This window comes from Cryptomeria japonica, chromosome 1 (assembly GCF_030272615.1).
Source record: "Cryptomeria japonica chromosome 1, Sugi_1.0, whole genome shotgun sequence".
Classification (NCBI taxonomy): Eukaryota; Viridiplantae; Streptophyta; class Pinopsida; order Cupressales; family Cupressaceae; genus Cryptomeria; species Cryptomeria japonica.
The window spans coordinates 402,311,840-402,383,928 of NC_081405.1; positions in this window are offsets into that span (position 1 = coordinate 402,311,840).

Genomic DNA, 72,089 nt, shown 5'->3' on the forward strand with positions numbered 1-72,089 from the left:
ATGCAAATCAAAAGAAATCACAAAGATTATACCATCACATGTCCAATAGGGTTTGAATCTCCATTCTTCCTATTTCCATTGATCTTGCTTGATATATTTTCTCTCAAGTTTTATGTGCACAAGAGCTCAACAAAGAACGGAAATATGGTTGCCAGTAGGATCGCATATGAAAGTTCAAAGGCATAGTGTAGTCGAGTGCACAATTGAGTTAGTTATTTAGGGTTGATAATGAAGGAAGCATCTCCTTATATAGAAGACACTATATGAAATGGAGGTATGAGATTGAGAGGTGTAAAAGAGGCCGGCTATGATTAGAGGGTAGGTAGAGGAAATAAGAAAATAAGGCTAGAATGTAGGTAGTGTAGGAATTAAGAGATGAATGACATGTGTCATGGGTAGAAAAGGTTAATGAATTAATTAAATAAATAAAGATTTATTTAATTAATAGAAGAAGTGGGATCAATTAAATAAATAAAAGTATTTATTTAATTAAGGAAAAGGATAATTTAAATAAATAAATGTATTTATTTAAATGAGAAATAAGGCTAGAAGAGGATAAATGAATTAATTAAATAAATAAAGATTTTATTTAATCAATAGAATAATAAGGCTAAAGTAATTAAATAAATAAAATATTTATTTAATTAGACATGACAATTTTAGGTGTCTACATTTTGCCCCTCTTTGAGACAATGCAACTTGTTGCGTTGTTTCAAAGAAGATAATATGAACTAATACAAAGTTGCCCCAAGATGGGAATGATATGCCCCCTTGAGAGATTGGATGAAAATGTTTGGAAAGATCGCAAACAATCTCTTGATAAGAAAGAAAGGCTAGAATGGATTGACCGGATAGGATAGAGTGACAGAGTCACAAGATAACAAAGACTGGCTCGGGAAATGAGGGCTAGGGCTAGAGCAGTCTATAAAATAGACCACGAGGGGAATACATCCTTATTGTCATCCACACATCCAAGAGATCAGAGTGCAGAGATAGCAGAGAGAAGTCAATAGTCAACACCGATGGCATTGGTTCTTAGATTCGATCGTGTTCACCGATTTCAAAGGCCAGTAGATGCAAAAGAGCTGGTGAGTACCACAAAACCTCCTTGTACTTTGTTGCAATAAATGTTTTCATTAATGCATCTTAGGTAGGGCAATAAATGTGCTTTAGGATAATGTCAAAAAATGTCAAAAATGTGTAGGCACGTTTGTGTTGGTGCCAGGCGCGTCTAGGTTGGCTAGGTGCGTCTGCATTGGTACCAGAAGAATCTATGCTGAGAAAAGTGTCTGTGCTAGATGCGAGCACATCTATATTGAGCAGGCGCATTTGTGCTATGTGGGCATGTCTGTGTAGGACAAGCGTGTCTGTGTAGAACAAAGGCACGTTTGTGTATTTCACGTGTGTCTGTGCAGAGCAGGTGTGTTTGTTCAGTCTGTAAGCGCGTTTATGTCATGAAGGCATGTTTATATCTTCAAGGTCAAATTGGCAATTCTGTGATGAAAATACACTGTTGATTGGATAAGCTGCTGAGAGGATACACTCAAGAAGGTCCTCTAGGGAAGAATAGGATAGCAGATAGGGCTAGGATTGACAATTTTATGATAGAACATACGTTGCCAATTAGGAAACTACTCAAGAGGATACACTCAAGTAGAGGCCCTAAGATAGGATAGATCGAGGCACTTTGTGATGAACAGGGAGTACCAAGACATAGTACTTTGTGATGAACAAGGAGTACCAATAGGAGTAGCACTTTGTGATGAACAGGGAGTGCAAATATGAGCAACACTTTGTGATGAACATGGAGTGCAAGAACACGTAGTACTTTGTGATGAACAGTGAGTACCACTAGGATAAATAGCAACACTTTGTGATGAACAGTGAGTGTCACTAGGATAGATAGCAACACTTTGTGATGAACAGTGAGTGTCACTTTGACTGACATGATTGATTTGCTTGACTGTAGGAGTACTTACATATGCTGGAGTCACGGGAGAGATTCCCATAGACTCAGAGGTTACGACCAGAGTTGACATTCGAGGATAGGGCTGCCATTGAGGTTATGGGTCTGAGATATATTTTGTATGTTCCTAAGTTTCAGGCAAACATGGGTTTGCTGACTATGCTGGCTGGGAGGTGGCATTTAGAGACATGCATTTTTCATTTGCCTATGAGTGAGATGACAGTCACCTTAGAGGATGTGTATAGGATACTGAGGATACTAATCAATGGGGAGCTGATACCCTACGATTGAGATGGAGATAGGGAGGCATTAAGATGAGTGTTCCAGGATCGAGACTGGAGATGAGGGCTGGACACATGACATGGGACACGATGACAGTGACAGGACTGGCACTACTAGCAGTGCTAGGAGGAGTGATCAATGGGTTCCTGTGTCTAGACAGGGTGACATGAGGGTTGGCTATGGGCTAGGGGAGCACTTTGGAGACACTAGTTACACAACATACCAGATATGCCTGGGGACCATGTGTGTTGGCACACTTATACTATGAGCTTCATCAGTTTGTTTATCATGGATCCGTAGGATTGGGCTGTGGAGTTACATTATTACAGGTTTGGGCATATGAGCATCTGCCAGTCACACGGCCGATACATTTCAAAGGCCGGGGTCATGGACATAGTTTTGTTCATCTATATGATATGATTACCTCACAACCACAAATTGGTAGGTTGGAGTATTAGCGTTGAGCGATCGATGAGAATGACACTGTGATATGGAGGCCATATCACAAATGCGAGCAGTGGGAGGATGATGCAGTGGAGCTACCCTATACCTTCAAGAGCAAATATCTGATTGGGCAGATGCCCTATGTACTGGAGAGTCAGTTAGTGGACAGGGTATGAAAGCTATTTGGTAGGATCCAGTGGATGCCACGGGGTTCCGATATGTATGTGTGAATAGTGCGAGACCATGCACACTTTAGGCCACTATTATCATATGATCAGGCCGTGATGCAGTTGGTAGAGATGGTGCCCATGCCATGGGATATGTGGCCTGAGATTGAGGATGCAGGGATGGATGTAGAGTATACTACATATTGGGTAGAGCATCCATTTCCATGCTTGACAAATCAAAGTGGGCAGATAGATGGAGATGGTGGAGGGGATGAGGATGATGAAGGAGATGGTGGAGGTAGAGGCCAACGGAGGAGGCGGGGTGCAGTTGGAGGGGGGAGAGTGGCTCCATGGAGAGAGGGTGGGGAGGAGAGACAAGCTCGGGTGGTGAGGGGTCGCAGTGGATTGCCATTATAGGTGCCAGTAGCACAGCATCCTAGATAGGTGTAGGGATAGGGATAGAGGTAGGTCTAGGAAGAGGCACAGGCATAGGCACAACCACTAGTACAAGGGAAGCCACAGGCACAGAGGGCCAAGGAGGAGGAGGATGAGCTATTTGAGCTGAGGGAGATCTACCAGGAACAAGCAGATGAGATCCAAGATCTAGAGAGGGAGACAGCTAGGCTCAAGAGACAACTGAGGGATACTGAGTGGGAGAGAGATCAGGCTATTCAATGCTACACTAAGGTTGAGACAACACTGAGGGCTAGGAGGTAGGCGATAGAGGACACGGGGGCTAGATACACCTATGATCTGTGGACAGGGGAGGAGATAGGTTATTGGCAAGACCTATACTACGGGGCAGTGCCACCAGAGTAGTGGACGAGGAGCTTCCGCAGACCATCACAAACATCGATGGCTATTGGAGGGAGTCAGAGGAGACAAGCATCCAGCGGTGGGGTTATGGGTCCTCCACCACCACTAGATAGAGGGGACAATAGAGATGATCCTGGGGTGGGTCCTTCTAGGGCTCAGACTCCATCAAGGCCAGGCGGCTCCGAGGGAGGGAGTTCATCATAGCCATAGAGGGCTCCCTATGTATCAGTTTTGTACCATTTTGTATTATGATGTAGACACCTTCGGGTGATTGTAGCCATATGATTTTGACATCATTGTATCATGACACTTTTGATTATATATATGAGATGATTCATCTTTGCGGCAGCTATATGCATGTGTACCTATGTGATGAGATGTTTTATGATGTATGTTTCTATGTGATGATTATGATATGGATGCAAATATGTACATGATGAAATGCAATATTTTTGATCTTTTATGTTTTTAAATGTTATGTATGATGCAAATGTGAATGTATGAAATGCAAATGAATATGATAATGAAAATGACTATTTACATGATGAGAATGTAAAACGTGCTAACATGTGTTGTGTGCAGGATGTGATGCAATTGTGATACCTATATGTATGTATGAAATGCTTAATATGTGGTAATGCAGGTGCAACTACATGAAATGCAAATTTTTTTGGCGTGTCATTATACTCAGTCATGTGATAGCAGGCTACATGGGCTCAAGAAGGACAATGGAGGTCAATCAAGAAAGGGGGATGGAAGATAGAAGATATGAAAGTGAAAGAGCTTCTTGTGTGTTATCATCATTGAGCTTTATTATGACAAGTAGGTTATGACAATCAAGGCATATGTTTGACCCAGAAAGTCATTGTACCTGTTTGCATGGAGATAAGACAGTCATAAACAAGGAATGCCCCAGTTCATACTAGACTCTTAGTGTCCTCATATCCTTGGACAAGTCAAAGCATTACTAAGAGACAATCCACAAATAACAAATACAAATAGGTGATGATACCCCATCCTCGCCTTTCTAGTCAAAGACATCCTGGAGATAGAATCTCTAGTCAGAGACATCCTAGAAAAGCTAAAAGACATGTCACCAGAAAGATAAAATCAAAAGAAATTCAAGACTCGACACCAACATCCACTATAGTCCTCAAGTTTAGTGTCTCTTGTCACTTGTATAAGTCTATTTGATTGTGGTCACAATGTTTACTTTCACAAATGGATAGATAGCACTAAACCATAATGTTGTTTGAGTCTATTGAAATATTTGATTTGTTGAAGCCCATTGTTGCTATTGTGTCTCATCTGAAACTGACTGAATCCATGAAACTGATACTTTATTGCAGATAAAGTAGAACTTTATTGCGGACTGGTGATGCAAATGCTGCTTTATTGTGGATTGTGCATGGATATACTAGAGAAAAGTTGGAAGAAACTATGCTCCTTAGAATAGGCGATGCTCTCAGTTCCACACCCATCACTAGACATAGGATTTTCCTTAGCCACAGATAGGAGCTGATTTATTATGGATTGAAATGAGCGAAAAGGAATGTTTATTATGAATGGCTAACCAATCTTGGGTAGATCAATAACAAGCCATCATGGGAATGGGTAAGTTTATTATGAATGGATAGGTTGGGAATGTGTGCAAAGTGAAGGATGAAATGGAATCCTGAAGGAGGGAGGAGCAATATCTCTACACATGGCGCCAGTGACCCGGTTTTCACCATGGTACTTGCCCAGGGTGCCACCAAATTGGTTTTCACCATTGGATGAATTTATTTCTCTTTACTTTTTTGATTTTTTTTTTTTTTGTATCACAAAGCCCCTATTTGCCAGGTTTTCACCAAGTAACGATTTTTTATGTTTTATGATTTTTTTGTCTTTTTGAATTTTTTGAATTTTTTTTGTATTTTTGAATTGGGATACTTTGAAGAGCTATGTGTGAAACTTGTGAAGGTGCATGCTATTGATAGGATCCTCTAAAGGTTCACCCTCTATAGTTGAGAGTTGATATGCACCAGATCCATATGCTGCTGTGATGATGTAAGGACCACGCTAGTTTGGTTCGAACTTTCCCTTCTTCTCTCTGTCTTGCTGATTTTTAGGATTTTCTCTGAGAACCAAGTCACCTACCTCAAATGTGTGAGGCTTCACTTTATGATTGTAGCTATGACTCATTCATTTTTGATAAGCCTTGAGATGATTAAAAGAAGTTTGTCTTTGTTCATCCAATAGTTCAAGTTCTTGTAAGCGAGAGACCCTATAGTCTTCATCACTGATAATGTTTTGCAAAGAGACTCATAAAGAGGGTAACTCGACCTCAATAGGCAAGATAGATTCAGTGCTGTAGACAAGTGAATAGGGTGTAGCTCCTATAGGTGTTCGGATGCTTGTGCGGTAGGCCCAAAGTATGAGATTAAGTTGGATATGTCAATTACGGCCAGCGTCATCGACTGTCTTTTCAAGATTTTAAGTATTGTTTTATTAGATGCCTCAGCTTGACCGTTACCTTGGGGATAATAAGGTGTGGAGAAACAATGGGTAATATGGAAGTGGTCACAGAGTTCACGAACAACCTAATTTTTGAATGGATGCCCATTATCAGTGATGATGGAAATAGGAATACCGTATCGACAAATGATATAGTTGAGAATGAATGTGACAATTTGTTTTCCAGTGACTTGTGTAAGAGGTACTACTTCGATCCATTTTGTGAAATACTCTGTGGCAGTGATGATGAACTTATGACTGTTGGAAGAAGGAGGGTGAATCTTGCCTATGAGATCAAGTCCCCACTGACAAAAGGGACAAGGAGTCACAATTGGTTGAAGTTCTTGCGTTGGTGCATGGATGAGGTCCCCATGAAGTTGACACTGCTTACATTTCTTGACAAACTGATATGAATCTTTTTCCATATTGGCCCAGTAATATCCAATCCTGATGAGTTTCTTGGCTAAGGTAGGACCACTAGAATGTGGACCACATATCCCTTCATGTACTTCACGTAATGCAATTTGAGCTTCATCACTTTCTAAACATCTAAGAAGAGTTCCATCTAGACCTCAACGGTATAGGATATCGGCTAAAACGATGTATTGAGAAGATTGGCAAATGAAAGTGCAACGTTGGTTATTGGATAGGTCAGGAGGAAGGGTATTGTCATGAAGGTATGTGAAAATGGAACTATATAACTAGGACTCGGGATTGACGACACATATCATCTCAGTAGGAGTGATTTCATATGAGGGAACCAACAGGTTATCCACCAAGAACTCATAGCAGGTCTCTGATAAATAAATGATGAACCACTAGTACCAAACCAGTACTGAGAGGGGGGGGTGAATCAGTACAAACACCAATACAGTCCAAAACTGGTTTGACAGCAAATACTCCAAAAGACTAACAAACAGGGATACCAGTAAAATAGAGTGCAACCAACAACATCCAATATAGCTCAACCAGTCATGAACCGGTCACTCAATAAGCTTTCCTCTTGGCTCAATACCACAGTATCATTATATTCTCATGCATAAACAAGTAAACTTAACCATTAGATCTTCACAACAATGAGTTCAATATGTTTTATAGATAGGCATAAAACATAGAACCTTCATGTGCTTAATAGGTAAAACAAAGCATCACAAGACAAAAACATTTCACATGACACACATATTTTTCATGTGGAAACCCAACTGGGAAAAACCACAATGGGGATGAATACCCACAAGCTGCTTTTTGAACTCTTTACAACTCCGCTCTGTTAGGAGCCTTGTTCGGTTAAGGACATTACAATAGGTTCTGGTAGGAACTGATCCTGTTAGGGATCACCCAGTTAAGGGGTACCCAATTAAGGGTTAAACCCGATAGGGTCACCTTGTTAGAGGATTTCAAGAACTCAATAGCTGAAAGGATCTCCTAAGCTTCTCAAGCTTCTTAGAACTCATTAGCCTCGAGTTACTCGGTTAAGTGATTTTAAACAAGCCGGTTAAGACCACCCGATTTAAGGGATTTTGAATCAAGCCAGTTAAGGCTACCCTGTTAGGGCATTTTACAACTGTTGAAGTGGTTATAGATCAATAGGTATTACAATGATCTGTTAACAGCACTAAATGCTAATGCAGATCCATTTTGGCTCCTCTTCACCTTCTGCACATTCACTTTGCAGATATCTCTTCTCTCCTTTGGTCTAGCAAGAATCACGTATCACTTCCCTTGGATACACACTCACAACTTTTTCCAACAATCTCAGAAAGAAACACAACATCGACCTTATAGGAAACATACAGGTCGGTAGCAAAAACCCTAAACCCTAAACCTATTAGGTTAAGAAATTCAAACGGTTCGATCTTGACCGTTGAATCATACTACATTAAATGCAATAGTCTTGAATTGATCTGAAGACATTCTCCATGATCCATTATCCACTGTTTTCATGGCGGCTGATAACCCATCACGCATTATCACCATTTGATAGACTTCGCACTTTCCTGAGGTGGATAGGAATAGTATTCTTCATGCAAGATCCTTCATGCGCATAGAGCTTACGTGGCAACATGATCTATCCTCCATCATACTGCTAACTCATCACACGAGATTACCAATTGAGTCACTTGAGCTGCTCCAACCAGAAACCCTGAAGTGGAAGTTACCTACCAACTGGTAACCATACAATGCTTCCATGTGCCAGTTCACATAACTACATGCTGGTTCACCTTGAACAAATGTACCGCTTCACTTTGGCATATAAACCGGTTCATACATATGTCGGTTCCTCTCTCTTCACCTATCACATGTGTCGGTTCTCACCATGTCTCATACTGACATCAATGACAACATACAATATCATTATGTCTTCATGCCGGTTCACATAATGCCAACAATCTCCCCCTTTGGCATTGATGGCAATATACAAAAGATATCTTCTCTTCTTCACATCTTCTCCCCATTTGCTGCAGGTATCTTTTCACTTCACTCCTTCTCCCCCTTTGACAACAATGCCAAAGTGGAGGTACAAACATTTCTATTTCATCATGTTGCTCTCCTTGAGGAGTAGCATCCTTCAACACACCAATCAACCAAAACTTTGTCTTTCCAATACCTGACTGATGTGGAACAATCACTTTTAGTTCACCTCCTAAAGGGGCAATACCCCTAATTCACCTCTCAAATGCACAAATGTTGTTTTTGGGAGAGGCTTGGTGAATATATCTACTAACTGCTCCTTATTGGACACATGCTCTTTCGATCATCCACATTACTGACCCAATCAGCATTTGTGAATACTTTCAAATTGAAATTATTGTTGTATGGGTACCACAATCCATAGTCAACTATTCCCTTCAGATACCTAAGAATCTGCTTGACTGCACTTAAGTGAGACTCTCTTGGACTCTTCTAGAACCTTGCAGTGATGCCAACTGCATGGGCAATATCCGGTCTACTATGCACTACATAATGCAACTTACCAATCATTGATCAGTATTCCTTCTCATCAACCAGTGCGGAATCATCTTCCTTTGTCAATTTGCAACTGGTCACCATTGGTGTACCAACCGGTTTGCTATCTTCCATGCCAAAAGTCTTCAACACCTCTTTGACATATTTGGATTGAGTGATGAAGATTCCATCTTCCATCTGCTGGATCTACTGTCCAATGAAGAACTTAATCTCCCCTATGAGTGACATCTAAAACTCTTTCTTCATCTCATCAACAAACTCATGACTCATCTTATCATCTCCACCAAAGATGATGTCATCAACAAAAACTTCACAGATCAGGATCTAATCTCCTTCAGATTTCAAGTAGATGTTGTTGTCTTCACTTGTTCTCTCAAATCCAATCTTCACAAGATGGGAATGTAGGCACTCATATCATGCCCTAAGTGCTTGCTTTAGACCATATAATGCTTTATGTAGCCTACATACCATGTCACTATCTTCAGATAGGGAAAACCCATTTGGTTGCTCAATATACACCTCCTCTTCAAGTACACCATTTAGAAATGCAGATTTTACATCCATTTGATATACCTTGAATCTCTTAAAAGCTGCATATGCAAGAAGCATACGAACTCCTTCCAGTCTGGCTACAGGAGCAAAGGTTTCCCCATAGTCTTCACCTTCTTCTTGAGCATATCCTTTGCATACCAGTCTGGCTTTATTCCTAATCACTATGCCATCCTCATTCAACTTATTTCTGAACACCCATTTGGTGCCAATGACATTTTTATGCTCTAGTCTGGGTACCAAGGACCATGTACCATTTTTCTATCTGGTCAAGTTCTTCTTCCATTGCCTTGATCCAGTCTTCATCTTTATGAGCCTCTTTGAATGACTTAGGCTCAAGTTCAGAGATCATACATAATTTTTCTCTGATCTTTCTTCTAGTAAGGATTCCTACATCCTTATCACTTATGATCTTCTTGGGATCATGTTTCAACTTGACATACCAAGGAATGGTCTTAATTGGTTCTTCTTGCTTTTCTTCTTCATCCTCATCTTCATCAGTATCAGCATTCACTGGTTTAGGAACACTATTACTGGTACTAGGTTAACTGATAACCAGTTCCCAGAAGGTTGCAACCGGTTCATTTACAACTTGCTCATTGTGGGTTTCCTCAGTCTTCTCAGAGGATTCATCAACTTTTACATTGATACTTTCCATAATTCTCTGAGTCCTATTGTTATAGCACTTGTAAGCTTTACTCTTGGTGGAATATCCTAGAAATATTCCCTCATCACATTTAGCTTCAAATTTACCCTGATGATCACTCCTCTTGATGTAACATTTGCTACCAAATACCTTAAAGTAGTTAACCACAGGTGTCTTACCGGTCCAATACTCATAAGGAGTTTTGTCCTTACTCTTTTTGATGAGTACCCGGTTCATGTTGTAGACTACAGTGGTCACCGCTTCTCTCCAGAAGGTGTGAGCAACCTTTCCTTGGATCAACATGGTTCTAGCTGCTTCAACCACAGTCCAGTTATTCCTCTCTACTAGGCCATTCTGCTGTGGAGTCCGGGGGGCAGACAACTGTCTCTTGATGCCAAATTCTTCACAATACTTGTTGAATTCACTGGAAGTGAATTCCCCTCCTTGATCAGTTCTGAGACATTTGATCCTTTTACCGCTTTCCTTCTCCACTAATGCTCTGAATGCTTTGAATTTCCCAAAAGCTTAAGACTTGTCTTTCAAGAATGTGACCCACATCATTCTTGAGCAGTCATTAGTGAGAATCATGAAGTACCTATCACCCTGCACACTTCTAGTTTTCATAGGACCACATAGATCAATATGCACAAGATCAAACAAGTTGTCAGCAGTGAAAGATTTACCTTTAAAGGTTGAGGAAGACATTTTCCCCAATTGACATTCTTTGCACAAGATATTATCCAGTTTGCTCTACACTGACAACCCTCTAACTGCCTTGATCTTACTAGCCTTCACAATGTTGTCAAAGTTCACATGACAAAATCTCCTATGCCATATCCAGCTATCATCAAGCTTAGCCATAAGACATGTACTTATATTAGCATTTAGATGAAATAGGTTACCTTTAGTCTGCATGCCAATGGCTACCAATTTATCATCTTTACCTTTGATTCTGCAAACTCCATTCGTGAATTGCAGAGTGAGACCACTGTCATTTAGCTGGGCAACACTTAGAAGGTTGTGTCTGAGACCATCAACCCAGTACACATTGTCAACACTACTCTTTCCATTCAAAGAGATGGACCCTCTTCCTTTGACCATACATAGTGCATCATTGCCAAAGCAAACCACACCACCATCATACTCCTCTAAGGATAGAAACTTGCTCCGGTCACCAGTCATATGGTGAGAACAGCCGCTGTCAATGATCCACTCATTGGAATCATCAAATTGGGAGACAAGTGCCTTCTTGTCTGCCACATCTTCCTTTACAGCAATAAACACAATGTCTTCATTCTCTTTATCTTCTGATTCCTCATCTGTGACACCTTCATCAACTGCCACAAAACAATTTCCCCGGTTTCCTCCTTTGAATTTCTTGGACCTTTTCGGTTTATCCTTGTTGTCACTATTAGGATAGTTCATAGCAATATGTCCTATCTGGTTACAGGAGAAACATTTCAAAGGAAGCTTACCTTTGTATTTACTAGTCCCTTTTGGGAATCGCTTGGCTAGAAGAGCTTCAAATTCTATTAGAAACTCTTCATCCTTCATTTCTCTATTCTGACTGGGTTCCCCACTAGTGCTAGCCTCTTTTCCTTTTCTGGATGGTATGGCAGAAGCTTTAAAAGCTAATTCTGACTTTTGAACACTACCATCAAAACTATTTAGCTCATAGGCTGTCAACTTGGCTATGATGGAGTCCAAGGATGCCTTAGACTTGTCTATTGATCTCAGCTCCTGAATAGCAGCAACCCTTATTGCATAGACCGACAACAGGGATCTCAGGACTTTACTTACCATAGTGGAATCTTCTATTTTGCCACCTGCACTCTTTATTTCTCCAACAACTGTTTTGATTCTTATTCCATACTGCTGAATGGTCTCTCCTTCAACCATCCGCATGTCTTCAAATTTCCCTCTTAGGCTTTCTTCCTTAGCCTATTTTACATGCTCATCACCACCATAGATATTTTCAAGAGCATCCCATACCTCTTTGGGGTTTGCCTTGTCCTAAACATCAATAAACTCAATGTCAGATAAACTACTGATGAGGGCTTCCATGACTTGCCCATTTTCTTGTATCTCTCTCTTTTGGTCATCAGTGAGAGTACCAGTAGGAACAACATATACATTTTCAACATAACTCTAGTGTTGAACACCCATGCTTTTGATGAATATCTTCATCTTGTCTTTCCATATACCAAAATTTTCCCTATTAAACTTTGGACCTTCCCTCTTCATCATTTGTCTAGGATCTTTTCCTCAAGCGGTTAGGCATACAACATAGAGGACCTGGAGGAGCTCTGATACCAATTGATAAATAAATGATGAACCACTAGTACTAAACTGGTACTGAGAGGGGGGGGGTGAATCAGTACAAACACCAATATAGTCCAAAACCAGTTTGACAACAAATACTCCAAAAGACTAACAAACAGGGATACTGGTAAAACAGAGTGCAACCAGCAACATCCAGTATAGCTCAACCAGTCATGAACCGGTCACTCAATAAGCTTTCCTCTTGGCTCAATACCATAGTATCATTCTATTCTCATGCATAAACAAGTAAACTTAACCATCAGATCTTCACAACAGTGAGTTCAATATGTTTTATAGACAGGCATAAAACATAGAACCTCCATGTGCTTAATAGGTAAAACAAAGCATCACAAGACAAAAGCATTTCACATGACACACATATTTTTCACATGGAAACCCAACTGGGAAAAACCATGGTGGGGATGAATACCCACAAGCTACTTTTTGAACTCTTTAGAAGTCCGCTCTATTAGGAGCCTTGTCCAGTTAAGGACATTACAATAGGTTTTGGTAGGAACCGATCCTATTAGGGATCACCCGGTTAAGGGATACCTAGTTAAGGGTTAAACCTAGTAGGGTCACCTTGTTAGAGGATTTCAAGAACTCAATAGCTGAAAGGATCTCCTAAGCTTCTTAAGCTTCTCAGAACTCATTAGCCTCGAGTTACCCGGTTAAGGGATTTTAAACAAGCTAGTTAAGACCACCCAATTTAAGGGATTTTGAATCAAGCCAGTTAAGGCTACCCTGTTAGGGGATTTTACAACTGTTGAAGTGGTTAGAGATCAACAGGTATTACAATGATCTATTAACAACACTCAATGCTAATGCAGATCCATTTTGGCTCCTCTTCACCTTCTACACATTCACTTTGCAGATATCTCTTCTCTCCTTTGGTCTGGCAAGAATCACGTATCACTTCCCTTGGATACACACTCACAAATTTTGCCAACAATCTCAGAAAGAAACACAACATCGACCTTATAGGAAACATACAGGTCGGTAGCAAAAACCCTAAACCCTAAACCTATTAGATTAAGCAATTCAAACGGTTCGATCCTGACTGTTGAATCATACTGCTTTAAATGCAACAATCTTGAATCGATCTCAAGACATTCTCCATCGTCCATTATCCACCATTTTCATGGCGGCTGATAACCCATCACGCATTATCACTGTTTGACAAACTTTGCACTTTCTCAAGGTGGATAGGAATAGTCTTCTTCATGCAAGATCCTTCATGTGCATAGAGCTTACGTGGCAACACGATCTGTCCTCCATCATACTGCTAACTCATCACATGAAGATTACCAATTGAGTCACTTGAGTTGCTCCAACTGGAAACCCTAAAGTGGAAGCTACCTACCAACCAGTAACCATACAATGCTTCCATGTGCCAGTTCACATAACTACATGCTGGTTCACCTTGAACAAATGTGCCGCTTCACTTTGGCATATAAACTGGTTCATACATATACCGGTTCCTCTCTCTTCACCTATCACATGTGCCGGTTCTCACCATGTCTCATATTGACATCAATGACAACATACAATATCATTATGTCTTCATGCCGGTTCACATAATGCCAACAGTCTCATCCTATTGTAGATCAATTAGTGAGGCAATTGTAGCCATGGCATCTGCGGCTCTATTCTGCTCTCTTGGTATCTGCTCAAAGTCTATGTTCGTGAACTGGTGTTTCAAGTCATCCACCATTCTTTTATAGGGCATTAATTTCTCATCCTTTGTTTGGTAGTCATTAGTTGCTTGATGAATTACAAGTTGAGAGTCCCCAAAAACATGAAGTTCCTAGATCTTCCACTGAACTACAATCCATAATCCAGTTGTTAATTCCTCATATTCCGCTATGTTATTAGTGTAGGGAAATGATAATCAATATGATTTTGGTATAGAATCCCCTTGAGGAGTTATAAAGAGGATGCCAGCTCCTACCCCATGCTGTGTGTATGAGCCGTCAAAGTATATTTGCCAGGGCTTTGCATGTGACACTGTTAAAATGGATTCATTTGGAAATTTTGAAATTAGAGGAACATCATCTAACATGGGAGCATCTGCTAATTGATCTATGATAGCTTGTCCTTTTATTGCTTTTCTATCAGCATACTCAATGTTGAATTCACTCAGGAGCATCACCCATTTGGCTAGTCACCCAGTAAGTGTTTCTTTATTAAGAAGGTATTTCAATGGATCAATCCTTGCAACCAATTTAGTTTTATGAGTTAGCATGTAATGTCATAATTTCTATGAAGCAAAGACCACAACAAGACATGCACACTCAATTGGAGTGTAGTTTAGCTCATATCCCACCACTGTGCGACTAATATAGTATACTGCCCTTTCTTTGCCCTTAGCAACTTCTTGTGCTAAGAGTGCCCCCAATGCTATTGAAGTAGCTAATATGTATAGTAATAGAGGTTGATCTGGGACTGGTGGCATCAAAACTGGTGGATTCAGAAGATAATCTTTAAGTGCCTGGAAAGCTTGTTGACAATTATCATCCCATTTGAATTTGATGTTTTTATGTAGCAAGTGCTGAAAAGGATTACACTTATCTGCAAGTTGTGCTATGAATCTTCATATGGATTGGAGTCTCCCTTGCAAAGATCAAAGTTGACTGATATTTCTTGGTGGTTGCATCTCTAGGATGGCCTTGACTTTTGTTGGATCGACTTCGATTCCTCTTTTTGATACAATGAATCCCAAGAGCTTCCCAGAGGTTACTCCAAAGACACATTTCTTGGGGTTTAATCTTACTTTATACTTTTCCAACCGATCAAAGATGATTGAAAGTATGTCCAAATGTGTATCTCTGTCTATTGATTTACCCAAGATGTTGTCAACATAATCTTCCACAGTAACATGCATGAGATCATGAAAGATAGTAGTCATGGCTCTTTGATATGTAGCCCCTGCATTTTTTAACCCAAAGAGCATGACATTCCAATAGAAAGTTCCCCAAGGACAAGTGAATGCTATTTTGTGCTGATCCTCAGATGTGATTTTTATTTGATTATAACTAGAGAATCCATCCATCAAAGATAACATCACATGACCTGCTATGAGATCGACAATCAAGTCAATATTTGGTAATGGAAAATCATCCTTAGGACAAGATTTGTTGATGTCTCTGAAATCTGTACATATTCTGATACTACAATCTGGTTTACTGATAGGCACTAAGTTGGAGATCCATTCGGGATAATTAATTGGGCATATGAATCTGACGTCTAATAATTTCTCAAGCTCTACTTTGACTAATAATGCCACTTGTGGATGCATCTTTCTTAATTTCTATTTCACTGGTTTTGCCCCTAGTTTAATTGTCAAATGATGCATTACTAAATCCAGATCCAATCCAAGCATATCAGCGTATGACCATGCAAAGTTGATTTGTCGTTTGTGAAGAAACTTATGAATTTTGACCTTTCTAACTCTGTCAAAGATTGAGCTAGGAATATGTTGTGTGGAACTTCTTCTGTGCCAATGTTTTTTTTGATAGTCCCCTCTACCAACATGGATGACTTTTCCTCATATGATGCTGGGAGAATGTCGAGCCTTCCATCTTCGGGTGCCTCAGAGAGGTTTTCACCCTCAGATACATCCTTTATTTTTACTTTTTTGGGGTCAGACAATGCCACAATGTGGTTTTCGCCATAAGACCCTTGGTTTGTTTTTATTTTTATATTTTTGTGACTGGAAGGTCCGACACCCTCACCAAAATATGCCACGCTGAGTTCTATAGTGTATCCCGCTTTATGTTCTCTAGGGGGAAGATCATCTCGTATGCCAAGATAGTCAATAAAAGCTTCATCATTTTGGAATGTGTCAAACTATGGAGGTCCTTCATGGTCCCAGTCAATAAGTTGGTGGTGAACAAGGGGAAGGCCTTTGATGTCTTAGAAGTTAGAGGGGCTAAGAGTGAAGATGCAATTATATTCAGGTATGTCAAGGTGGTTATCAAGGTCATCGTTGGCACTCTCCTCATCAGTCTCGATTGTGAATGAATCCAAATTATCATCACTAGTAGCGCATTCTAGGATAGGTTTTCTCATTCTATGTGATTTCAACCTAGGACCTAGAGGCAATGACTATATGGGATCCTCCGGGGTTGTTTCTTGACCAACTTTGAATTTTCTATAAAATTCCTCTTCTTTTGTGGGTTCATCTAGTTCTCTGAATGTCTCGGTGAGCTCATAGTCACTGGCGGATTTGTCTGAACCCCATTCCCATTCATTGGAGTCTGTGGAATAGAGATTCTTTTGTTGAATTTTGGCAGCTTTGATTTGTAATGCTTCTTCAGTCCTTTGAGTGTGGACCTTGGAAGTCATGAAACCAAGTCCCTTCAAGCATTCCTTTTTTAATGTCAATTCAGGTTGTAAAGGTTCAATGATGCCTTCCTTTCTTAAGCCAAGAGGGCTTTTGCCATCATACCCAAATTTTTGTAGGATCTTGAACCCTTTGCCATACCTTTCACATGGTATGTTGATGTGATCTTGTATATCATTTTCAGGGTCTTTTTAAAGCATTTTGTATAATTCTTCCTCTTCCAGTTCACCCCATCTTTAAAAGATAGTAGGGTCCCATTTGAGTATAATGATAGATACCTACTTATTAGGATGTGGTCTTCCATATTCTTTTGGTGAACTCATGACTTGTTGTAAGTACATGGTTTGATTCAAAGTGTATTCACCCATGCCCTTGTCTTGGAATTTGCCTTTAAGCTCACCTTTTTTTGAGGTCGAAGGTTTTAATGATTCAGGATCAATGTATGCAGAAGGAATAGCTTCGTGATTACTGGGAATGATCATCTTAGTATTCGGTCTCAAGTTATTGCAGTATATGAATGGATTAGGATCTCCATTAACTGTTATTTCAACTCCATTGTGAGGAAACTTAATGCATTGGTGGTATGTGGATGGGACTGCCCTCATTTCATGAATCCAAGGACATCCTAGTAATATATTGTATGTGAGATCTAGGTCTAGGACTTGACAAACCACATCCTTCATAACTGGCCTAACTCTGAGAGGTAAGGTGACTGTGCCCTTGGATGAATGTTCTTCATCATCATATGCCTTGATGGTAATTTTGTTTGTAGAATTCACAGCTTTATCAGAATATCCCAATTGTTTAATAGTGCTCAATGTGCAAATGTTCAGACCTACTCCTCCATCTATCAGGACTTGTTTTATTCGATGTTTATGTATGAAGGCTTCAATGTGTAAAGGTGCATTATGTGGCTGACTTACGGAGGCATCATCAGCTTCTATGAATGTAAGGGAGTGTGGAATGGAAAGGTATCCCACCATGGCTTGAAACTGGTCCATGTTCAAATCAGTAGGAATAGCAGTGTCTCTCAAGATTTTATCAAGAATGGCTTTATGTGCGGGGGATATGCTTAAGAGCTCAAGGATGGAGATGAGCATGAGTGTCTTCCCTAACTGTTCTACAAGGTCATTCTCAGGTTTGGTCGATGAGGAAGCAGAATTTTTAGCTAGAGCACCTTGCAAAGTGAATTTACCTCGATGAGTTGTAACATTACATTCAGAGGTAGGTTCGGAAGAAGATCCAATGCCTTTTAGGACAATCTTGGGTCTTTGGGTAGAATTCTCAGGCGTTTTGTCCTTGATGATAATGGTAGAGACATAATTGTCCATCGAGATGTGATTGATAGTTGAATCATAGTTATAGGATGCTTTGGTATAGTTGGTTTGGTCATTTGTGGCTTTAGATTTTCCTTTGTCATGCTTTGGGAATGGTTCCTTAAACATCTCATGTTCTTGATTGGATGAATGCCCCTTAATCTCAATGTCACCTCTATCAATAAGATCTTGTATGATGTTCTTCAGTCGATAGTAATTTCCTATCTTATGACCTTTGCTCTTATGAAATTTGCAATACTCATCATCATTCCACCAATTTGGTTTGACCTTTGGTTCATATGGAGGAAAATCTGGAACTGTGATTATCTTGTTTGCCACTAGCTTCTTGAAAATTGACTCAAGTGGTTCTCCCAATGGAGTGTACTTCCTTCGTGACTTTGAAGTTGTTTGAGTATTCACTTGATTGTTTGTAGAGCTTGATCCAGAAAAATGATTTTAGGTCGCATTGTATTGGCATCAACAACACCATCATTGACTATGTTCTTGTTTTTGTTCCAAAATCTTGGCTTATCTTTTCCTTTAAAGTCATGTTTGTTTTCCTTGAATATCTTAATGACTCCTTGTTCAATTAGGACCTTCTCTATTGCTAAGCCTTTTTCAATGATGTCCTTGAAGGTGGACAAACATGCTTTTCTTAGGTCATAACCAATGTCTTTGTTAACATTTTGGGTGAACATTTCTACCATTTGTTTTTGTGGAATTTTACAAGAGCATCTGCTAGCTAGATTCCTCCATCTTTGTAAAAATGATGAAAAAGGTTCTCCATCCTTTTGTTTGGTGTTGCAAAAAGTAGTGATTGATATGTCTGTCTATATGTTGCATGAGAAATGTTGGATAAATGCCTCTGCTAAGTCACCCCATGACTTAATACTAGGTGGAAGTTGGGAGAACCATTCCATAGCTTGATCACCTAAGTTTTGTGGGAATAATCTCATCAAATATGTCTCTTCTGCTACTACCTCATTGCAAGCTATGAAAAATTGTCTTATATGTGCCTTAGGATCCCCTTTTCCTTTGTACTTATCAAACTTAGGCGTCACAAAGTGTGTAGGAAATGGAGGCATTGGAATTCTTTTGTCAAATGGATAGGGACATATGTCTCTCATTGTGTAAGTTGGCTTCAGTGTATTTATGTCCTCCATTTTCTTTTGTAAATCCTTGATTTGTTGTTCCAAATTGTTCTTGGGTGGAGATCAACTTCTTGGACCAAACCCCATACGGTGGAGGAGCATGTTGCATATATGGATGATATTGATCATACACATGTTCATATGGAGGAGGTCTATAGTGATGTTGCATATATGGACCACTTGGTATAGAGTTGTGTTGAGGAATGTAATATCTACTTTGTCCATGTATACCATACTCTATAGGAATGTCATGAGTTTGTTCTAATGTGTTGCCCCCAAATTTGACATGGGGTTTCCTTGTGTCCAAATTTTGAGCATGCCTTTGGATATCCAATTGCTTTGGTGGTTGATCCTTAGCATTGGTATGTGATTGAGTATATTTTTCTATATAAGACCTCCGTAATGGTCTGCGAAGGTGAGTATCATATGCTTGACCATGTGTGTATGGGACCTCTAGTTTTTGAAACAAAGATCATGGTGATTCAGGCACCATATGTGGTCCTCTATTGCCTCCACTATTAGGCCTCCTTTGATCCATGTTGGAGTGAGTTTGTTGTAAAGGTCTATGTTCCTTTATTTGAGACATGTCAAAATCATGAGGGATCTTGGCTCCACTTTGTGCCATCACTTGTAGAAAGTATTGTCAATCTCTCCTCATTATTTCCTCAACCAATCGATTGAAATGGGGATTCATAATGGTGTCTTCCACTTCTTCTGAATGTATTGAAATATTGTCCATATTATCATTGTGTGTACCATTATTGTTTGTAGTGTCCATGTTCTCAATGTTTGGAATGTTTCTATAGGCATCCATTTCAGGTAATGTGCTATGATCAGTATTGAAAAAGACATCATTGTCATACTCATAGACACTCATGTTTGCAGACTCTTGAGCCTCTTTAGTTTCTCTCCTAGATTTTTGGGAATGGGTTTCAACCATGAGCTAGGTATTGACCAAGATGTGTGAGACTAGATGAAAATGGAAGGAGTATGGAAGACCAAGAGTTGGATGAAATGTAAATGAATCTGAGGTTTACTTGCAATGTCCAAAGTGTAAGGCCAAGTATGTATGTAGTAGAGTAGGTGTGACTTCCAAAGAGAGGATAGTTTCTCTTGATGAGGTAATTTGACCTTGACTCTAAGTAAGACCAAATGAGACCCAAAGGTGACAGACCTTGATGAGGGACCACTTAGAAAAATGTTGTTGTATGTAGTATGTTGACAAAGTATGATGAGGACAAGCAAGTGACCTTTTGACTCAAGTTTAGACAAATGTGAATGTAATGTAAGGTGTAAAGAAATGATGGACTTTGTGAGACCCAAAGATAGGTTGAATGCTAGATGAAAACCTGGAGAAATAACCTAGGAAGCTCAAGAATTCTAAAACTGATTGTTCTTGTTTGCTGAATTATGAAAGTTTTCAATCCTGAACACAGACGTGCCTTTATACTTCACAGATGTGCTTGAAGGACACATACGCTATTCTATCAGACACAGACGTGCTTAAATGACACAGATGTGGTTCTATCAGACACAGATGCATTTCTGAGATGCTGCAATGTTGCTCAAAAGACACAGACGCATTTCTGCCCTTCAAAGATGCAGTTCTGTCAGACACAGACGCGTTTCTGCAAACTTTGTACAATTTTTCCAATCTGTGAAGTTGTTTTGTTGTGACAAAATCTGAATGTTTGACTATTTTTCTTGACAAGAGAACACAGTGTTGATGAGGACTCAATGTTTGCAAGTGTTGAGACTCAAAAATGACTCAAAGAAAAATGTGTTGTTTGATGTAAACTTGTTTTGCATACACTTGAAGACACAAAAGACACAATGTTTTGATGTTTGGTCTTGAATGTTTGCTTGTTCAAAATAAGTCAAGCACAATTCTTATGGCTGGCCAAGACAATAGTTGTTGATCCCACATGGAGTTTCCCCTGAGGCTACGCTTATTTAGAGTGGATACTTAGATGCTTGACCCCACTAGCTCCACCCTCGGCATTCACTTCTTGAGGCAACCAAACATCAGTCCCCACGAAAACTCCTCGTGGTGAACTTTTTATCTCTACTAAGAACTATATGTGTGTGGGCTACTACCAGAGGTCCGACCGTTTGCCCCAACTACTAGAAGGATTTGGGCTTCTAAAACAAAAGGTGCTAGTAAGGGCATCCACTCATGTGGCCATACATGTGGCACTTTCAGCTCTATAAATATAGAAGGCTCCCAGCCGGTAAGGGTTATGCCCTACAAATGATCAAATAAATTTGATCAAATGGGTTTATGGGGAGACATAGTGTCGGTATGAACTAATCAACACACGTTATCCATAGTTTTCACCATGGATACAGTTATTTATAGTGGTTTGGAAGAAGATGGCTTTTCTTTTGCTACCACTTGGGTCATTCTCTCCTCACTAGTAGTCCTAATGACTACACGGGGAGACAGGCCCTCTAAAGATTAAACAAAAAGAGCCTATTGCTCAAGACACAAAAGATAATGGTTCAAGTTTAGTGCACCAATTGAAGTGTTTGCTAATCTATGAAAACAAGGCACACAATAAAGATCAAAAACCCTTGCCAAGGTCCTACAACAAAGATCTATTAGTAGTTTGGATTGTTTCAAATAATCACCCCTTCCTGCAAGCACACAAGTTAGGTAAATTTTAGATCCAAAAACTTTGTGAAATAGGGGCCTTCAACAAAACAATTTTTTCTTTCCAAGACAAGTTGCACCAATTTTGTTAGCTAGATCTAAAGATGTTATCTCAATATAAACCAAATCTGAAATCTGAATGACGCAAAACCGAATCAAAGAAAAAAAAAATGTGGTCATCAGAAACACAAACACTATAAAATTTCGCAGACACACCTAAAGCTGACACAGACATAGTTCCAGAACACAGACATGGCTCCTAGATGTAGACGCGCCTGAAAACTCCAAAGACGCGACTAGGGAACACAGACACGACTTTCAGAATCTGCAAAAAAATAAAATACTGCGAGGATGTAGATGCGATTCTAGATGCCGTAGGCGCGACAGAAAATCAAAAACGCGATCTGAAATTATGCAGACGCAAAAATATCAAAATGTTGTCAGAAATGTCAGATCTGCAACTTCAAAACACAAAATCTACAACAAAAGTTGTTAAATGCAAAAAAGGGACAAGAGTCCCACCGTGCGTGCCAAAATGTATATGGTGAAAATGGATAACAACAATATTGAAAGACCAAATGAATTCAACCACAAAACCCTAGCCTAACAACAACAAAGATCCACCATAACATATGAAGATTACCTAAGACAATGCAAATCAAATGAAATCACAAAGATTATACCATCACATGTCCAATAGGGTTTGAATCTCCATTCTTCTTATCTCCATTGATCTTGCTTGATATATTTGCTCTCAGATTTTATGTGCACAAGAGCTCAACAAAGAACGGAAATATGGTTGCAAGTAGGATCACATATGAAAGTTCAAAGGCGTAGTGTAGTCGAGTGCACAATTGAGTTAGTTAGTTAGGGTTGATAATGAAGGAAGCATCTCCTTATATAGAAGACACTATATGAAATGGAGGGATAAGATTGAGAGGCATAAAAGTGGTCGGCTATGATTAGAGGGTAGGTAGTGTAGGAATTAAGAGATGAATGACATGTGTCATGGGTAGAAAAGGTTAATGAATTAATTAAATAAATAAAGATTTATTTAATTAATAGAAGAAGTGGGATCAATTAAATAAATAAAAGTATTTATTTAATTAAGGAAAAGGATAATTTAAATAAATAAATGTATTTATTTAAATGAGAAATAAGGCTAGAAGAGGATAAATGAATTAATTAAATAAATAAAGATTTATTTAATTAATAGAAGAATAAGGCTAAAGTAAATAAATAAATAAAATATTTATTTAATTAGACATGATAATTTTAGGTGTTTACAAATGGTATACATCAAATGGATTGCTAGATCTTGTACATACTAACCTATGTGGACCTACAAATGTTAGAAGTGTGTAGGGAGATAGATACTTTATGCTTCTAATTGACGATTATTGCAGAATGATGTGGGTTGTCTTTTTGAAGGAGAAATTAGAAGCATTTGAGAAATTCAAGATATTCAAAGATAAAGTTCAAACTGAGTCTGGATTGAAGCTAAAGTGTTTGAGATCTGATAGAGGTGAATAATTTTGTTTCAGTGAGTTCAATTCTTTCTATGAGATGCATGGAATCAGAAGACAACTATCTACTCCTAGGACCCCACATCAGAATGGGATTGTTGAAAGGAAGAACCATACTGTTTTAGATATTGCAAGAACTATGTTGATTGAAGGAAATATTTTGAAGGTCTACTAGAGAGAAGCTATTAGCATTGCAGTCTATACATTCAATAAAGTTCATATAAAAGGTGATAAAGGTAAGACCCCTTATGAGCCTTGGTTTGGTCATGTTCCTACTATGAAATATTTCAAAGTTTTTGGTAGCAAATGCTATATCAAGAGAGATGAGGATATTAGAAAGTTTGATGCTAGAAGTGATGAAGGTATCTCTTGTTAGATAGTTCAAATAACTAGAAGACAACTGAGAGGGGGGGTGTGAATTAGTTGTCACAAATTACCAGAACCATTAGCAATTAAAAATTTAATACTGGAACCCAAAAAATTAATATCAGAAATCTTAAACCAAATACCAGAATAGTAGATAAACCAATTAAGCATAAACAATAATCATAGAATAAATACCATCCACAAGACACCAAGATTTGTATGTGGAAAACATGGTAAAGGGAAAAACCACAATGGGAAGCCTACCCACAGTCAGATAATACTTTTGTAGTAAGTATGTGAATTGCAATTGAGGGACTTGCACTTGCAGGAAGGCCAACAACCTAGAGTGCACTTTTCATCATAAAAGGAGTCTCACTAACTACATAGAAATCAAGACTACAATCCGGAGAAGTGGTGAACTGTAAAAGATAGCATTTCCTATGCCTGAGTACAATTTCAATTAAGCTCAATACCAGAGGACTAAATCCTCTACATAAACCTAATTCGATCTCCAATGATAGACCAAATCCTCTACCTGAATGATATTACATTATTTGCACATTACATCCCTTGACCATTACCTTTAACATGATGATCTACAATGATATCTTACATTATATATACAAACCCTTGACCATAAATAATCAAGTCGGCCACCAGACAATAAACCAATTACATAATTACAAAACATATCAGCCTTAGACCAAACAAATAATATCCAACACATAAGACATCCCAGAAACATACCGAGAAGTCCAATCCACACGCTTCATTAAACCGGTCCATAACCTAGACCAGCCAGGACCCAGTATAGGTCCACATGCTAAAAAAATGATCTTCATACACCATGTCTCAAACATGATCACCAATAGAATCCTGAAACTCCACCAGAAGATGCACCAGCACCATTTATGCAATTCATCAAATATCTTCATCAAAAGCTCTACTGGTGAAACCCTCACTGGAACTAGAAACCAGGCTTCTAAGCAAACAGGATAGAATCTGATCACCAGACCAAAACCAACTGATTGAATATGAATATGAGTATTATGAATAAACCAATTCCATAACCAAATCCTACCGGAGCCTACCAGATCATGTCGGATCCAAACCAACCAGAAACCACTCAGCATACTGGGACCAGAAGGGTGTCGGTAAAGCATCCAAATAGCTAGTGTTGGCATCAATGACAAAACATCAATGCAACACATAATCAATTCCACCAAATGGCCAACAATCTCACCCTTTGGCATTGATAGAAACACTAGATGTGAAAAACATATAAGTACCAAGAAATGCCAAACAAGTCTCCCCCAATGGAAGACAACCAACAATCTCCCATAGCAATGAAGTTTTGAAACAAAGACCAAAATTGCCTTGTGAATAATATCTTTGTAAAGCTCTGAATTATACATATATCTCTCCCCTTATTAATGTCTCTCCCCTTTACTTTTTCTTTTTCACATCAATATCTCTCCCCCTTTGACATCAATGCCATAAATCTTACAAAAATATCAAAGCAAAAACATAAATTTGTTGGCATATGTGTAGAGTATGATGACATTATGATATTGTATGTTGTCATTGATATCAATATGCTGAAGAGTGAACTGGTATATTAAATTAAGCGACTTGCAAGAGAATCGATATGATGTTGTGAATTGGTATATGTGAAAAAGTGAAGCGGTATGTCTGTCCAAGTGAACTGGTATGTTGGAATGTGAACCAATATTTAGAATGTTTTGTATCAAGGTTTCATATGGTATGACTACCGATTGGTAGTCTTAGCTTCAGGGTTTTCGGTTGAAGTATTCCAAGCTTGTGTGATTCAACCGATGACATCGTGTGATGAGTTAGCATTGTAATGAAGAACAGATTGTGTTGCCACGTCAGCCTTGTGCACATGAAGGATCTTGCATGAAGGAGATTGATCCTATCTACCTCGACAATGTGCGAAGTCTTTGTAAATGATGGAGAATGTGTGATGGGTTATCAGCCTCTGAGAAGCGGTGAATAACAAATGATGGAGAATGTCTTGAGATCTATTCAAGACTGTTGTAATCAATGCAATATGTTCAACGGTTAGGATTGAGCCGACTGAATTGCTTAACCTAAATGTTTAGGGTCTAGGGTTTATGCTACCGACCTATCTTTCCTATAAGGTCGATGTTGTTTTTCATGTTGAAGTTGTTGGAAAATTTTGTGTGTGTATCTAGGTGCAGAGATACATGATTCTTGCTAGACCAGATAAGAGAATAGATACCTGTAGAGTTTGATTGTAGAAGGAAGGAACTAAAGTAGATCTGCATTGGTATTGAGTGCTATTACCAGATCATTGTAATACCTGTTGACCTCTAACCACTTCAATAGTTGGAAAATCTCTTAACAGGGTATCTTTAATTGGCTTGCTGTAAATCCTTTAACAGGGTGACTCAAAATCATTGAGTTCTTAAAATACTCTAACAAGGTAACCTTTAATAGGGTTTAACCCTTAACTGGGTATTTTAGCCATCCCTTAGCCGGGTGATCCCTAGTAGGATCGGTTCCTAATAGAACCTATTGTAAAGTCTTTAACCGGACTAGAATCCTAACAAAGCAAACTTCAAAAGTGTTCAAAGAACAGCTTGTGGGTATTCATCCCCACCGTGGTTTTTCCTAGTTGGGTTTCCACGTGAAAAATATGTGTGTTATGTGTGATGCTTTTCATGTGAGGCTTTGTTATTCTCTGTCAAGTGATAAAGCATGTTGAACCAGTAAGTCTTTACATTTCTACTGATGTATCACTAGTGTATGCATATGGGTGAAATGGAAATAAGATGTTAGATTGTGTGGAAAGCTAAGAGTTACTGGATTATGTCTTTCACATTCTTACTATGTTTAACCGGTACTAATCTGGTTTAGACCGGTGTTATTGATTGCCAGTCAAGTGCAGTGTTTTTAGTCAAACCGGTTTAAGGAAGTGTTTTTGTCTGTACTGATTCACCCCCCCTGCCAGTACCGGTTTGGTACTAACTGTTCATCATTGATTCATCAATTGGTATCAAAGCATCTTCCAGGTCCTCTGTGTTGTAAGATTAACCACTTGAGGTAAAGATCTTACTCTAATGATGAAGAGGGACGGTCCAAAGTTCAACAAAGACAACTTTAAACTATGGAAGGATAGAATGAAGATATACATCAGAAGCATGGGTGCTCAACACTGGAGCTATGTTGAGAATTCTTATGTTATCCCTACTGGTACTCTCACTGATGATCAAAAGAGAGAGATTTAGGAGAATGGGCAAGTCATGGAAGCCCTAATTGGTAGTTTATCTGACATTGAGTTTATTGATGTTCAAGATAAAGAGAATCCCAAAGAAGTATGGGATGCCCTTGAGAATATCTATGGCGGTGATGAGCATGTGAAAAAAGCTAAGGAAGAAATCCTTAGGGGAAAGTTTGAAGACAAGCGGATGGTTGAAGGAGAGAACATTCAATAATATGGAATAAGAATCAAAACTGTTGTTGGAGATATCAAGAGTGCAGGTGGTAAAATGGAAGATTCCACTGTTGTTAACAAAGTTTTGAGATCCTTATTACCGGTCTATGCAATAAGGGTTGTTGCTATTCAGGAGTTGAGGTATGTAGACAAGACAAAGGTATCACTAGACTCCATCATTACAAAGTTAGTAGCTTATGAGCTAAATAATTATGATGGCAATATTCAGAAGACTGAATCAGCCTTTAGAGCATCTGCTGCACCATCTAGAAAAGGCAAAGAAGCTAGTACCAGTGGTGAACTAAGACAAAGTAGAGAAATGGATGATAAGGAGATCCTAATGGAATTTGAAGCTCTTCTTGCCAAGAGACTTCCCAAGGGAACCAGTAAATATAGAGGTAAGCTTCCTTTGAAATGCTTTTCTTGTAACCAGATAGGACACATTGTTGTAAGCTGCCCTAATGGTGATAACAAGGACAAACCAGAGAGGTTCAAGAAGTTCAAAGGAGTAAACCGGAGAAACTATTTTGTAGTAGTTGATGAAGGTATCACTAATGAGGAATCAAAAGATGAAGAAAGTGAAGATATTGTGTTTGTAGTAGTCATGGAAGATGTGTCAGACAAGAAGTCTCTTGTCTCCCACTTTGATAATTCCAATGAGTGGATTATTGATAGTGGCTATTCTCACTATATGATTGGTGACCAGAGTAAGTTTCTATCTCTTGAAGAGTATGATGGTGGTGCGGTTCATTTTGGTAATGATGCACCATATATGGTAAAAGGTAGAGAGTCCATCTCTCTGAATGGAAAAAGTAGTGCTGACAATGTGTATTGGGTAGAAGGTCTTAGACACAACCTTTTGAGTGTTGCCCAACTGAATGATAATGGACTCACTTTGGAATTCAGAGATGGAGTGTGTAAAATAAAAGGTAAGAGTGGTGAACTGATGGCCATCGGTATGCAGACCAAAGGTAACCTATTTCAGTTGAATGCTAATGTCAGTACATGTCTAATGGCTAAGTTTGATGATAGCTGGATATGGCATAGGAGACTCTACCATGTAAACTTTGATAATATTGTGAAGGCCAGTAAGATCAAGGTAGTTAGAGGATTGCTTATGCTGAGCAAACTGGAAAATCCTTTGTGCAAAGAGTTTCAACTAGGGAAAATGTCTTCCACAACCTTCAAAGGTAAATCTTTCACTACATACAATTTACTTGATCTTGTGCATACTGATTTGTGTGGTCCTATGAAAACTAGGAGTGTGCAGGGAGATAGGTATTTTATGATTCTTACTGATGATTGCTCAAGAATGATGTGGGTCACATTCTTGAAGGACAAATTTGAAGCTTCTAGAAAGCTCAAAGCCTTCAGAGCACTAGTTGAAAAAGAAAGCAGTAAGAGGATTAAGTGCTTAAGAACTAATCAAGGAGGAGAATTCACTTCTGGTGAATTCAATAAATACTGTGAAGAGAATGGCATCAAGAGGAAATTGTCTGCCCCCAGGACTCCACATAAAAATGGCCTAGTAGAGAGGAACAACCAGACTATGGTTGAAGCAGCTAGAACTATATTGATCCAAGGGAAGGTTGCTCACACCTTTTGGAGAGAAGCAGTGAGCACTACAATCTACACAATGAACCGGGTACTCATCAAAAAGGGTAACTATAAAACACCTTATGAGTATAGGACCGGTAAGACACCAGTGGTAAGCTACTTTAGAGTGTTTGGTAGAAAATGTTATATCAAGAGGAGTGAACATCAGAGCAAGTTTGATGCTAAATGTGATGAGGGAATATTCTTAGGGTATTCCACAAAGAGAAAAGCTCTCAAATATTTCAACAACAGGACTCAGGGAATTGTTGAAAGAATCAATGTTAGAGTTGATGAAACCTCTGAGAAATCTAAGGAAACTAGCAGTGAGCAAGTAGGAGATGAACTGGTAGTAACCTTCTGGGAACCGGTTGCAAAACAGCCTAACACCAGTAGCAGTGCTCCTACACCGGTAGGTGTTGATGCTGATGAAGATGAGGATGAAGAAGAAAAGCAAGAAGGAACAACTAAGATCATTCCTAGGTATGTAAAGTTGAATCATGATCCAAAGCATATCATAGGAGACAAGGATGTAGGAATTCTTACAAGAAGAAAGGTCAGACAAAACTCTTGCATGATCTCTGAATTTGAGCCTAAAACATTCAAAGAGGCACATAGAGATGAAGACTGGATCAAGGAAATGGAAGAGGAACTTGACCAGATAGAAAAGAATGGTACATGGTCTTTGGTACATAGACTTGAGCATAAAAATGTCATAGGCACCAAATGGGTTTTCAGAAATAAGTTGAATGAAGATGGCACAATGGTAAGAAACAAAGCCAAACTGGTGTGCAAAGGATATGCTCAAGAAGAAGGAGAAGACTATGGAGAAACCCTTGCTCCAGTAGCCAAATTGGAAGGAGTTCGTATGCTTCTTGCATATGCAACATTCAAGGGATTCAAAGTATATCAAATGGATGTAAAATCTGCATTCCTGAATGGAATACTAGAAGAGGAGGTGTATATAGAACAACCAGATGGGTTTTCCCAATCAGAAGACAGTGACATGGTGTGTAGGCTACATAAAGCCTTGCATGGACTAAAGCAGGCACCTAGAGCATGGTATGAACGCTTTCACTCCCATCTTGTGAAGATTGGATTTGAGAGAATAAGTGAGGATAGTAATATCTACCTGAAGTCAGAAGGAGATCAGATTCTAATTTTTGAGGTATTTGTTGATGATAATTTTTGGAGGAGATGACAAGATGAGTCATGATTTTGCAGATGAGATGAAAAGGGAATTTGAGATGTCACTTATAGGGGAGATTAAGTTCTTCATTGGACTACAGATTCAACAAATGAAAGATGGAATCTTTATCACTCAGTCCAAGTATGTCAAAGAGGTGTTGAAGACTTTTGGCATGGAAGATAGCAAACCGGTTGGTACACCGATGGTGACCGGTTGTAAATTATCAAAAGAGGATGACTCAGGGTTGGTAAATGAGAAATAATATTGATCAATGATTGGTAAATTGCACTATGTAGTACACAATAGACCAGACATTGCACATGCAGTGGGAATTATTGCATAGTTCTAGAAAAGCCCAAGAGAATCCCACTTGGTAGCAGTCAAGCGAATTCTAAGATATCTGAAGGGAACTATTGACTATGGATTATGGTATCCATATAGTAATAATTTCAACCTGAAAGTGTTCACAGATGTTGACTAGGCTGATAATATGGATGACTAGAAGAGCACAACCGGTGGTGCATTATTTATTGGTGGTAGACTAGTCTCATGGATGAGTAAGAAGCAGAGATGTATCTCTCAGTCTACAGCAGAAGCGGAGTATGTTGCAACATTTATGAACTGCACCCAGACGATTTGGATGAAGCATGTATTCAATGGCTTCAAAGTTCCTGTATTTGAACTGGTAAGTATATTTTGTGACAACACAAGTGAGATTAACATCTCCACAAATCCGGTTTTACATTCTAGAGCCAAGCACTTTGATCTTAAGTATCATTTCTTGAGGGAAAAGGTTTGGAACAAAGAAGTTATACTGGAACATGTTTCCAGCAAGGAGCAGTTAGTAGACATATTCACCAAGCCTCTACTGAAGGCTACCTTTACCTATTTGAGAGGTGAACTAGGGGTGCTTCCCCTTCAAAAGGTGAACTAAAGGTGTGTGCTCCACATCAGTCAGGACTTACATTGATATATCTTTTTCAGGATTGGTGTGTTGAAGGATGCTACTCCTTAGGGGGAGTAGAATAGTAGAACATAGATGTATATGGCTCCACTTTGACATTATTGTCAAAGGGGGAGAAGATGTGAAGCGGAGAATATATCTACAGTGTTGGGGGATAAGATGTGAAGCGGAGAGATATCTTTGTATATTTCCATCAATGCCAACAGTGGAGATTGTTGGCATATGTGTAGAGTATGATGACATAATGATATTGTATATTGTCATTGATGTCAATATGTTGAAGAGTGAACCGGTATATTGAAGTAAGCAACTTGCAAGAGAACTGGTATGATGTTGTGAACTGGTATATGTAAAAAAGTGAAGCGGTATGTCTGTCCAAGTGAACTGGTATGTTGGAATGTGAACCGGTATATGGAATGTTTTGTATCAAGGTTTCATATGGTATGACTACAGGTTGGTAGTCTTAGCTTCAGGGTTTCTGGTTGAAGTATTCCAAGCATGTGTGATTCAACTGATGACATCGTGTGATGAGTTAGCATTGTAATGAAGAACAGATTGTATTTCCACATTAGCCTTGTGCACGTGAAGGATCTTGCATGAAGGAGATTGATCCTATCTACCTCAGGAATGTATGAAGTCTCTATAAATGATGGAGAACGTGTGATGGGTTATCAGCCTCTAAGAAGCGGTGAAGAATGAATGATGGAGAATGTCTTAAGATTTGTTCAAGACTATTGTAATCAATGTAATATGTTCAACGGTTAGGATTAAAATGACTGAATTGCTTAACCTAAATGTTTAGGGTTTAGGGTTTATGCTACTGACCTATCTTTCCTATAAGGTCAATGTTGTTTTTCATGTTGAAGTTGTTGGCAAATGTTGTGTGTGTATCTAAGTGCAGAGATACGTGATTCTTGCCAGACTAGATAAGAGAATAGATACTTGCAAAGTGTGATTATAGAAGGAAGGAACTAAAGCGGATCTGCATTGGCATTGAGTGTTGTTACCAGATCATTGTAATACCTATTGACCTCTAACCACTTCAACAGTTGGAAAATCCCTTAATAGGGTAGCTTTAACCGGCTTGCTGTAAATCCTTTAACAGGGTGACTCAAAATCATTGAGTTCTTAAAATCCTCTAACAAGGTAACCTTTAACAGGGTTTAACCCTTAATCGGGTGATCCCTAGAAGGATAGGCTCCTAACAAAACCTATTGTAAAGTCTTTAACCATACTAGGCTCCTAACATAGCGGACTTAAAAAAGGTTCAAAGAACATCTTGTGGGTATTCATCCCCATCATGGTTTTTCCCAATTGGGTTTCCACATGAAAAATATGTGTGTTATGTGTGATGTTTTTCATGTGATGCTTTGTTATTCTTTGTCAAGTGGTAAAGCATGGTGAACTAGTAAGTCCTTACATTTTTGTTGATGTATCACTAGTGTATGCATATGGGTGAAATGGAAATAAGATGTTAGATTGTGTGGAAAGCTAAGAGTTACCGGTTTATGTCTTTCACATTCTTACTGTGTTTAACCGGTAGTAATTTGGTTTAGACCAATGTTATTGCTTGCCAGTCAAGTCTAGTTTTTTTCAGTCACACTAGTTTAAGGAAAAGTGTTTTTGTCTATACTGATTCACCCCCCCTGTTAGTACCGGTTTGGTACTAACTGTTCATCATTGATTCATCAAAATCACTCAATCACAAAGCTGACTACTCCCCCTAAGCAGTAACATCCCCACATTAGTGCCAAAATGAAAAGTATCTTTGATAATGCATACCAAACTGATGCCAAACCACATCAATCAGTTCTTTGTTAGAGGGGCAGAAACCCCCAATCCGTCTCTCAAGTACTCAAATGATTCTTTGGGCAAAGGTTTAGTGAAAATATCTGTAATCTGCTCTTTAGTGTTCACATAAATTAGTCTAACTTCGTTTGGTTCCACCTTTTCTTTCAAAAAGTTATACTTGATAGATATGTGCTTTGTCTTAGAATGAAATACCGGATTGTTTGATATGTCAATAGCACTAGAGGTATCAAAGTAAATAACTACCGGTCCATTACAATCCACCTTTATATCCTTCAACATTTTCTTCATCCATATAACATGCGTAGAGTTAGTAGCAGCAACAACAAACTCAGCTTCAATAGTAGATAAAGAAATACATAACTATTTCTTGCTGATCCATGAAACCAACTTCTTTTCAAGAAAGAAATCTCCACCAAAAGTACTTTTCTAGTCATCAACATCTCCAGCCTAGTCAGCATCTATATATGCACATAAAGTAAAGTTATCATCCTTAGGGTACCACAAACCATATTCTGATGTACCTTGCAAGTATCTAAAAATCCTTTTCACCACACACTCATGATTTTCTCTAGGATCACTCTTAAATCTTGATACGATACAAACAACATACATTATGTTAGGCCTAGTCTAAGTCAAATAAAGTAGTCCTCCAATCATATATTTGTATCTTGTAGGATTTACCGGTCCAGAAACATCTTTTCTTGTCAATTTCTCACTTGTAACCATAGTACTTACCAGTTTAGAATCTCCCATACCAAATTTCTTCAACAATTCCTTAGCATACTTAGTTTGACAGATGAAAATATCTTTATCAATCTGAGTAATCTGCAAACCTAAGAAAAATTTCATCTCTCCAATCATAGACATTTCAAATTCATTCTCTATATTCTTAGAAAATTCCATGCATAACATATCTTCACCTCTAAAAATAATGTCATCAACAAATACTTCAATAATTAATGTATCATCATCAGTGATTTTATAATATAAATTACTGCTAACACTACCCTTAGTAAACCCAAGCTTCAAAAGATATTTATCCAACCTTGCATACCAAGCTCTAGGCGCCTGTTTCAATTCATATAAAGATTTCCTTAACCTACAAACCATGTTTGTATCATCTGATAGTGAAAAACCATCAAATTTCTCAATACAAACTTCCTCATCAAGATCCCCATTCAAAAATGCACACTTAACATCCATCTGATATACCTTGTTGTTCTTATAAGCAACATAGACAAGAAATAATCTTACATCTTCAATCCTAGCTACCGATGCAAAAGTCTCTCCATCAACAATTTCTTCCTTATGAGAATATCCTTTACAAACCAATCTAGCCTTATTTCTTATAACTTGACCATCCTCATTCAATTTACTTCTAAAAACCCATTTAGTTCCAATAACATTTTTATTTTTAGGCTGGGGAACTAAAGTCCATGTATTATTTTTCTCAATCTGATCTAATTCTTCTTCCATAGCTTTCACCCAATTTTCATCTTTACATGTCTCAATTACTGGTACCAATTCAACTTATGAGATTAAGCATACCTTATTAGTTGTTAGTCTTATTTTTGTCATCACTCCATTGTTCTTATCTCCAATGATTTGTTCTTCTAAATGATTCAATCTCACATACCTAGGAGTCCACTAACTCTCTATTCCTCTTCCCCGTTCTTTAGTTACTATAGAATTCTCTGATACTGTCAGAGTAATTGGCTCAACACTCTATTCTGGTAAAGGTGCTACTGATTCAGATATAATTATTTCCACTACCTATACCTTCTCATAAACTCTGATTTGACCTATATTCAGCTCATCCACTTTGACATTAGCACTCTCCACAATTCTTTGCAATCTCTTGTTATAACATCTATATGCCTTGATTTCATTAGAATAACCAAGAAATATGCCTTCATCACATCTAGGATCAATTTTTCCAATGATATCATCTCTCCTGATATAACATTTACTACCAAATATTTAGAAATACTTAACTGTAGGTGTATTGCCAAACCATAATTCATAAGGTGTCTGATCGGGTTCTCTTTTGATATGTACTATGTTGAATATATAAACCAATGTGCTCACTTCTTCTCTCTAGTAGATATGAGGTAGACTATCTTCCATCATCATTGTTCTAGCAGCATCCATGATAGTTATGTTCTTCCTTTCCACAACTCCATTATGCTGAGGTGTCCGGGGGGCAAAAAATTGTCTTCTTATACCATGCTTCTCACAAAAGTTATTAAACTCACCAGATGTTAATTCTCCACCATGAACTGACCTCAAACATTTAATCTTCAATCCTATCTCAATTTCCACTTTACTTTTAAAAATTTAAACTTTTCAAATGCCTCAGATTTTTCTTTTAGAAAAGTAACCCACATCATTCTAGAATAATCATCAATGATTAGCATGAAATATTTATCACCTTGAAAACTTTTAACTCTAGTAGGGCCACACAAATTAGTATGAATAAGATCAAGAACATCATTATATTTATCTTGTATACTCCTAAAAGAGGTTCTGACCTGTTTACCCATTTGACATTCTTTACATACCAGATTATAGGGCTTCATAATCTTAGGTATATCTCTAACCGACTTAGTTGAACTTATCTTCATAATGCAATCAGAATGCACATGACACAACCTTTTATGCCATAGCCAACTCTTATCAATCTATGTAATCAAACATGTCTTCTCACTGAAGTTCAAATGAAATATGTTATCTTTTGTCTATGTACCGGTTGCAATCTCCAAACCAGATCTGTTAATGATTTTGGATTTTCCATCCTTGAACTGTAATTGAAATCCCTTACCAACCAATTGTCCTACACTCAAAATATTATGCCTTAAATCTTCAACATAATAAACATTGTTAGTATTGTTCTTACCATCCAATGATATAGTTCCTTTTCCTTTGATCATACATGCTTTGTCATCTCCAAATCTAACTAGACTGCCATCAAATTCTTGCAAAGATAGAAACTTCCCTTTATCTCCAGTCATCTTATGTGAACAACCACTATCAATTACCCATTCATCCTTGTCGTTAATTTTAGCAAAAAAGTGCCTTCTCTTCAGGTAAATTCTCTTCTAGTGTCGAATCATCTTCCTTGATTGCCAGGAACACCCATTCCTTCCCATTGTCAAAACCATTAGCAGAGTCTTCTATCGGTTCATCATCAAAATTAGTAATGCCTTCCTCATCCACTATGTAGCATGATTTGTCTTTGTTTTTATTATACTTATACTTGTTCTAATATCTAGGGTTAGGCTTAAATGATCTTTTCTCTTTCTTCAAATCTTGAATTCCTTTCAGGACATCTAGATGCAAAATGGCCAATCTTATTACATGCAAAACAATTAAAAGGTGTTTTCCCTTCATACTTACTTCCTACTGGTCCTTTAGGTACTCTTCTAAAAAATAGTGCTTCAAGTTGCTTAAACTCATCATCTTCTCTATTTATATCTTCCAATTCCTTTACATATAAATCTTTCTAGTCTTGCTTACCGGTTGATGATCCAGATGCATGAAAAGAAGGTTCAGTCTTCATAGCTTCAGAAAGTCCAAATTCTTTAAGCTCAAAAGAAGATAGTTTCCCAACCAAGGTATCTTTGTTCAGAGATGTATTAGCCATTGTTCTCAACTAATTAATTGTAGTAGCCTTCATTTTGTAAGTCAGTGGTAGGGCTCTCAGGACTTTAGAAACAATTTCATCTTCATTTAGAGTTCCACCACAACATTGAATTCTTATAAAAATCTCATTTAAACCCTTTCCATGAATACAATAATCCTTTCATCTTCTTCCATCTTCTGGTTTTCATATCTCACCCGGTAACCATCAATTTTAGCAATATTCACTATAGGGTCACCTTCATTAAGAGTCTCTAACTTATCGCATATAGCCTTTTCAGATGATTTGTCAATTAATCCCATTATTTGTTGACCAGAAAGTTCACACAAGAGGGCTTCTCTTTCTCTACAGTCATTCTCAAGCTCCTTTTCTAGGGTTGTTGGAGGAAGATTGCCAGATGTTGGATTATAAGGTGTGACACCATTCTGTGTGATCTCCCAAATATCCTTGCCAAGACATCTCAAATGAGTCTCCATTTGAATCTTCCATACTGTGTAATTTGTTCCATCAAGCCTAGCAATATCTCTTCGAAAGATAGCTCTAGAAGAACTAGATGAACTTGAACTGTTAGTCACCATAAGATCTTCCTCAAGTGGTTAATATTTCTGCAGAGAGGGCCAGAGCACTGATACCAATTGTTAGATAGTTCAAATAACTAGAAGACAACTGAGAGGGGGGTGAATCAGTTGTCATAGATTACTGGAAGCTTTAGCAATTAAAATATTAATACCGAAACCCAAAACATTGATACCAGAATGCTTAAACCAAATACCAAAATAGTAGATAAACCAATTAAGCATAAACAATTATCATAGAATAAATACCATCCACATGAGACCAATATTTGTACGTGGAAAACCTAGTAAAGGGAAAAACCATGATGGGAAGCCTACCCACAGTCAGATAATACTTCTGTAGTAAGTATGTGAATTATAATAGAGGGGCCTACACTTGTAGGAAGGCCAATAGCCTAGAGTGCACTTCTCATCACAAAAGGAGTCTCACTGAGTACATAGAAATCCAGACTACGATCCGGAGAAGTAGTGAACTACAAAAGATAGAATTTCCTATGCCTGAGTATAGTTTCAGTTAAGCTCAATATCGAAGGACTAAATCCTCTACATGAACCCAATTCGATCTCCAATGATTGATAAAATCCTTTGCCTAAATGATATTACATTATTCACACATTACATCCCTTCACCATTACCTTTAACATGATGATCTACAATGAGATCTTACATTATATGTACAAACCCTTGACCATAAACAATTAGGTCAACCACCAGCTAATAAACCAATTACATAATTACAAAACATGTCAGCCTTAGACCAAACAAATAATATCCAATGCATAAGACATCCTAAAAATGTATCAAGAAGTCCAATCCACATGCTTCATTAAACCAGTCCATAACCTAGACCAACTAGAACCCAGTATAGGTCCACATGCTACATCAGTGATCTCCATCCATGAAGTCTCAAACATGATCACCAACAACATCTTAAAAATCCACCAGAAGCTACACCAACACCATTTATGCAATTCATCAAAGATCTTCATCAAAAGCTTTATCGGTGAAACCCTCACCGAAACCAGAAACTAGGCTTCTAAGCAAACACGATAGTGTCATACCCAAAAATTAGGGCAAAAAAAATGAAATGATTTTTTTTTAAAACAACTAGTTAATTAACAAAGTTCGCTATCATGACATGTGTTAACATGTTGACCATATCAATAATCAAACTAACTCCGATACTAAGTATCGAAAATTAATTAAAATTTATTTGTGGAAACCCTAATGTTTTAATTTATTTTCTCATCCAATATAGTCGTTAATGTAATTAAATCACACTCATTAAAAAAATAGAAGGCATAGATAAAAATTAATCTCCAATGAATCCATATTGTCTAAAATACATTTTAAATCATTAATCAATTTAATTGATTAAAGTGTCAAATTAATTTCTTATTGACATTATCCGATGAGGATAATTATCTTTCCAAAGTCAAATTTAGTTTTCAAGGAATTAATTTTCCCCTTCTATTTAATTAAAGGCTTCACAAGTAGTTAATCTAAAATAATTAATTTTGAATTAAAAACTCCTCCGTCTATTTAAGTTGTGAACCTAACTAATTTAAAATATAAATTTCCACAACTTATAAATAAATTTCATGTAAACCCTAATTTAAATCACATTATAAAATTACTACTTGACACTTTTTTTTAAAAAATCCCTTAAACTTATTTATTTTCCCCTCTACCCTAGCTCTAACCGAGCTAGGGTTTTCTCCTTTTTTTTAAATTTTTTTTTTTTTGACCCTACATTGTGCAGGGCGGCCATGGATGGCGGATGGGATGAGCGAACGTAGGGAGGAGGCGAGAGGCGGGAGTCGACACCGCCGAAGTCTCCACTGTGCAAGGCATAGTGGGCACGGCTGCCGGCCACTATGTATCACACAGTGAGCACGGCCGCCGGCCACTGTGCAGTGCACAGTGAGCTTGGCCGCCAGCCACTGTGCAATACACAATGGACTCGGCCGCCGGCAACTGTGCCATGCATAGTGAGCTTGGTCGCCGGCCACTATGCATTGCACAGTGAGCTCGGCCCTAGCCGAAGCCCCCGCTTAAACAAATTTTTTTTTTGTTTTAAATTTAAAAAAAATATATATATATATATATATATATTTATATATATATATATATATATATATTTATATATATATATATATATATATTTGTTATTATGCATATTTAAAAACATTGATAGAAGTTTATTTATATTTAATATGACATAAATGTCTAATGTTTCTTTTTGTCCATTTGCTTTGTGAATATAGGATTTAGATGGAATTTATATATTTTTAACACTCTGATTTTTTTTTTACCGTTTATTATCAAAGGCATAAATATGATTTTGCTAAAGTCTGAGGTAAATAAATATAAAAAGAACACAACAAAGTAAATAGCTATAGATTTATTTCCTGCATTAAAATAACGGCAGATTTAAATAAAACACTATCTTTGTGCTTTTGACTCCTATTTCTGTAGCTTGGTAAATCTTCAGATATCAATAAATTTAATAGCAACTTAACAATCTAAAGTTTATTAAACTAAAGATAAGGGATTAGAAGAGAGAAAATGCTTTAGATTTTATTCCTACAATTAATTATGAAATTTCATTCTTGCAACTATTATTTTCTAGGATCCAAAAATTTAAATCTTACAATAGGAAGTATAAACTGCAATATACACCCTTAAAGCAACATGTATACACTCATTTAGATGCTAACAATAAATCCTTCTCATATTTTTCTGCAAGTAGAATGTAGGAAATTTCACAGATAAGAGAAAATACTGAATCAAATAAAACTGATTTTCATATTAAAATGACTATTGCATGCAAATCAAAAGTAGCTTTTTTTTAAAAATAGGAATAGAAATAAAACAAGCTTTTTACAACTCTAAGATATTCTGCAAAATTTACAGGATGTTTCTTTTTTTCAACTACAATCCCAACTCTCATGTCTATATTTCAAATTTACAACTTGCCTCTCATTTCAACGAATGAGGGCATATTTCTCCTAACAAAACTAATAACTGCAAATAAATTTAGATTTCTTCAACAATAATCTTCTGCAACTTTTCACTTGTCCTATCCTTTCCTCTTGACTTTCCTGCATAATAAATCACAAATATGACCATGGAGTGCTCACCTCCCAGCCTAGGCTAACTGGTAGCCACCCCCAACCTCGGAGAACCAAGCCCTAGACGGGTAACAAACATGCAAACACATAGAAGACAAAAATATACACACAGATATTCAGACACAGTCCCAACTTGGCTACACAGCACCACACTTTGGTGATGACATTTTTAATGGTGGTAGTGGACCAATACCCTGAGGAGAACTGCAAGTATGGAAAAACAAGTAGCCACCTCATGGCACAATAAATATATCAAAAATCTCAACCCCTTATTCCTTATGCCCCCCAAAGGCATTCTAGCCTTATATCCCTCCTTATGACTCCCATTGCACAAACAGGCCATGCAGCAAGGGTCACACAAAGATCCCTTGTGATCGCTCTCAAACGAGAGTCTCTCACTCGAGGGTTGTCACTGCTACCACCCACAAGATCCTCCTCTCTCCCAAGAGTAAGAGGTCTTGAGAAAAATCCCAAAACACAACAAAGCATTATGCAAAAATTCCAAATGAAATTCTAAAACAAGACATTCAAGAGCATGGATTTCTTACACCAATCATACTCTCAAACACATACAAGAAAATAGACATTTTAAAGAATAATGAAACCAACCTTAATCTGCCCAATGGTAGTATAATATTTGAGGAAGAGCTGCCCAATCCATGGATCTTCTTCTTCTACCCTTAGTCAAATTTTCTATTCCAAACTATTCTTTTCTTTTCAAAAAAATTCTCTTGTCTCCAAAAATGGAGACTGGGTGATTACCCTCAAATTCTCAAATTCTTGCTTAAGAAGCTCATTCTCTGAGTTCTCACAAGTTTCTAAAAACCAAAGAGGAAAGTAAAGCAGAATGGGAAAAAGACTCTCATTTGAATAGGAAAAATCTCAATTAGATTTAAACTTCTATTTTTCAATTTTCGTACAACTCAAAAAAGCCAATTTTTAAAGTGTCAAAAAGGTCACTTAAAAGTAGAAACTTGCCTAAAATTACCCCTAACCCCTAGGTATACCTTATGGGCTTTAGGAAACCCTATTAAACTACCCCTAGGTGTTCATTTAACCCATTTTAAAACCCTCTAAAGTTTATTTTTGGGTCAAACATATGTTGACCTCTCCAAAGATTTCTTTCCCAAGGTATTTATGACAACACGTTATATTATTTGAAAAAGCTATAGTTGAACACTTTCCCACCAAGAGACAAAAATAAAACATTTAAATTTAAATCCACACATGTGTCAAGTGACACAAATAAAACACTTTTACAAATTAAAACATGAAATCGTCTCTTGTGGGTTTTACACATTAAATTTAGATAACACTTAACACTCATGCAGCATATACTGTTACGAATAAAATACAACACAAACGGGGTGTTGTCTCTCCAAATAGACAACCCCTAGCTTACGAACATACATAAGTCTAGGTTTGGTTCTCCGTAATTTTCCATGGTCACATGGTAAATTTCCTGCGCATCTCAATTTACACATTAGTACTTTCAAATATCCACATATAATATAATTCAAAGGAATAACAATACACATCATCACTTGCATACAATTTTCATCTGCACAGATTAAATACATCTTTTACCAAGCAATTTCACATAAGAAATTTCATCCCAATTCACATAACTTAACCATACATCATAGTTCTATCATCGTATTAAAGTCCTGCAAATTCAATAACGACATCTATCATTGCAATATCATCCTATCTAACAATCATGTAGTGTTCTATCTCATAAAGCATATAAGTGAATCATCAAAACATAGCAATGTTATCCAAATCTTGAAATCATATAAGTTCTAAGTCTCAAAATGCATCAAAATAAAGTATCCATAATAGTCTAAATATAAAATCCACTAAATGTCAGACTGAGTCGAGGTGAGGCCTCACACCCTCCCCCTCTAGGCATGAACTTCCTCCTGGAGTTCATCAAAGAGGTGGGGGTACTCTGATCTCATACATGCTGCGTCCTCCCATGAAGCCGTAACCTCATCATAACAATCCCACTGGACCCTAACCTGGTCTATCTCTCAACCTCGAAGGGCCAACATCCGGCATGCCAAAATGCGAATGGGATCCAAAGCTAGCTGCCCGTTCGACTCCACCTGCAAGGCATCCCAATCTAAAATGTGAGACTCATCATAGATATATTTTCTCAAAACTGATACATGAAATACATCATGGATGTGTGACAAGGTAGGTGGCAATGCTAAATGGTAGGCAACTGGGCCTATCCTCTTAAGAATCTCAAAAGGTCCTACAAAGCAAGGTGCGAGCTTAGAACCCTTTCCATAATGGATTGGACTCTTATGCGGTCGCACTCTCAAGAAAACTCCGTCTCCAACCAAGTAGCTACAATCTATCCTCTTTGCATCAACATATTTCTTCTGTCTATCCTGGGCCTCTCTGAGACACTGCCTAATCAAATCCACCTGCTATTCTATATCCTAAACTATCTCAGGACCAATAGCAACTCTATCCTCTATGTGATCCCAACTCAAGGGCGTCCTGCAAGGCCTACCATATAATGCCTGATAGGGTGGCATTCCCAAAGAAGTGTGATGCCCATTGTTATAGGCAAACTCCACTAAGGGAAAATACTCCTCCCACCGGGTCTGATGATCCATGACATACATGCGAAGAATATCCTCTGACACCTGATTGACCCTCTCTGTCTGACCATCTGTCTCTGGGTGATAGGCTGTACTGAAATTGAGCTTAGTGCCCATAGCTTCCTGTAATGACTTCCAAAAGGAAGAATTGAAAAGAGAATCCCTATTAGAAATAATCTTGCGAGGCACGCCATGAAGTCTAACAATGTCCCGGAAGAACACCTGTGCTACTACTGGAGCTGTGAATGTAGTACGGACTAGTGAAAAGTGAGCTACTTTGGTCAACTTGTCAACTGTCACCAAGATAGCATCATGGCGACGAGAAGACATAGGAAGACCAATGATGAAATCCATGGATATAGTATCCCACTTCCACTCTGGTATAGCATGAGACTGGAGCAACCCACCGGGATGGCAATGCTCCGCCTTTACTCTCTGACACTCGAGGCATCGAGCTACTATCTCAGCAATGAGCTGCCGCATTCCTGGCCAATGATACAACTGCCTCAAGTCAGCATGCAACTTTTTAACCTCGGGATGCGCTGCATAAGGAGCTCTATGAGCCTCTATGACAATGAACTCTCGCAACCCTCCGGGGGAAGGTACATAAATGCACCCTCTATGGCGTAACAGTCCATCGGACTCCAAAGAATAATCCACATTTTTCCCTTCTAGAGTAACCTGAGATCATATTACCTAACCAACCTCCGCATACCATCCATCCTCTGGCAAGTGCTGTAGTATACAGTCTCTCAAGTCCGTGGCCATGGATATGGTGTAAACCTTGTGACATCTCCTACTTAAGGCATCTGCAACTACATTTTCCTTCCCTTTGATGTAGTGAACGTCAAAATCATATTCGCATAAGAATTCCATCCATCTCCTCTGACATGCATTAAGGTTCGGTTGAGTGAAGATGTACTGAAGACTCTGAAGATCTAAATGCAACTCAAAGTGATGACCTAAAAGGAAGTGTCTCCACCTCACAAGTGCATGCACTACTGCTGCAAGCTCAAGGTCGTGAGTGGGATAATTAAGTTCATGAGTCTTAAGTTTCCTAGACTCAAAGGCTATGACCCTACCATCATGCATAAGAACTGCTCCTAAACCCTCTAGCGAAGCATCTGTACAAACCATGAAGTCAGCTGTAGGATCTAGTACAACAAGGATAGGAGCACTAGTAAGTGCCTTCTTGAGTTCCTAAAAGGCCTTCTCGCATTTCTCTGTCCACTCAAATTTCTTCCCTTTATGCTGAAGAGAAGTAATAGGGTGTGCGACTCTGGAGAATCCCTCAACAAAACATCAGTAATACCCTGCTAAGCCCATGAAACTCCTGACCTCTGTCACACTGGTAGGCATTGGCCAATCCATAATAGCCCTAATCTTTGATGGGTCAACTGAGATCCCATCACTGGAAATAACGTGCCCAAGGTACTTGACCTCAGACCAAAAGAAAGCACACTTTGACAAACTGCCAAACAACTGATTATCCCGCAAACACTGCAATACCTATTTTAGGTGCTCCTCATGCTCCTTCTCATTTCGAGAATATATCAGTATATCATCGAGAAACACAATAACAAAATGGTCCAGAAAAGTACGGAACACCCCATTCTTGAGGCTCATAAAAACTACTGGGGCATTCGTAAGTCCGAATGGGACTACGTTAAACTCATAGTGACCATATCTAGTGCGAAATGCGGTCTTGTGGATATCACTTTCCACTATTCTCAACTGATGGTATCCTAACTTCAGATCTATTTTGGAAAAGACTTTGGCACCCTGAAGTTGGTTGAATAAATCATCAATTCTGGGCAAAGGATATCGGTTCTTGATGGTTACTTTATTTAGCTGCCAATAATCCATACATAATTGGAGAGATCCATCCTTCTTCTTAACGAAGATGACTGGTGCACCCCAAGGGGATATGCTAGGATGAATATGACCCTTCTCAAGGAGTTCCTCAAGCTATATTTTAAGTTCATTTATCTCATTTGTGGTCATCCTATAAGGTGCTCCTGAAACTGGCTCGGCTCCTAGTACTAGGTCTATATGAAAATCAATCTCTCTACGGGGAGGCATTCCTGGTAACTCTGAAGGAAATACATCTGAATATCCCTTAAGGATAGGATGGTCATCGAGTGATGTTTCTTTTTCTTCCTCTTCTCCTCTGTCACTGATAGTGATAGCAAAAAACTGACATCCCTTCCGCATGCTCCGCTTAAGCTGCATTGCGGAGATCATGCAAAGAGACATGGGCCTCTGAATCCCGGTGATAACTATGGGCGAACCATGATCATCCTCACACTCAATCTTTTTCAGGCGGCAATCCATCTTGGCTCTGTGGGCATTAAGCCAATCCATGCCAAGTACGATTTCGTAAGATCCAAGTGGAGTCACTCTAAGGTCTACTAAAGTGGTGGTCTTGCCAATCTGCAGCTGACATGCCCTAACCTCTGATTCCACTAACACTCTAGCTCCTGAAGCTAATTCCACTTCCCAACTGACACCCTGTCTAGTTGCCACTAGCCCGCAATTCTCCACAACCAACGGAGATATAAAGGAGTCAGTAGCTCCTGAATCAAACAAAATAGATACATTGTTACCTTTGATTATACCTATAGATTCGATAACCGTGGCTTGATGCTCTGCCTGGCGGTTGTCAACCACTGCAAATACTCTATGGGACCTGCCCATATCACCAACTGTCGGCTCTGAAGTGGCCATCCGCTGACTCCCTACCACCTATCCCTAAGGGCAATCCCTTGCCATATGCCCCATGGCTCCACACGTAAAGCAAGCACCCCGTGCCTGGAACTGGGCACCCTGAGGCCCAGAGAATGCCTGACCTCCTGTCCTACTAGATCCGCTGTACCCACCCCTGGAGGACTACTGAGTCCCCATCGGCTGTGTGTACTGCTCTTGTACTCTTTGATCACGTCTCTATACCCGAGTCTGCCACTGTTTGGGCTTGGAGCCCTGCTGATTCTGTGGAGGCTTTTGCCTCTGGTTCTGTGGTGTCTATTGTGGAGGAGGGGGTTTGGAGAACCCCTAAGAATTTTGGTTGGTTCCTTTCCAATGTGGTTTCTGGAATCCATAAGTCTGAGGTGCGGGATTTCGGTTCTGAAACCGATCCCTATTGTCCTATGGTCTGACCTAAATTTCCTCGACAATCAGTGCCTTCTCCATAGCAACCCAAAGGCTCTCTGGAGTGGACATCCTAGTAGGCCCGGCTATACCAGCATTTAATCCCCTGATGAAGCGGTTTACAAGAAGTTTCTCATCCTTTAGATAATCTACATAAGGCAATAGCTCAAAGAATTTACTCTCATACTAGGTTACTGACAAGCCTTTTTGTTGGAGATCATGAAATTCATCTATACGACGCTGCCTAAAGTGTTCTAATAGGTACCTCTCATGGAACCTCTCTGTGAATATCTCCCAAGTGAGAGTATCAGGAACTAATCTGCATTTGTACTCTTCCTGTCTCCACTAAGTGGAGGCTGTCCCTCTCAATAGATGAATTGTGACACGTGCTTTCAAGTTGCTCTCGTAAGAACACAATGCAAAGCACCTCTCAAGACTCAGAGGCCATGCCTCGGCCTCTACTCCATCGGTAGAACCTCTGAAGGATGGTGGCTGGAGGCGCATGACCTCCCTGATAAGATCCCCTGGATCTCGACGAGCTCTCTCAAAATAAACTGGTTCCACCGTTGGAGGTGGTCCTGGCATATGCACAGACTCTGGCTCATTTCCACCCTGACTCTCTACAGGAATAGGAGTTGGGCTCCTACTTCATTCTCTATCAACAGATCTATGACTCCCAGAGTCATGACTTCTAACCTGAGGGTTCTTTGCTGGGATCCTTTCTTGAACTATGCCAATAAGATTTTGGATTGCTGCTAAGCGGTCTCAGTTAGGTTCATTTGGCTATTCGGGAGGTTCTCTTGGGTTCTCCTCTAGAACCAATGCCTCCCTCACTACCTCTTCGTGTGCTATGCGCACATGTCTAGGACCCCGTCCGTGCTTGCAAGCTTGTCGCGTTGTCAGAGGCATCGTAATAGGAAAATGAAGCCAAATAATTAATTAATTTCTTCTAGAATAATATTAATTCAATTAAATTCAAAAGTCTGATAAAATCAATTTAACCAAATAATTTAAATAATCTAAGGCGAAACATAAGTGGAGTAAGGTTCCTAGTGTGGAAACCTTGCTCTGATACCAAAATGTCATGCCCAAAAATTAGGGCAATAAAAAATGGAATGATTTTTTTTTAAAACAACTAGTTAATTAACAAAGTTCGCTATCACGACATGTGTTAACATGTTGACCATATCAATAATCAAACTAACTCCGATACTAACTAAGTATCGAAAATTAATTAAAATTTATTTGCGGAAATCCTAATGTTTTAATTTATTTTCTCATCCAATATAGTCGTTAATGTAATTAAATCACACTCATTAAAAAAATAGAAGGTGTAGATAAAAATTAATCTCCAATGAATCCATATTGTCTAAAATACATTTTAAATCATTAATCAATTTAATCGATTAAAGTGTCAAATTAATTTCTTATTGACATTATCCGATGAGGATAATTATCTTTCCAAAGTCAAATTTAGTTTTCAAGGAATTAATTTTCCCCTTCTATTTAATTAAAGGCTTCACATGTAGTTAATCTAAAATAATTAATTTTGAATTAAAAACTCCTCCGTCTATTTAAGTTGTGAACCTAACTAATTTAAAATATAAATTTCCACAACTTATAAATAAATTTCATGTAAACCCTAATTTAAATCACATTATAAAATTACTACTTGACACTTTTTTTTTTAAAATCCCTTAAACTTATTTATTTTCCCCTCTACCCTAGCTCTAACCGAGCTAGGGTTTTCTCCTTTTTTTAAATTTTTTTTTTTTGACCCTACATTGTGCAGGGCGGCCATGGACGGCGGATGGGATGAGCGAACAACGGATGGGATGAGCGAACGTAGGGAGGAGGCGAGAGGCGGGGGTCGACACCGCCGAAGTCTCCACTGTGCAAGGCACATTGGGCTCGGCCACCAGCCACTGTGTATCACATAGTGAGCACGGTCGCCGGCCACTGTGTAGTGCACAGTGAGCTCGGTCGCCGGCCACTATGCAATACATAGTGGACTCAGCCACCGGCCACTATGCCATGCACAGTGAGCTCGGTCGCCGGCCACTATGCATTGCATAGTGAGCTCGACCCCGGCCGAACCCCCCGCTTAAACAAATTTTTTTTTTTGTTTTAAATTTTTTTAAAATATATATATATATATATTATATATATAAATATATATATATATATTTGTTATTATGCATATTAAAAACATTGATAGAAGTTTATTTATATTTTCTATGACAGAAATGTATAATGTTTCTTTTTGTCCATTTGCTTTGTGAATATAGGATTTAGATGGAATTTATATATTTTTAACTCTCTGATTTTTTTTTTTACTATTTATTATCAAAGGCATAAATATGATTTTGCTAAAGTCTGAGGTAAATAAATATAAAAAGAACACAACAAAGTAAATAACTATAGATTTATTTCCTGCATTAAAATAACGGCAGATTTAAATGAAACACTATCTTTGTGCTTTTGACTCCTATTTCTGTAGCTTGGTAAATCTTCAGATATCAATAAATTTAATAGCAACTTAACAATCTAAAGTTTATTAAACTAAAGATAAGGGATTAGAAGAGAGAAAATGCTTTAGATTTTATTCCTACAATTAATTATGAAATTTCATTCTTGCAACTATTATTTTCTAGGATCCAAAAATTTAAATCTTACAATAGGAAGTATAAACTGCAATATACACCCTTAATGCAACATGCATACACTCATTTAGATGCCAACAATAAATCCTTCTCATATTTTTCTGCAAGTAGAATGTAGGAAATTTCACAGATAAGAGAAAATACTAAATCAAATAAAACTGATTTTCATATTAAAATGACTATTGCATGCAAATCAAAAGTAGCTTTTTTTTTAAAATAGGAATAGAAATAAAACAAGCTTTTTACAACTCTAAGATATTCTGCAAAATTTACAGGATGTTTCTTTTTTTCAACTACAATCCCAACTCTCATGTCTATATTTCAAATTTACAACTTGCCTCTCATTTCAACGAATGAGGGCATATTTCTCCTAACAAAACTAATAACTGCAAATAAATTTAGATTTCTTCAACAATAATCTTCTGCAACTTTTCACTTGTCCTATCCTTTCCTCTTGACTTTCCTGCATAATAAATCACAAATATGACCATGGAGTGCTCACCTCCCAGCCTAGGCTAACTGGTAGCCACCCCCGAGCTCGGAGAACCAAGCCCTAGATGGGTAACAAACATGCAAACACATAGAAGACAAAAATATACACACAAATATTCAGACACACTCCCAACTTGGCTACACAGCACCACATTTTGGTGATGACCTTTTTAAGGGTGGTAGTGGACCAATACCCTGAGGAGAACTGCAAGTATGGAAAAACAAGTAGCCACCTCATGGCACAATAAATACATCAAAAATCTCAACCCCTTATTCCTTGTGCCCCCCAAAGGCATTCTAGCCTTATATCCCTCCTTATGACCCCCATTGCACAAACAGGCCATGCAGCAAGGGTCACACAAAGATCCCTTGTGATCGCTCTCAAATGAGAGTCTCTCACTCGAGGGTTGTCACTGCTACCACCCACAAGATCCTCCTCTCTCCCAAGAGTAAGAGGTCTTGAGAAAACTCCCAAAACACAATAAAGCATTATGCAAAAATTCGAAATGAAATTCTAAAACAAGACATTCAAGAGCATAGATTTCTTACACCAATCATACTTTCAAACACATACAAGAAAATAGACATTTTAAAGAATAATGAAACCAACCTTAATCTGCCCAATGGTAGTATAATATTTGAGGAAGAGCTGCCCAATCCATGGATCTTCTTCTTCTACCCTTAGTCAAATTTTCTATTCCAAACTATTCTTTTCTTTTCAAAAAAATTCTCTTGTCTCCAAAAATGGAGACTGGGTGATTACCCTCAAATTCTCAAATTCTTGCTTAAGAAGCTCATTCTCTGAGTTCTCACAAGTTTCTAAAAACCAAAAAGGAAAGTAAAGCAGAATGGGAAAAAGACTCCCATTCGAATAGGAAAAATCTCAATTAGATTTAAACTTCTAATTTTCAATTTTCGCACAACTCATAAAAGTCAATTTTTAAAGTGTCAAAAAGGTCACTTAAAAGTAGAAACTTGCCTAAAATTACCCCTAATCCCTAGGTATACCTTATGGGCTTTAGGAAACCCTATTAAACTACCCCTAGGTGTTCATTTAACCCATTTTAAAACCCTCTAAAGTTTATTTTCGGGTCAAACATATGTTGACCTCTCCAAAGATTTCTTTCCCAAAGTATTTATGACAACACATTATATTATTTGAAAAAGCTATAGTTGAACACTTTCCCACCAAGAGACAAAAATAAAAAATTTAAATTTAAATCCACACGTGTCAAGTGACACAAATAAAACACTTTTACAAATTAAAACATGAAATCGTCTCTTGTGGGTTTTACACATTAAATTTAAATAACACTTAATACTCATGCAGCATATACTGTTACGAATAAAATACAACACAAACAGGGTGTTGTCTCTCCAAATAGACAACCCCTGGCTTACGAACATACATAAGTCTAGGTTTGGTTCTCCATAATTTTCCATGGTCACATGGTAAATTTCCTGCGCATCTCAATTTACACATTAGTACTTTCAAATATCCACATATAATATAATTCAAAGGAATAACAATACACATCATCACTTGCATACAATTTTCATCTGCACAAATTAAATACATCTTTTATCAAGCAATTTCACATAAGAAATTTCATCCCAATTCACATAACCTAACCATACAGCATAGTTCTATCATCGTAGTAAAGTCCTGCAAATTCAATAACGACATCTATCATTGCAATATCATCCTATCTAACAATCATGTAGTGTTCTATCTCATAAAGCATATAAGTGAATCATCAAAACATAGCAATGTTATCCAAATCCTGAAATCATATAAGTTCTAAGTCTCAAAATGCATCAAAATAAAGTATCCATAATAGTCTAAATATAAAATCCACTGAATGTCAGACTGAGTCGAGGTGAGGCCTCACAGATAGCATCCAATCACCAAACCAAAACCAACTAATTTAATATGACCATGAGTATTATGAATAAACCAATTCCATAACCAAATTGTACCGGACCCTACTGGATCATGTCGGATCCAAACCAACTAGAAACCACTCAGCCTACTGAGACCAAAAGGGTGTCAGTAAAGCATCTAAACAACTAGTGTTGACATCAATGACAAAACATCAATAAAATATATAATCAATTCCACCAAATGGCCAACATATTTTTAGGATATTCTACAAATAGAAAATCCTACCTGTGTTACAACAAGAGATTGAGAAAGATAGTTGAGAGTGCAAATGTGAAGGTAGATGAAAACCTTGGGAAGGAGATCAGAGCTTATGATGAAGGTCAACATGTTGTTTTAGCTCCTATTCATCCTGAAGAGCCTAAGTAAAATGATCTGGTAGAGATTGTGAATCTGGATATTTATTCTAGTAGTGATGATGTGCAGGAACCTAAAGATCAGAATAGTTAGAAGACTCCAAGGTATGTAAGATTGAATCATTCTGAGAATCAAGTTATTGGTGATAAGAATAAAGGTGTGATGACTAGAAGAAGGTTAGCCACATAAGAAGTATTTTTTATTTCTAAAGTTGAACCTAAAGATGTTGTTGAAGCCTAAAAAGATGATAACTGGATTAGAGCCATGGAAGAAGAGTTAGATCAGATTGAAAAGAACAACACTTGGGAACTTGTGCCTAGACCTAAACATAAAAATGTTATTGGTACAAAATTGGTTTTTAGGAACAAATTGAATGAAGCTGATGAAGTAGTTAGAAATAAAGCCAGACTAGTCTGCAAAGGATATTCATGGCAAGAAGGGATTGATTATGAAGAAACTTTTTCTTTGGTTGCCAAAATTGAAGCTATTAGATTGCTCCTTGCTTATAAGGATTTCAAGGTATATCATATGGATGTCAAATCTGCATTTTTGAATGGTGATCTAGAAGAAGAAGTTTACATTGAACATCCTAATGGATTTTCACTTTTAGATGATGCAGACATGGTATGTAAGTTGAAGACAACACTTTATGGATTGAAACAAGCTCCTAGAGCCAGGTATGCTAGGTTAGACATATACTTGCTAAAGTTGGGATTTATCAAAGGTGTTGTTGATAGTAATCTGTATGTTTAGATTGAAAATGATAACATTTTGATTGTTAAAGTCTTTGTTGATGACATTATCTTTGGTGGTGATGATGACATGAGTATGAAGTTTGTCGGTGATATGCAAAAACAATTTGAGATATCTATGATTGGTGAGATGAAATTTTTCTTAGGTTTACAAATTGCATAGACAGGAAAAGGTATTTTTATATCTCAAACTAAGTATGTGAAGGAATTGTTAAAGAATTTTGGACTAGATGATTCCAAAATGATTGGAACTCCTTGTTAGAATAACTAGTGGACAATTGAGAGGGGCGGTGAATCACTTATCAATAGATTATATTAATCAAACCACATTATAATATTTAACTGGAGCACATAAACATTAAATATCGGAATAGGAGAAACATATACCAGTAAGCAATAAAACTTAAGAATGAAACAAAGAATCAAAACAATGCAACCATACCACATAACACCATGATTTGTACGTGGAAAAACATGGTGGGAAGCCTACCCATAGTCAGATGTGTTATCACTTTTTTGAAATTTGGGTATTCTTTTCCCATAATTGGCTAAAATCTGCAAAGATGTGTTTCACATAACCTTGTTGCCTCTGTGTTTTTTGGATCAAAGAGGGTTTAAGGTTTTTGAAAAAATTTAACCCTTCTTATGTTTTGAAAACCCTTGCATTCTATTCTTGCATTACTTTTTCCACTTAAGTGGAAGGGTCACTCTGTAATGAAAGTGTCCCCCCCTTTAGGTTTTCCCTAGGTGGTCTTTTAAATATTTTCAATTTTTATGCCTTTACCTATGTCTTGTTTTAATCTTTGTTGGGCTTCTTAACAATCGTGCAAGTCAAGGTTGATCCTGCAGTGTGTGTTGTTTCACAGGGTGAAGATGCTTGCATTTTAGCATGCACGAAGTGGCAAAAAGGGTAAGCGGGCCCGGCCAAAGGATTGTTTGTCAAGTAAAAGGAATGAATCTTGTATTGGATCCAATGGCTTGTGTTTCTTTGCTAGCCCAAGCTGCATGTGATTTATCTTCTACAAAATAGCAAAAGAGTTGGTGGGTCCCAGAGGTAAGCAGTTCCTTTGGTTAAAGGATGATCAGTGTGGAGTTGATCCAACGATGCGTGTAGATTTGCGGCTGAAAGATGTCTATGTTTTACCTTTCGCGAAGTAGCAAAAAGGTTGAGGGCCCGGGCAAGGTGGTCACGAAAAGGTTAACAAGCGAGCAGTTTCCAAAGATCTAACGATTGTCGTTGCTTCGCAAAGAAGAGTTGCCTGAGGTTTAGAGTCTGTGAAGTAGTGAAAGGGTTGTGGGTCTGAAAGATAGGCAAGTCATGATTTTAAAGACCTATCAACTTGGAGTTGATTGGATGGCCCACGTGGATTTGTAGCCCCAAATCAAATGGAGTTTACCATTCGCAAAATAGAAAAATGACATGGCAGTCACATGGTGGATGACATGGCAAGACAGGTGGGTCACTTGGTTGAGGGAAATGATGGCTTGTCAGATGCATGTGGCTCCAAAGGATTGTTGAGGGCCCACTTTGATTTAACTGGTGATGGTATTGAAACCCATGGTGAAATAGAGAACGTGGCGGTCCTAGAATGGAGCTCGATGGAGTTCTTGAGCGAATAGCAGACTGACATGTAAGATTCATTCGCCAGTGATGAAACAAAGTAAGTTGTTTCCAAGCTGAGGGCCCACTTTAAAGCTTTGAGTGCGTTAAGTGGTGTACATCTCGAGGTGGATCCAATGATGGGCATTGTTTCACAGCTTGAAGATGCAGGGTGGTTAGCTTTCGTGAAGCGGTGAAGACCACTAGCAGTGATGATGGTGCACGGTTAGTAGAAAAGACTGGTGGTCACCATAAGCAGTAAATATCGAGTGAGTGGTAATTTATTGGATGGCCAGCATTGTTTCACGCGATCGAAGTGCACAAGGTTTAGTGTTTGCGAAGTAGCGAAAAGAAGGTGGGGCCCGTTACTAATACAGAAGGACTAGAAGGAGTAAAGGTAGTGCAAGTTTCCAAGGATCCAATGAACGTCGTTGCTTCATGAAGGAAAGGTGTGGGGGTTTTAAACTTTGTGAAATGGTGAAACAATGAAACAGGGAAATACTCAGAAAACTTGTGATCCGTTGGAGCCTATTTTTTGAATTCGATTTGTGAATTCAATTCTGAGTTGATGGTCGAAGCATACAGGATTAATGTCTCAATTCAATGTCAAGTTTTCATATTAAGGTCCACATCAATTGAATATTGGCACCATTTCAATGAGTTTGTTGCAGAGGAGCTGATGCAGAGTGAATTTCTTTAGGAGAGTAACAGGTTTTTTGTGTCTTCCTTGCTAGTTACAGTTTGAAAATTGGTACTTTACCGTGTGCTTGCCTTATCAGAGTTTTGTTTGATTCTTAATTGATATAATTGTATTAACGAGATGGCACCAAGAAGGGATTTCATAGGGAATGTAAATTATCAAGATAGAAACATATGTGGTGACTTCCTAGAACAATTGATCATGTCCTCAAATTTTGCGTCCAAAATCAAAGAATTGGTTCCTAAATCCTCGATCGTCTAAGGATTGGAGATGGTTTTTATGACAAAGGTAGATGGTTAAGGGATTCACAAATAGGGATTTTAGGGTTGGGTCTTTTTAAAGTGGGTTTTAGTCAGAGACATGCCACTGCCCCAATGAATAGCATATGGGAACTAGATGTGGGGAAGCTCATAGTCCCTGGGGTTTTTATGGATGTAGACTTGCTAACCCAGATCGCACACAATTATGATCTTGTTGCTAGATGTGTGAGGAATGTCAATGGAGGAACCCTGATAGAGATCAATGATGATGAATTTAGGAATGTTTTCAAGCTCAGTGAGGCATCAAATTTATTAGAGCCTATTAATTTTGAAACATTTTCCCAGGTTTATGATGTGCAGAAAGATCACCTTAGGAGTGGCCCTTTGAAGGAGTTTTTTGTTAAAATAGGAGGGTTAACTATAGTGGGTCCTAGCACCATGGAACCCTTCTCCCTGAAGTTATTCACTTTAAGGGTAAAAGGCATGTATTGGTCACTATGTCAGATCCTTGGGGAAGATGCTGAAATGACCATGCCAACCCATTATATGCTAATGATGGCACAGATTCTGAACCCCTCTCTAGCAGTAACATTTGATTATGCACCTTACCTCACTGATGCAATTCATGTAGGGCTAGTAGGGATAAAAAATGGTAAGGTGGATAGACCTTTTGGATGGTATTCTCTTCTAATGCACATATTTTTGTTCAAATGAGTTGATTATTTTGCTAAGGAAATGGACTTGGTAAAAGAAAAGGAAGGTGAGGAGATGCATGTGCAACTATGGAGCACAATTTTGTCTTGGGATAGAGGGTATGCCAGTTACTTGAAGTTCATTAAATGCTTTGCTTCTAGGCTTAGGATTCTTTTAAGCCCACAAAACCTTAGGATCCCAAAGGCTCTTTTGGAGTTTCTCAGGCCTAAGGAGTTTGTTGAAGGTATTAAGATCGTTCATAATTGGGGTGATATGTATTTGTACTCTGTTTCTACAGTTTTTAGATTTTATGGTTTTAGAGGCACTCCATTTTTATTGCCTTATCAAGTCCCATTGAAGATAGGAATTGCAGAGGTCTTAAGGCAAATTGGAGGTGTGCAAGAGACAGAGCTGACAAATAGGGGTAAAGGGACTATTTTCCAAACTATTACCATGGGCCATTAATTCGTGATCACCAAAGGTGGTTGGAAATTCTTTGATGACTTTTTCCAACAATATAGGTTGTCTACTGCAGTAACCAGGTTTGCTGACCCTGAGGATTTTTTCAATGGTATGTTCAGGAAGAGAGAAATATGCAAAGGTAGGCCACACCAATTTCATTTCCCTAAGGACCTAATTAGAAATGAATTCAGTTTGGATGAGCAAGAATTGAGGAAAGAAAATTGGGTGGCATACAAAAAGGGTCTGGATTTCATTCATCAATTTGATAGCAGTTATGACCCTCTATCTAGCTTTAATCCCTTTGAGGAAAAGATCAAATTCTTAATTCTTTACTATGAAGATTTAATGAAAACTCTGAAAGAAAAGAGGGAGGCTATAATAAGAGATAACCCTGACAAGGCTAAGTTAGTTCTAACTAAGCCTGCCTTTGCTAGAGCCATCCCTCCTGGGGATTATATGATGCATAAAAAGTCAAAATATAGTGTATTGATGTCAGTAATAGGTGAGCCCTCCACTTCAAGAGGGAAGAGAACAATTGAAGATGTCATTGACATCCAAGAATACCCTAAAAGGCAAAGGGTGAGGAAAGAAGTGTGAGTAGGTGAGCTTCTATATACTCCATCTCAATCCCCTATCCATATATTGGATGAACAAGGAGTAGCAGAACAATTGTTGAAGTTAGGAAGCCTTAGAGAGATTGCTTAGACCTATGAAGAGACACAAGAGAGAATGCCAAAATGAACTAAATTGAAGATGAGTTCAAAGGTAAAGATTTAGACCTAATTGTCAAGCAAGCTAGTGAAGAGTTCCTAGCTGATAATAATTTTGTCACAACAAGGGCCTTCATGCAATTTGTATGGAAAAAAAACATTGAACAATTCAAGGAAAGATGTGAAAAGAGAATGAGTGAGAAGCCTCACAAAGATACAACCTTAGTGGAGGAAGAAGTTAAACAAGAAATGATGGTTGAATTCAAAGCCATCACTCCTGAAGCTGGAAGAGAAATGGTGTCAAAGGCTGGTATTTTAATCCTCCCTGAGTGGGATATAACAGATGCATTGGTACTTGAAGTAGTTAGAAAAGAAACCAAGCCTATGGAGGGAGTGACATTCACAAAGATAATGCTTCTCTGGCCATGTGGTCCCTAAAGATGGATGAAAGTAGAAGAAGGAAGGATACCTCAGGATCTAGTTTTCTAGGAGGTATGATATAGTAAAAAGAGTCCAGGATATAGGGGTGGTAGAAGCTGTCAGCATAGTTTTAGAAACTGCAAAGTTTAGTGTGACAGTGGTAGAGAAAGAAGCAAAGGAGAGAGCCGATCTCCAAGTGAAGTTGGAAACAATTCTAAAGTCTTATAATGAAACAAAAAGGGAGGTACCCAAGAGGGATACTACTATTGCTAGACTTTAGAGTCAATTGGTAGGACAACACCAAGGAGGTGAGTCCTCTACCTTGATGATTGCACCTTCTCTAGCAAGACCTCCACCTACCAGTCCTATTATAGAATTTCCCCCTTCTCCTATGCCTTCTAGTTTTCAGCCAGCTGAGACCATTCAACACGAGTTGGAAATGTTGAAACAGGCTCAAGCCCTATTTACAAGTAAATATGAAGAGAAGGTAAAGGCCACCATTTTGAGTTTTGTTGATATAATAGAGGCCTCCACTGTGCACACTAATATGAAAAGAATTTTGGACACCTTGTGTGAGCTAAATGAGGACAAGGCTATTTTAGAGCCTATTTTGAATAAGTGGTTACCAAGATAAGTGGATTTAGAACTTATATGTGCATCCTATGATGAAGCATGATCTAATGCTATTATTAAATCCACATATGAGTTAGCAAAAGGTTTGACCAAGTTAGCAAAAGGAAGAACCAATGTGTAGAGGAAAGCTAACTTATACAAGAAAGAATATACTGAGCATAAATTTGAATTGTTTCCTAGGGGTTTTGACAGCCAAAATCAGTTGAAGGACAAACAAGTATGGCTTGATGAGCTAGGAGCTAATTTGTCTTTAAGGGTGCATGAAATCATCAACAAAGATGACACATCTCTGTTTGTTAAAACAATTGAAGAGATAGAAAAGATAAAGTCACACTACGACTTTTTGGAATCAGAGGTGAGGAAAGTACGAAACTCTTGGAAAAGGTTACTTAAGCTGAAGGAGAAAATTGTCGGCTACTCATGGCCTGCTAATGATGTGTTCCAAGAGTGGACCAAGAAATATGTGGTGCAAGAAGAAGGAATCCTAGAATGGTTAGAAGATGCTACAGAGAAGCAACAAACCAAAAAGGCTGCTAAGACCGAAGAGGACTTGTAACTGTTTCTTTGAAAGGAGTTACGGTTGTAACTAATCATTCTTAGGAATGTTTGAAGCTTGTATGCATCCATAATGTTATAAATGGAGACTGGGACTAATAGTAAAGGGATCACAAGAATTTTTGTAAAGAAACTTTGCAGAAATATATCTGGGTTTTTCTAGCTATCACAGAGAATACTTTCAATCATGTAAGATTATTTTTCAAAATGAATATAAAGATACAGATCAACACTTTTTAGTCCTAAATTTGTGTTGTCTTCTAGTGTGCACTAGTTAATTTGCAGGTTTCATTTGAATATTCTAGGGTTATTTGATTGAACATGGATTGTAAGGAAGTCATATGGATATGTTTCTAGCTTTTCTCTTCAAGGGAGAGGAATTAAATATGCATGAAATATCTCTATCAATAAATCAATTGTTTGCTCATCTTGAATTTGATGAATGGCTTTAGTTTTTAGAGGATAAAACTCATGTATATGTTAGGCATGTATGGGGTTAACTAAGGCTAAGGTAGTGAAATGTATGAGATTGTTCAGTTTTGGAAATCTAATTTGATTTGGGTGACTCTGTAGCCTGAATAAGGCAGTGGTATCCAGTTGTGGTTTTCTTTCTATTTCTCTTGGAGATCAATACTGAAAATGAGTATAAGATTTTCTTTTAATGTTTCATTTCTATTAAGGTGATGAAGTCCATAGGTTTCTAGCATTGGTTTACTATAGATCTCAAATTTTTAAAGTGTGAAAGTTTTCATAGAAGGTATACCCACCTGAACTTTGGATAAGTTCGAAGTGTAGAAGGTTTTGTCAAAACCTTTATATATGTTTTTCTGGAGTTTTGTTCTTTCTTGGTGTCCTCTTCATATGCAAAGAGAGATTATTGTATTCATAATAGGGAGGAGAGAAGGGAATCAGAATTTGAGAACAACAAAAGTGGCAACTCTGCTGGGGACAGCCATAATGTGTATCTATGTTACAGATTGGTGCCTGAATTAGTTCAGAAGTTTGTTTGGATCTCTGTGTGTTGTGGAAGATTGCCTTATCTCTCGTTTGTGCTATCTTACTCTTTGAAAATCTTCTTGATTTTTTAAATCTTTGCAAGTGATTTGTTTAAGCTTATTTTCTTATTTCTTATAGTCTTTGCGGGTGTCGACTCTGACAAGTATAACCAGTTCTTTTGAATAAGTATATTTCTTTTAAGAAAAACAAGCACAATGCAGAGAGGAAGGAACACCAAGTCATTCATGAGGAACCATGCTCAAGAGACATTGTAAGAGGGATTACCTGAACAGGCACGAAGAGGCCAAAAAAGATCAGTTGTACATGAGACTATTGGCATTTTTGATGATTATGTTGTGATTGTCATTGATGGACACACACTTGCATTGAGATTTTTTTGTATGTATGAGTTATGCTCAACCGGCGATTGTTCCAATTGGTGTGATGCATTATAGTCCTTATACTATTGGTGTTTTGTAGAATGTGAAGAGGCATGTTAACCTCAAGCGGTTCGAGGATCTCAAGCGGTACGAAGGACCAAAGTGGCAGAACACATATTTTCCAGTCTTCAATTTTGTCAAACCGGCAAGTGGCATTTTGCTTGAACCGGTATTTTGTATGAACCAGTAATACTCTATGATGAGTTACCAACCGACATTTTGTGATGAGTTACCATCCACCGATTATTTGATGGTGCCAACACTTTAATGGTGCTTTTTGAGTTGTGTTACCAAGTATGTCCAAGTTCATTAAACCTAGGGAATTGGATTGTAATCCTATTAGACCGACATGAAATCAGATTCCTTTATAAGGACATCATGTCTAGGGTTTTAGGTTGTTGATAATGTTGTTGTTGTGACAGTGGATATTGCGGCTAGGGTTTAAGGTGGTTGAGGAGTTAGAGAGAGTATGAATGTGTAGAAGACTGAAGTAATGCTAGAATGCATTAGGAATGAGCTATCAAGGATCTAACCAAGTAGTCTGTGCTATTAGCTAGATCAATCACTTGTTGATTACTCAAATCTTCGACAAGTTTGCAGCCCTTAACCAAGTAGGCCCAAAAGACTTTTGTAAATCCTCTAACAAGGTGGTTCACATCTGTGGATCTAAAATCCTCTAGCAAGGTAGTCTTTAATCAGACTTATCTCCTAACAGAGATTGAGATTCCTAACAAGATCTGTTCTGGTAAAGAACATTTTAAGATCTTAATCGGTTTTACCTTAACCGGTCTGGTTCCTATTCTGTAGATAGTTACTTGTGAGTTCCATCTCACCGTGGTTTTTCCCATTTGGGTTTCCACATCAAAATCTCTTGTGTTATGGTGTTTGTGCTTTTGTGGGTGAATGCATTATTAGCTTTTTGGTTTGCATGTGTGTTAACTGGTTTACTATTAGTCTTGCAAAGTGTTTAAGTGCAAAGATTTTTGGCATACTAATTCACCCCCCCCCTCTTAGTATTCATCAACTGGTATCAGATCCAACATTTCTATAAGTTTAACCACTTGGAAAGAGATATGGGGGAATACACATTGAGGGAACTTACTCATCGACTCACTTAGTCTAAGCAAGCCTATGATGATTTTATGGTCAAATACAAGGCATCTCAAGCAAAAAGGAGAGAACATGTAGAAAAGCTTATGGAGCTATCTGAAAATAGTTCCTCTGATGAAGCAAACATGGAAGCCCTGATTCAAGAAGTAGAAAAGCTAAATGAATCCAATTCCAATCTGAGAAAAGAATTGGAAGGATTGACTATTCGAATGTGCCAAGAGGTTGAGAATCGGAGGAAAGCTGAAGATCTGGTCAAAGATAAGGATCATGAAGTCTCCAAGATGAAGCAAGAGATCAGTGCCCTAACTACTCAACTCCATGTGAGAAAAGTGGAAAAGGAAGACATGCAAGTAGAATTGAACATTGCCATCTCTGAGAATGAAAACATGATGGAAACAAATGCTACTATTTACAAAGAACTCTCTGAGTCAAAGGAAATACTTGCTAAGTTCAACAAGAGTACTGTCAAGCTAGAGCAAAAGCTTGAATCTGCCAAACCCGTCAAGAATACCAATGGACTTGGTTATTCTGGTCATGAGGAAGGTGAGACCTCTGGTACAAATGCTAGAACATCAAAGAAACAACTAGCATCAAATGATAAAGGTAAGCAAAAGTTTAAACCTATTTTCTTTAACTGTCTTAAAGAAGGACATACTACAAATGTGTGTAGGAGTAAGGCTTACACCAATTTTCCTTATTTCCTAAATGATAAGCCTAGATCCTATAGATTCAATGGTAACTATTATGCATGCAACAAGTATGGGCATAAAGCATCTGAATGTAGGTCAATTATGAACAACATTGGTAGATATCCTCAGAGGACCCAAGGAGTTGGTCTTGAACCTTTTATGAATCGGAATCTCAACTGATCTAGTGCCTTCAATCATCAGCCAAGAAGTGGTGGCTATCAAGCGGCAACTGGATGGAGAGCAAATTGTATGGTCTATCATGGTCATGGTCACATTGCTGCAACATGCAGAAGGAAGAATGACAACATGAATAATGGACCTTAGAGAACACCTGGATTGGTTTGCTATCACTACAACAAACCAGGTCACATTGCCAAATTTTGTAGATCAAGAAAGAACATATCTGATGATATACCAGTCACTCTGGAAGGAAACATTGATGTTGACACTATTCAAGCCGACATGAACAAAACCTGGAAAAAGAAACCAACAGTGTTACAAGAGGAACCGATTTCTGCACCTAGTGTGGAAATCATGGAACTAGCAAACTAAGCTTCAGAAAAGCTTAGGGGGAACAAATGGTGAAATGTTTCGAACCCCCGGTTTACACCGGTAAAAGACCTTAACTGGTATGTGATACCTGTCAATAGGCGGAAGACCAGAAATGGTAAAAGGAAAATTAAGGTTTACGCCCTAATGGTGGAGCATTAATTGCAGTAGGTGAGGAATATGTTTAAAAGGATTTTTAAAATCATTTCTCACTATCAGTTTTTGAAGCGAAGGAGGTTTTCAAGTGCAGAGTGATGACAAAGTGATTTGTGTTGCGATTTTGAGAATTTAGGAAACCTTGAACGAGATTCAAATTCAAATTGCAAATGGCTAAGTGAAGAACACAAAGCGGTGATTCGGCAACCGACGGAGTGCGAGGTGGAGAAGAATCTGAAAGCCCTAAATTCACATTTTTTGAAAGGTATTTTTTGAGTTTTCAGTTTCTATCATGGCTTCTGCATCCCATACTAGCTCTAGTACATCTATAGATTCAACAAGCTTTATTCAATGCAAGTCTAGATATAATGCCCTATCACAAGTTCCAGCTAGTGTGATAGTAGAAGAGGGAATCTCAAATTACATAGATTGTAAAATAGAAGACCTAGGGTCTCTAGCAATTCACTCACAACTAGGTTTGTTCTGTGGACAAGATAACAAGATCAAACCGGAGTATAGTATCTTGGAGAAGAAGAAGCTCCATAATGTTGTTTATTTCTTTGAGGATTTCACAGATGATTACATTAGGATCATTCTAAGCAGAGTTCATGGTGACAAGATGTACCTGGAAAGAATGCATGATATAACACCACAAGCAATTCATGTCATCACCGGTTTCTGCAATACAAGGGAAGTGCTAGCCCTAAGGACGGTAAGCAAAACTGAAATTTCCAAGCTCACCGGTTCAGTGAGAAACTCATGAGGTATGACCGTCAATTCTATCAAGGATGATCTGGTGAAATATGCATGTATGGTGATTGGATACCGGACGTTCTCGGCCAGCAGAATTAACTTTGTATCTGCTATAGCAGTAAATGCCGCTTACCGGATGATCAAGGAGGATGCATCATTTGACCTATGCACCGGTATGCAAAGGCAACTCCTATTGAATCTGAAATCAATCAAACATGATAATGCATTGAGGTTCAAGTTTGGACAACTACTAGTTGGGCTATTCTTTTACTTCCAAGGCTATTTTCTAGGAGTAGGTGATGTCCAGTGGTCTGCTAACCAACCGGCAACCAAGCAAATCAAGGAAAGCATTCAAGTAGTTGGAACCGGTTACCCTGAAGTTCTAAACAAGTACTTTGATGAGTTTAGACACAAAATGAGTTAGAGGGTAAGAATATCAGGTGATATTGTCAAGAAATATGAAGATGATATCTGTTTCACCATCAAAGTGGATCAATGCATAATGGAGGCCGTTAAGCCCAAATAGGAGGAAGTGGAGCCTATGGGCTATGAGGTAATGAATTATATGCAAGAAGGATATGCCTCTACCCTTATTGCCTCATTGCTTGATCCAAAGGATAAAAGAACTAACACCTACCTTGAAAGGATAACACCGGTTGAGGAACCCTTAGCAAAGAAAGGAAAAGAACCTTCAGTGAAGAAGGCAAAAATAGTGCCTTTAGCATCGACACCAGCTACTATAGCTAGTCCTTCAGTGACCAAGTGGTCACCGGCTAAAAAGAAACCTAAAGTGGCACCTACTAAAGTGTTTGAGAGAAAGAGGAAGACAAGGAATGCCTCTCTAGACTCAGAAGAAACTGTGTCTGAGGAAAAACCAAAGAAGACATGTCAAGCAAAGAAAAAGACAAATAATGAACCAGCATCATCGGCAATGGTAAATATTGACATCTCCTCCTACAAACCTTTGACACATTGTCAAAGAACTATCAAAAACATTAGGAGAAAAGTGTTGAATGATTTGATTGATTATTTTGATGACTTTAATGATGATGAAAAGGAAGTGGTTGAAAAAGAAATAATTCAGTATTTATGTGTTAATGACTGGTCACCTTCAGAAATTAGATCCGAGACACTGGATTCTTTGTATAAATCCTTAGACAATAAATGGCACATTGCCATAGAGCGGGAACAAGAAATGAGAGAAAAAGGTTTTGTTGAACATTTTCCTAATGTATCAAATTCAGAACTATTTGAAGTAATGAACAAATACAAAGGCCTCTTCTTCATGAGAAGAAGAAGACTCTTGTTACTAGAAGGGAAGGGTAAATAAGTGCTCAAGAATACACACACCCTTGCTCTAGAAGCCTTGAAGATGCATAAAGTGGCTGAAGCCAATAGGAAGGCTGATCAAGAACTGACAATAACTAAACCAGATGAAGTGTTTGATGATGAAGGAAATCTGGTTGCTGAACCTATTGACACTATTGATGTCGATGCTCTGGATGGAGAAGAAAATACTCAGGTTACACCAGAGAAAGTTATAGGACAGGAGAAGAAGGATGAAAAGTAAGTAAAGCTAAAGAAAATAGAGGACAAAAAGAAGGAAGCAAAGAAGCAAGCGGAGGAGAAGAAAGATGAAGAGGGGAAGAAGAAGAAAGATGAAGAGGAGGAGAAGAAGAAGAAAGATGAAGAGGAGAAGAAGAAGAAAGATGAAGAGGAGAAGAAGAAGAAGAAGAAGGATGAAGCAGAGAAGAAGAAAAAGGAAGAAGATGAGGAGAAATGGAAATAGGAAGAAAAGAGAAAAGTAGAAGAAAAGAAAAGAAAAGAAGAGGAAGAAGAGGACAAGAAAAAAGAAGATGCAAGGAACAAGAAAGAGGAAGAGGATGATAAAAAGAGAAAGGAAGAAGAGAAGCGAAAGGAGGCAGTAAAGAAGAAGGAAGAGGAAGATAAGGAAGAGGAGAAGTGGAAGGAAACAGAGAAAAGGAAGAAGGAAGAGGAAGAGAAGGAAGAGGAAAAGAGAAGAGAAGCGACAAAGAAGAAAACAGAGGAAGACAAGGCAGGAGAAGCGGCAAAAAGCACGCAGATGGAGACACCTAAGGCAACCGGTAGTCAAGCCAAACCGGTTGACCTTACCAGTCTTATTGACCTCCAGTCTACAAGTGAAATGGAGCTATTGTAGAGGATCAAGGTTGCTCAAGAATTCCTTGAGGTGTTAAGGAGAAAGAAAGAGGAAGATGTGATCCAAGCTGTGGTGGACACTCTTACCAGTTTGTTACCCGGTACAAACCTCCCTAGTACCAACTCATCATTGGCACAACTAAAGCTCCTATGCACAGTAGTAGATGATCAAGTGCAAAGATTAGAAGAGGTAGCAGAGGCAAATGCTAAGAAAGAGCATCAAAAGGCTCTAAATATTGCTTTGGTGAAGAAGTTAAATGGGCTCCAGATTGAACACCAAAAAGCACAAAAGGATATAAGGGATGCTCTGGATGAGGGGAATCTTCTACTCAACAAGATTTGCCAACCCCATCTATTATATGATGATGTGCTTGCATAGAAGCAAAAGATTCAATCTGACTTGCAGTCCTACATGAGCACATTCAATCCACCTTATGACTCCTTTACAGCCTATGGGCAAACCGTTCACTGGTTCCACATCCAAATAGCAAAAATGGAGCATGAGATCAGCACCCAGTCTCAAGATTTGGAGGAGTTACAACTAGTTCTCCTCCCACGTCTGCACCTTCTTCAGAAGTGCTATCTAAATTTGGATGCTTTAACAGTGACACAGGAGATGAGCACAATTGACGTCATGGAAGAATAGGTCTCCTAGATGCAGACAGAGAAAGTAGTAGCCACCTCCCTACTTGAGTCCTGGTCTTTATCTATGAAACAATTATTGTAGGACTTTAAATTTGTTTTTGACAAGTTTTATTCCTTATTGTCATAAAATTTTATTATTTTAATACCAAATGGAAACAGGGGTTGTTCAGTTGTACTTTGTCATTGTTGGCAAAGGGGGAGAAGTATTCTAAGAGGGAGAAGTATCTAGTATTTAAAATTTTGATGTATGCTCTGATATCTCTATGTGCAAAATAGTTATACATTGTATTGTTAAAGGGATAGTGTATATGCTTAGGGGGAGCAATTTTGCTAATGGCATGATTTTGTTGTAAAACACTTAGATGTCAAAATTTTATTTTCGTAAGTGTTGCCATCAATGCCAAAGGGAGAGATTGTTGGCATTTTTGATGATTATGTTGTGATTGTCATTGATGGACACACACTTGCTTTGAGATCATTTTTGTATGTATGAGTTATGCTCAACCGGCAATTGTTCCAATCGGTATGATGCATTATAGTCCTTAGACTATTGGTGTTTTGTAGAATGTGAAGAGGCATGTTAACCTCAAGTGGTACGAAGGACCAAAGTGGAAGAACACATATTTTCCAGTCTTTAGTTTTGTCAAACCAGCAACCGACATTTGCTTGAACCGGTATTTTGTATGAACTGGTAATAATCTGTGATGAGTTACCATCCATCGATTGTTTGATGGTGCTGACACTCTAACGGTGCTTTTTGTGTCATGTTACCAAGTATGTCTAGGTTCATTGAACCTAGGGAATTGGATTGTAATCCTATTGGACCGACATGAAATCAGATTCCTTTATAAGGACATCATGTCTAGGGTTTTAGGTTGTTGATAATGCTGTTGTTGCGAAAGTGGATATTGCGGCTAGGGTTTAAGGTGGTTGAGGAGTTAGAGAGAGTATGAATGTGTATAAGACTGAAGTAATGCTATAATGCATTAGGAACGAGCTATCAAGGATCTAACCAAGCAGTCTATGCTATTAGCTAGATCAATCACTTGTTGATTACTCACATCTTCGACAAGTCTGTAGCCCTTAACCAGGTAGGCCCAAAAGCCTTTTGTAAATCCTCTAACAAGGTGGTTCACATCTATGGATCTAAAATCCTCTAGCAAGGTAGTCTTTAATCAGACTTATCTCCTAACAAAGATTGAGATTCCTAACAAGATCTATTCTGGTAAAGAACATTGTAAGACCTTAGCCGGTCTGGTTCCTATTCTGCAGATAGTTACTTGTGAGTTCCATCTCAACGTGGTTTTTCCCATTTGGGTTTCCATGTTAAAATCTCTTGTGTTATGGTGTTTGTTCTTTTTTGGGTGAATGCATTATCAGCTATTTGGTTTACATGTGTGTTAACCGGTTTGTCTGCTAAACTATTTTAGTGGTTTACTATTAGTCTTGTAAAGTGTTTAAGTGCAAAGATTTTTGGCATACTAATTCACCCCCCCTCTTAGTATTCACCAGAGTTATCTAATGTTGCTTGGGTATAAAAGAGCATTAATATGGGTAAGTCATTTGATAGACCCATATATGCAAATTCAAATTCTTCCTCCCATGAATTCGATTGGGACAGTTTGGGTTTCCATTCTGGGTTATTTGGTAACAATGAGGATGTCCAAATTTTAAATGAGAAGATCTCTCATGCTAGTTTTTCTGGGAAGGACAGGAATAGTTCAAATATTAAAATGGATTTTGTGCCTAGAACAATAGATGGAAATATTAGTTTAATTGATATAGACCAAGTCAATATATCAGATTATGAAGAAATGTTCCCTAATGAAGATAAGGTGTCCCAAGAAATTGAGGCCCTCAATAGAAGAGTCCATCACTTAATATCTTTGAGAGCATAAAAGGAAGCAAATAAAGAAAAGGAAGTGAAAGCTAAACTGATTGAGAGGGACAGGCTTCTAAGGTAGATTGTCGATCTTGAGTTATTCACCCAAGAGAAAGCTAAAAGTGAGGATGAAGGTCTAGTTATCAGAGAAAATTTAGTTCCCAAAATCAACCCTGTATAGAAATCTATTGTGCAACCAAATAGAGAGGTCTTAAGTGATCCACAACCTATTAGGAATAGCATTCACAAAGGAAAACATAAGTGTATGGAAGATGGGTCTGGGTCTAGAACTACAACATAAATCTCTTCTATGTTGTCTGCACATGAGAAAGAGATAGATAGGATGAGCAAAGAGAAGGAAGACCTACAAAGGGAATTAGATAAAGCTGAATTAGAGGCAACCAATCAAGAGGTTAAATGGAAAATTAGTTATCTAAAGGCTCCCCCTATAATTTTTCCTTTAGTGGACCCAAGTAAACCTTTGCTTCATCCTATCCCACTCCCTCCAGTAAAAATCTGATCAACCCCACCTACTAGCACTGTTCATGTTAATCAAATCCCCATTATAAGTCAAAGTAGCCAAGCTCTTCCAATTTAGAACCCTAATGTGAGAATGAACATGGGTAATAACTTTACAAGCAACCAATTCTAGAGAAGACCCATTAATCTAGAACTATATAGGCAGCTCTTCTTTGATGGAATCCCAGGGTACCCTAACCATGTATGTACAGAATTAAGGGATAGACTCCATAAATTTGTTGGAAACAATGCAATCAGTGTAGAAGATCACCTAAAATATTTTGGTGACTTAATCAATGATTATGAAATAGTAGATGAAGATGTCATCATGAAATTGTTTGTATAGTCCTTAGTAGATAATGCAAGGGACTGGTACAGAGGTCTCCCTGTGAATAGCATTGGGTCTTGGGAAGATTTTAAAAATTGTTTTCAAGAACAATATGATGACAAAACAAATGTGAGCTTCATGCTCAATGAGTTTAATAATATTAGAAAGTCTGATAATGAAATTGTCACAGATTTTAGTGCTAGATTTCAGAAAGCAATGCATAGGCTATATCAAGTAATGAGATTAGATGATAATATGTGTCTCAACACTTATTATAATGCTTTCGATTCCAAAATGGCCTATATTCTTAGGGACAAAAACCCACACAGTTTGAGGGATGCTTTTAGAATTGCTATAAATGTTGAAAGCAATAAGAAAGCATCTAGAAAGGTGGGAAGGAGGACTGATGGAAGGTTGTGGCAAGAATCAAAATAATAACCTAATAAAGTTGCTAAGGAAGATGATAAAATAGAGAAATTAGTGATTGCCATGAAAGATCTTACTGCCAAGGTGAGTAAAAATGATAAGCCTCCTTACAATTGGTAAGATAGGCCTCCTAGATTGCATGACATGCCTTACAATACAACTTGGAAAGATGGCAAACCTCAAAATGAGAAGCTGAAAAACACTTAGAACCAAGATACCCCAGATCCTTTGAAAGGAGGAAATGTACATAATATGGAGAATACTCCTTGGTGCATGGCTTGTGATGGACCACATTCTCCTCATCAATGTGTTGTAGCTCAAGCCCTCGAAGAATCCATGAGAAAAGAGGTTGAGTCTGATATTAATATGTTTGAGACTATTATTGAAAATGATGATGAGTCATTACAGAGTGAATTTAGTGAATGTGATGTGCTAAATAGTAATAGATCTTACCAAGGATAGTTGACACTTGATTGACATCCTACTTTGAATGTGGTAACTATTGAAGATGAAGAAGTTCATCTCCGAAGACCTAGTGATGAAGAAGTAAGAAATCTTACTAAGGCTTCCATAGCCAAAGCCAAGCATAATTACAACTTGAGAAGTAGTAAGAAGGATGGATATCAAGGGGAACCTGGCTCAATGTTCATAAAAGAAATATCTCAAAAGAAAGCAGTAAGTAATGCCACCTTGCCTCAAGATGGTCAAGAAAAGAATAACCAGATTAAAGATGTAACCAAGGGTATGGATAATAATGATATTGGTGATATACAAGGAATTGCTACAATGAATAAGGAAAGTGAGCCTAAGACAGAGAAAGTTAAAACTAATACTGAGTTAATTAATAGTTCCACTTTTGATATGACTCAGACTCTTACCCAGATGAAGGTCACAGTCTCTTTGATAGAATTATTGAAAATAAAGGAACATAGAGAAGCTGCTTTAGCTTTATTTTCTAAGATATCCGATAGTAATACAACTTTGCCTTTAGGTTCAATGAAGGGTGAAAAGGACCATGAGCTGCAAACCCCAAAGGTATATGTTGGAACAACTATTACACAAGAGCCTTCACACGTTGATCCTTTCTATGTTACTTTATTAGTGAATAACTGGTTAATTAAGAACTGTATGATAGATTATGGTGCAACTGCAAATATGATTCCATATGGTGTCATGAAAGAATTAGGATTGTCAGTAAGTAAAGTGTATGGGAAGTGTTATGCTAGATAACAGAGAATTGCTAGTGATAGGTACAATGAAAGATGTGGAGGTAAAAATAGCAGCATTTCCTAAAGCAACATATAAGATGGATGTCATAGTAACTGACACAAAACCCCACTATGGCATGCTATTATCTAGACAATGGGCTGCAACAGTAGGTGGAAATGTTTAGTTGGATCTATCATATGCTACAATCCCCATCAATGGGAACCAGGTTAAGTTGTATAGAGAACCATGTGCCCCTAGGGTAATTGAGAAGATAGACCCTAGTATGTTAAACTATATGATTGATGTGGATCTTGACAATTTTAGAATACAACCGATTTTGCCTCAATTGAAAAATACTGATTCTATTGTGATTGAATTGGAATCTCAACGACGTGGTTTATGGCACATGTATTTTGATGGAGCTTTCTCTAAAGAAGGATCTGGAGCAGGAGTTCTTTTTGTGTCCCCATCAAGTATGACCTTCAAATATTCTTTTCTGCTAGCCTTCTAGTGCACAAATAACACTGTTGAATATGAAGCCTTGTTATTGGGGCTTGAAGTTGCAAAAAGGCATGGGATTCAGTTGTTAAGAGTACTAGGGGATTTAGAGTTGGTTGTTTCTCAGGTTAGATCTAAGTATGCATCTAAACATGATCGTTTGAAAACATACAAACATGCAGTTTGGGATGTGATTGAACATTTTAGTGCATTCTCTATTAACTGGATAGAAAGATCAAAGAATATCATGGCTGATTTCTTAGCAAATGTTGCATTAAAAAATGATGATATAACGCTAACTAGTGTATCCACAGTTGAGATAAAAGCTAGGCCTTCCATTCCTGATAATGTATATAATTGGCAAGTGTTTGTTGATGATGAAGACATTTCAGATTCATACAATGCATTGATGACTATGATGGACAAAAAATTGATTGCAATGCATTGGTAGAAGTGGTTGAAGATAGAGAAACTGTGTTTGGAAATGACATGGTTCAGTTGGAAACTAATGAAATACCTAAAGGATTAGTAGAATTGGAAGGTATGTTCAGTTACAGTGACAGTCATTTGTATCAACAGTCAACCACTAAGTTAGATGAATTAGAGGAAGTGAACTTGGGGACAGAATCATCCCCTAAGTTGGTGTATATTGGAAAAAAATTGTCTCCTCATGTCAGAGTTAACCTTATTAATTTATTGAAGAAATATAAGCATGTTTTTGCTTGGTCTTATGAAGATGTGAAGGCATATAGACAAGATCTATTTTAGCATGAAGTCTCTTTGCTTCCAGATGGTAAGCCTTTTAGACAGAAACAAAGACCTATCAAACCCCCTGTTGGAATCTAAAATGTAGCGAGAATTAACCAAGTTAAGGGAAGGGGGGATCATTAAGCCTATAAGGCATTCATCATGGGTGTCTAATTTGGTCCCAGTTAGAAAGAAGAATGGGGGCATAAGGCTCTGTGTTGATTTTAGAAACTTGAATGTTGCTTCTTTAAAAGATAATTATTCTTCTCCCAATATGGAAGCAATGTTGCAGAGAGTAACTGGTTGTGACCTATTGTCTATGATGGATGGGTTCTCAGGATATAACCAGGTGTTAGTGAAAGAATCTGAACAATTCAAGACTACTTTTACCACCCCTTGGGGAACATATGTATATGTAAGAATGCCTTTTGGTTTGAAAAATACTGGAGCTACTTTTCAGAAAACAATGGATGTAGCTTTCAAGGAATTCATTAACATTATCATGGTAGTGTATCAAGATGATTTAACATGTTTCTCCAAAAGGGCGGATGACCACTATGGGCACT